A 71,190-nucleotide genomic window follows, 5' to 3' on the forward strand; every position below is an offset into this window, starting at 1 on the left:
TTTATGTGGGTGACATAGTTGTAAGGTGACATGGACAACTCATGCTATGAAAAATTTTGTTCGTCCCCACTATATATCGTTGACTGTGGCCTTGACAAATTTGAAACCCGATCGATTCTTCGGTGATAAATTCATTTATGTTCCACCTTTGTGAGTTGTTGTCGAAGCTAAGCCATTGGGTCGTGCAGACATTCTCTCTGCATGAATCTAACTTCATTCCTTGTCTGCTTTTTACAGTGATATATACCATTGGGATCTAACTTCATCCTTGTCTGCTTTTACAGGGATATACCATACTGTAGTTTCCCATCTAGCGTGTTTCTCTGTTATATTTTTTACTCACTCTCAAATGCTTAGTTCATTAGTTTAAATGGGCAAGAGATTTCGTGTCGTGTGGCCGAGTTGGAGGGTATGAATTATCTCTAAGCAAACAAATTAGCTGTTACAACCGCACTCTGCCTAGTCTGGTGACCTGTGAGCATCAACTCTCTATGCATAACACATCTGGTGAAAATACCGAACACCGACACATCGTCTGGTTCTCAACACGATCCACGAGAAGTAACCCTCGAAACATGACGAAAGTAGAACCCGGCAAGGATGAGGACGGACCCGAGTGTGGAGGCAACAAGGGGAATCGAATCCTCCACACATATGGGCGCAGCGCAGGGCATCTGAATCTGATCCAGCAGGGCCGTCCCAGCTCCTAACCAAATTCCCATCGTGCTTCATTCAGGTGCCCCCTTCCACGATATTTACGGAATCTACTCACTACGTACTAAGGAATCAGCATCGAGCTATCCATTTCATGCCCTCTCGCAAGCTAGTACAGTACGTGTTCTTCAGAGTTCAGACTTCAGGGCACCACGCGACCTGGCAAATGGCAGATTCTCCCCTGGGAAATTATCAATTGTCAGTTTGTCACTACCATTACCAGGCAGTAACGCCGGTGAGATCCAGCTCCGGCCGGGTTGCACTAGGGGGACACTGCCTCCTCAGCTCCCTGACCTCTAGGCTATTATGATCACGATCCCGTCTTGGGCGCATTTTTTGTTGCAACAAGCTAGGCAGTGAGGCTGGCAAACTACTTGTTGCAGGAAAGGTGACGCGCGAACAGAGTACGAGTGCCCCTGCTGGACTGCTAGCACAGCAATTGTGCATGGGCCATGGGCCATGGGGTCGACAGCTAGCACAGCAGGGGCAGCAGGGCCGGGCAGCATGGCCTATCAGGAACTCTGCTGCATTGTCTCACAATTCTCAAGTCTGAACCTCTGGAGATCACTGCTTTCTCTGGCCGATTCTTCTTCCAACAATAATGGCGAAGTCGGCAGATCAGAACTCGCATCCAAGTTTCTTCTCCCCCGGCCCATTAATTACACCCCCAGTCTCAACCAATCACGTCTACAATCTACACCACCGGCAGCTAAATCTAACACACCGCTCCAGCAAGAGGACTGAGAACCGGGACGACGACCAAAAAAAACGAACGATTCACTCGGCCAGCGCCATCGCGCTCGCGCTGCTCCGGCTCACGGTGCCGGCGTCGGCTCCGAGCTCCGCGACGGCCCGGCTGGCCGCGGGTGTGGCGAGGAAGGTGGGCCAGTCCTCGCCGGCCATGATGACCACCACGTGCTCCCGGACCCCCGCCGCCGGCCTGGCCGCGCCGGTCGCCGAGCCCTTCTCCCCGTCGGCGCCGGCGCCGGCGCCGCCAGCTTCTCCGGCGGCCCGCTGGTCGCGCCCCGCGTCGAGGTACCCGGACAGCTTCCAGTAGGAGCAGGCCAGGATGAGCAGCGCCAAGGCTATGAGCCCCAGCATCGCCGCCAGCCCGCCGAACAGGTACGGCACCGGCGACTGCCACGGGGAGTTGGGCGCCGCCATGGGCGCGCCGTGGCTCGTGGTCGGGAACGACTCCGCTCCTGGCCTCATCATGGCGCGGTGTAGTGTAAGCTGCTCGCTTGCAGTCTTGCACGTACGGTTGCACCCACCCACCGCACGTACGCCTAGCTGGTGACCTGGTGTTCTTCCCTTGCTTGCTGTCTTGTTATGACTTACGAGTTACGAGTGAGTTGGGGATATAGATCAGGAATGCTTTTGTTCTTGGAGGCGCTACGGAGACGGTGAGAGGGAACGGGGTCTATTTATAGAGACTCGTCAATGCAGAGAAGCTTACTAAGAAAATATATACCAGCGGTTTAAACTTTGCAAAACACACTTAACCGAATCACCCGACACCTATAACATTTATTAAATATATCAAACAAATTGCACACATATTTAACACACCATCAAAACCAACAGTTAGAATATTTTATAATTTTATCTCTCTTACTCACTTAAATTTAATAGACAATATTATTTGAATTACCCTTCATCCCTTTCATCCTCACTCTCGTTGTCGTAGGTGATCCCTCTCGACTCCTCCACAGGATCATAATGTTAGCGCGAGCTCTATATGTTAGTGTTTGTAAAGTTGATGTCAAGAGGGAAAAATAATAAAGGACCAATGGAAAAGGGTTTTATGTTGCCAAATGCTAACTTTGGCCTTACATTACGTATATGTTGGTGCTTAGGCAGATAAGATAAGATGGGTGATTCCTTGTCCTTTTAACTCGTATGTTAGTTAAATTGGGGGTGTAATTAACCAAACACCATGGCATGATGACTGATGAAACAGATAAGCAAGCTGGAGGCCTGAAGGCTTTGCGTATATAGTGTAGGATAAAACACACAAAGGGGGCTGATCTTGATCCTGATCCCCATGCTCTGCGCAGTTCGTGGTTTTGAAATCTGATCTGAAATAAAGGATCATCTTGCATTGCTTTTGAGAAAAAAAGAAGTTTGCACAGCTAGTACACTTGAGTAGTTTGTCGTACCAACTGTCGATTGGTTGCATTAATTGTTGCCCCCCCCCCCCCCCCCCCCCCCATCCGTGGATGGACACTATATATGCGGTGGCCCGAGGAAGAGGTCATCTACTAGAACTGTCCAGGAATGATTGCTTGCGCACTGATTATTTCTCTGAAAGGTTGTGCATTGATCATTGGCAGACCCCAAAACGAAAACCAAAAGCAATTAATAAAGTCATGTTTGAAAGTAACCCGATTTTTAATAAATCAGTTTTTTATCTTTTAGCTAGGAAAGACAAGTTTTTTGGTTTTAAGAAACTGAACATCTAATTTCTATAAATTAGATCGTACGAACCAGTTTTTTAAAAACTAGGTGCTTCTAAATAGGACCTAAGTTGATGAGAATGTATCCCAATGTTTATCTATCGTCCTAGCTTCGCCTCTTTTGCAACGACAGTAAATTAATATGGAGACCGAGATACGTTGGTACCAGCAAAGGGGGGCATTGCAGATGTGTCCTAAGTATATTATAGCTACCTAGCTGATCTAGCTAGATTAATTAAGTTACAGTACATCCGCAATATATGATTTCTTTTTTACACGCAAATTCATAATTCTTTATACTCCCTACATCCTAATCTATAATTTATTTGACTTTTTTTATCCGCTCGCCTCTCTATATATATTCATGAGTATATAATTCTCGCTGGACTGGCATGCAGTTTTGATTTCATTTGAGATACGTGAGGCGTTCAGTTTCCAGAAGTTATGTGCGTATGCGTGCATCTTAATGATAGCACAGGCCGGTTGTTAATGAGTTCAAGGTGATAAAGGTCATGTCCTTATCCTTAAGCGTCATTAGATAGTTAGCTACTAGCTTAATTAATTGATCCATCACTTAGTGGAGCTTTACCAACAACAATGTTGATTACGTCTGGCAGCTTTACCTACGAGCTAGCTAGCGTGACAGATTTGATGAGTGGAGAATTTGAAGCACGGCCCAATAGAATGATCTCTCTCTCTCTCTCTCTCTCTCTCTCTCTCTCTCTCTCTCTCTCTCTCTCTCTCTCTCACAGCATTCCTCTAAACAAACTTTATTTTAATAGAAACATATATTCCCTCACTAACCTTTTCTTCGTCGCAACTTTTTTGTTTGGGTTTATCCTTTTCGTTAACTTAAGTGTTATGCTCGTATTGATGCAATAAAGCTAGGGACATCCTTTTTGTATTTTCTTCAGGAGGATATATATGTGCACACAAATATAAACTACACGTAGTGCTTGGTTCTGTTGTTTGCTTGGTGTGAGCTTATGCTTATCCGATCCACAGAGACAATTTGTATTGTATCCAGAGATATGGGTACAATGTCTCGATTCTAACAAACAGTCCCAGTGTATTCTCTCTCAGGGAAAAAAGCAACACCAATGCATGTTTCGTAGTGCACCGTGTCGACCGATCCATTTGTGGCCGTGGATAAAGCAACACGTATGCCTAGTACAAACTAGGTTTTGGAGTGCATGTGGATCGATGGATGATCCTATCCTCCTTAAGAAAAAATTCACTTTTTTTCTTAAAACACGTCCATTTTTACATTAATTTATTTTGTTCTTCGTTCATCTTGGATCGGTTTAATTAATTTCCGCAAGTACTCTCTGTTCTGGTTTGGTTATAACCAACCGATATGGTAATGATCTCTTGAGAAACGGCTTTTTAATGCGTCTACACACATATCACTCTTTGTATTCGACGTGGCAGCTAACTCTCTACTGTAAAAATGAAATTTATATCAGATAGAGAGATGGAACTCAAACAATCCTTGGTCGTGGAGTTATACTGCACGTAGAAATATATATATATATATATATATATATATATATATATATATATATATATATATATATATATATATATATATATATATATATATATATATATATATATATATATATATATATATATATATATATATAGGGTGTGTATATAAAAAAATCACATGACTTGTTGACTTGCAAAAACAGTGTGGCTTTGTCACTTATGACTCGTCCAAGTTTGAATTTTTTTACTAGCAGTTAAAATTTCTAAAAATGATTTATAAGGATATGTCATGTTATGAACCATACCTAAAAATCGTTATTTATGAACTGCCCGGCCATAAATATCGATTTCTAGGGGGGGGCAGTATGTAATGTCAGTCACCCTCTAAAAATAGTTTCTTCTCTACCGGTTTGTACAGCCATCCTACAAGTGCTTCATTTTTAGAGGCACTCCCCGCTAGGGCTGGAAAATAAGCTCGAGGCTCGCGAGCCGGCTCGAGCTCGGAACGGCTCGGTTCGGCTCGGAGCGGCTCGCGAGCCGAGCCGAGCCAGTCTTTTGGGCTCGTTGCAGTAGCGAGCCGAGCCGAGCCGGCTCGTTCCGGCTCGCGAGCCAGCTCGCGAGCTGTGCCAAATTATTTAATATGTAGAACAATAATGAATATTAGCTAATTTTATAGATATCCAGTTTATTCCTTAGCGTTTCATGATATATATATATATGACAATTAATATTTTAAATTACTCATAATGATGAATGATGTCTATATATTTCATATTTACATACTAATAATTCACTATATAATAAAATTATATATATCAGGATGTGGCTCGCGAGCCGCCTTCGAGCCGAGCCGAGCCTGCCTCCCTAGCTCGTGGAATGACCGAGCCGAGCCAGCCCTACTCTCCGCTAGAGACTATACAAGCCACCAGTTTAAACTTTGCAAAACCCACTTAACTAAACCACCACTGTATTACACTCATAAACTCCATTAAATCTATCAAACAAATTACACCTAGATTTAACACACCATCAAAACCAACGGTTCAGATCGTTGGATAATCTCATTTATCTTACTCACTTAAATCTAATGAATAATATTATTTGGATCATCACTCGTCCTTCGTCTCTCCCCCTCACTCGTCTGCCACTGTCATAGACTCCTCTCTGGGATCGTAGCATCAGCACGTATTATATGCTAGTTGAAGAAAAAAAATCATCCAAAACATTGATTTTGATTGATTCTGAATATATATAGTGTAACTAAATAAAAAAATATAAAGTGTAGTAATAATTAGTATGTATATGTCGACATGATGACGACTAAATTAAATAGTTATTTATGTACTAATTGGCAATTGAAGTGAACATAATTTAATCAGTGGTTTATTTGGTGCCAAGTCCTGTATTAGTTGCAGGAGAGAGAGAGAGGGGGCCGGGACCTTCTCTCGACCAAATGGCATCTCACTTTAGCATGCTGATTGATTCCACTCCTAAGCTATCCCATTGGTGTTTCTGAGTACTAATGCACATGAGCCTTATCGGTGTGTATTATTAATCATGCTCTTGGTTTCTGCTCAACTAGCTATCTACTACGCTGCTGCTTTTATGTGTGCTTTGGCTCACATGTTACGACCTCTAATTGGGTGGTTGTGTGGTGTGTTGTCCGAGCAACGGTACTACTACATGTATTATGGGGGCGCTCGTGTCACGGTTCGTTTCGGATTGGTGTTAAAATCATCGCTGACTTGACTTTCAACAGCATAATATCAACTCCTAATCAACGTATGGAGGAGCGGCATATAATTCTTCGCGTTATATTTACCGCAATCTCCGAAGGGTTGCTGCCAAAATTCTATTCTATCTATCTGTTCTTTTTTATTTGTCACGATTTACTGTAAAAATAAATAGAGGTATAGTACAATTTTCATTTTTATTTTCAAGAAAAAAACGGTTGGTCTTTATTAATGTGTCCAATAATGATGGCCCTGCTATCTTGTCTGTAGCTAGGTGAGAAGATTTCTCTGGAAATGCATGCTGGCCACAGGTAGAAGGGGGCCGGACCCAGTGTCAGCCTCGGTTGCCGTGACAACGAAAGCAAACTCATGGCCGTGACCGTGAGGGAACCGCTGCTGTTGGGCAGCTGGAGAAGGGCAAAAGGCGCTTGTGTTGCGTTGCGTGCGCACTGCGCCGCAGGCTACCGAACCGTGGCCACGCCGTTACGGCGCGGCGTCACCTCGGCCACACAGCACTAACAGAATAACGGCATGGCGATGATGTGAGACCAACCACATCGTCAGTAATATGGCGCTGCTATAGCCTCTCTCTCTCTCTCTCTCTCTCTCTCTCTCTTTTGCATGTCCAAGTCCAACCCATGCATTTCTAGCACGTAGTAGAGTACCCAATTACCCATTAATATATATACTGTGGGAAGGATAATAAATAGCCACCAGTTGTTTCTATATGATAGAAAATATCAAACTTCGAAATCTTTGAACGTGGATTATTATAATATTTTGCACCGAAAAAGATGGCAGGTTTGATCTATAAATGTTCCAGCAATACATGTACACTTATTGCTGTATTACACCTTTGCTTCTCCACCACATCATCATAAAACCGATGTTGCTCATCAATTACGATGCAGATAGAAGACTAACTGCTAAAGGATAAGAACCTCCGTGACAATTATATACAGGGATATGCCTCGTAACCAAATGGGATCCTAAAGTTCAGAGTTAGTAGCTCTTGGTCTTACTGGTGGGGTTATTAGGTCAGATTCAGTATGTCTCTGTCTCCCAGAAGCGTATTTATTACGCATCGATTTACAGCAAACGAACTCGTAGGTGATTCCACAAAACTTTCCTGGCCTACACAGATTACCTTTCTACTTTACAATAGTCGGTTAGTCACTGAGACACCAAGTACCGCCGCAGGCACTCTTTTATATTCTGGAAGTTCACCGGCTTAGATATGTAGGAATCCATGCCTGCAGCAAGGCATTCCTCGGCACTCTCTGCGAATGAATTCGCTGTCATCTGCAATGCATCAGGAGATTTTACATAGTTGTACAATTTCAAAAAACTAATAATTTAACCTAGGGTTGGAAATCTGACATGAGGATTCTATTTGCATTTGATCAATAAAATACCAAGGAGTAAAGTGTATCAAAGATTCTTAAACTTGTTCTACAGGTCCTAAATTCCTAACATGCACATCTAGGTCCATGTTAAGGTATGGCACAAATCACACTAGTTAAAAAAAACTCGACCTACGAGAAGTAAGACAGCTCTCAGGCATCTAAGAAGAAAACGACCTTCTCACGAAGGCCGACAAAACAACTGAACCTCTATCCCACCAATACAAAGCAGCATTGTAGTCCATGTGACAATGACCATAGCTCGAGCTGGACCTTAGATATGTATTTTAGTGTGAGATAGACGAGAGGATTTTTTTAAACACTGTCTTGCTCCACGGTGTGAACCGAAGGGTGGGCTATTAGAGCCACACAAACAACTTAACTAGAGGTCCATTCACCATCAAACTAATTAACACAAACTTTTTCTGCATGACATGCAACCCTGACACCCTATATGGAGTATACTGAAGTACAAGATAGCAAGTAAGCAATTACGACCATATGGATGTAGTAGAGCATGGGCACATCCAGGGCTTCATGCAAGACAGCAAGAGTGTCAAATATGTAATTACTTCCTGATAAGGGTGATCTGGACCTCAAGTGACACACTTAGAGCCGACGGACCTAGATGACCATTTTAAGAGTATAGGTACCAAAATGATACCATGGAACAAGTTTAAGTACCGCCAATGCATTTTACTCGAGCATGCAAGCGAAGCTGACAAAGATATCTTAGTTGGTATGAGTTTAGAATTTAGTGTAACTGTAAACTTACCGCGATTATAGGAACCCTCTGCCCTTGCTTTTTTGCATGTGCAGAATCTGATGAAATAGCTGAGTCAGTTATCATCGGATTATCTTCAGGCTTTACAGAAACATCCCAACAGCCGGTATTCTCAAAAGACCGGATAAGTTTAGTGGCTTGCAGGCCATCCATTTCTGGCATGTGAACATCCTGCAAAGTAGAAACCGTTAGAATTTTAATTAGAGGAATGGAAGGAAAATGTTTGTGATATGATATAAACATTTTCACTTGGTTTTTTAAGCTATCCTGGAAAACCAATATTGATATCACACCGCGAGGTGCTGTAATGATTTAACATTGTTTTTGTTATGGTAATCAAGGACTACCAAGCCAACACTTGTACTGGTTCACTGGTACGATTTGAAAGTTTTTTTTTGAACAAACGCAGGAGGGCTGCATGTCATTATATTAAGAAAAAAAATACATAGGAGAGACAAGACTTGTCAACCCCTAATACAAAGGCCCCTAGGCCGAGACTCCTGACATTAACAACGCGCCACGCACAACAGAGCAACATCCCGACCAGAGCGACCACCAGCAGGCAAACTGCTAGGGTCCCCTAGCGAGCTGGCACAGGAGGAGGTCCTGCAAAGCTGATGCACCAGCCAAGCACCAAACGCTGCCCTCCTCAATCACAACACTCTGAACTCGCTGGGTGCAGGGCACAACCCCCTCAAACACACAAGCATTACGGTGTTTCCAAATCTCCCAAGCGACCAAAATGATCAAGGAATTAAGACCTTTTCTTAGACTTTTCTCCACTTTTTTGATACTTTGGCACCACCAGTTTGAGAAACGAGTGCATCCAGGCTGAGGTACAATGGCTAGTAGGCCTAAATTGTGTAGTATGGACGTCCATATTTGCCGAGCGAACACGCAGGAGACAAGAATATGCTGGATAGTTTCCTCGGCCTGATCACATAGAGGGCAAGCAACTGGATGGGGCAGACCTCTTTTTGCCAGTCTATCAGCTGTACAAACCCTGTTTTTGATTGCCAATCATACAAAGAATTTGCATCTTAAGGGGGCCAGGTCTTCCAGACACGTCGCCAAGGGCCAAAAGGGATAGAGCCAACAAAGAGAGCATCATAGGCCGATTTGCTACAATAAGAACCATGAGCAGAGAGGCGCCAAATGTGTTGGTCTGCGATGTCAGGTTGCAAAACTACCCCATCAACCAAGTGCCAGAGCTGCAGATACTCCACAAGTACTGTTACAGACAATCCTCCCCGAATATCTGACACCCATTGACGATTTGTGAGCCCCTCGGCTACTGTTCTTCGCTTTAAAGCCCTTCTAGAAATCATTTGGATCAGGGTTGGACAGTGTTCAGCCACAGTTTTACCAAGGAGCCAACGATCAGACCAGAACTTCACAGATTCACCATTGCCTACCACTGAGGTAAGAGCCACATCAATGAGGGCCTTTGCATTACGGTGCACTCGGATAGGGAGACCAGCCCATGGTCTTGACGCGTCAGTCTTCTGTAACCAAAGCCACCTGGCACGTAAGGCCCATCCAAACATCTCCAGGTTGAGAATACCCAGACCACCATACTTGAGAGGCTGCTAGACAGCTTCCCAGGACACAAGGTAGTTACCTCCATTTGCGTCACCTTGCCCCTTCCAAAGAAAGCCTCTTCTCTTATCGATTGCCTTAAAAATCCATTTAGGGAGTTCCAATGCAAGCATAAGGTAGATAGGGACAGAAGACATCATTGTCTTAACCATAAAAAGACGACCAGTCCGGCTGAGAAGATTGGTTTTCCATCCTGGAAGTTTATCCGCAACTTTATGAACAAGCGGCAAGAGATCAGAGTTAGCAAGCTTACGGATTGATAGAGGAATCCCCAAGTAAGTGCAGGGAAATTTTTTTATAGCACATGGTAATAAGGCAGAAATGGTGGTCAGCTCATTCGCTCTACATTGAATGGGTGTAATAGAACTTTTGGAGATATTCGTTTTTAGCCCTGTAGCATGACCAAAGATGTCTAAAATGTTGATAATTGCTGAGATATCCTGATGAGAGGGCCGCATGAACAAAACAACATCATCGGCATAGAAGGAGATATAATGTTTGGCATGTTGACTTGCAATCGGCTGCAGGATATGTTACCTGAAAGCATAACTGACCATAGCATTCAAGGCCTCCATGACAAGAATAAACAGCATGGGGGACAAAGGATCACCCTGCCGAAGCCCCCTATGTTGCAAAATGTATTCCCCAAGCTCACCATTGACAAGGATTCGTGTACAGGAAGTGCAAAGCAGCAGACTAATAAGATTGCACCAGATTCGACCAAATCCCAAGTGTTTTAACATGTTTTAACCAATGGGAACATCAAGAATATTCAATCAAGCTTAGAAGAAATCTAAACAAGTGCCTTAAACAATTATACAGGGTGTGCCAAGCCAATCAATCATTAATATAACCCTTGCCTATAGTTAAACTCATCAATGTGTATCATTAATTAAAAAATTACTACCTCAGCTCCAAATTATAAGATGTTTTAGGCTTTTTTAGATATGTTGCTTTTACTATGTATCTAGACATAGTGTAAGTGTATAGCAGAAGCTATATATCTAGAAAAAACAACTTATAATTTGCAATAGATAGAGTAGAAAGTTTTCTTTGTTTTCTTATTTAAAAAGAATTAATACTTGACACATTCTGCATGAAATCAGCCATTTGGTCACAAATTTGATGCTGGATCAGCAACCTCAGGGTATTACTTCTGCATCTTATAAGATGTTGAGGGGAGGCAATTGGGAACTGAGACTACAGAAGGATGAGTTGATGAAGTAAATATAAACAATTAGAAGTAATAATAACTAAGAAGCATGTAACATTTATAGTTCCATGATTGAAAATAGTTCTAGCCATACCATCAGAATAAGATCATATTGATGCTGCTGTACTGCACGGATTGCTTGCATCCCATTATTTACGATATCTATTCCATGGCCCAGCTGCTGCAGCATTGATTTTGCCACTATTATGTTGACCTTGTTATCTTCAACTAGGAGGATCTTTGCTTTGTTGCTGGTTGGAGAACATTTTGATTTCTTGTGGAGTGATTGTTCTTCAGGAACTTTGCATGGAGCAGCACCTGAAACGGATACCAAGTCTCCTCGGGAACTGGAAACCCGTTCAGCTTGACTATTCAGTTCAAGGACCATTGCATTATCATGTTCTTCTTCAGCTGTGCTCCTAACACTAGCACCATTCGGTTGTTGAGTAGTAGAAGTATTTGTAAAATTATGTTCTGCTGATGAGAAACCATTTAAGAACAATTTGCGGTCATCTGGTATGTCAGGCGGGTCATAGCACATAAGCTTGGTACTGAATAACTTTGTGTTGTTCATTATTGAAACTCCAGGAGACAGAAGGGAAGCCCGCATTTGTGGCTTAAAAAAGAAAGAACCTTCTATATCGCTATTTGCGGAATCATTCTGACAACTGTGCACTTCATCGGGATCATCACTATGCTCCTCTTTTTCAGGGATTTTACAAGGCAGCACAAATGTAAATGTTGATCCTTCGCTCTCTTTGCTGACCACAGTCAGAGTACCACCCATCAACTCAACCTAAATCATTGTAAACAAACACACTTTTATCAGTTACCACGGGGTGCTTCAAGTTACAAGTTACAAACTACATCTAAAGTTACAGGTGTTACTTTTGTATTTCTAGTTATCTGCGTTACATGTATGCGTAAGTACTCTCACTTATCTGAGTTCCATGTATGCATAATTATTCACATTAAAAAAATAAAACGACCACGTTCTACAATATTGTGTCCTTTAAGTGCATCAATGCATTGGAAGTTGGGAACTGAAGTTCATACCAACTGCTTGCAGATTGCTAGGCCAAGCCCTGTCCCACCATACTTCCTCGCGTGATCGGCGCTAGCTTGCATATACTTCTTGAACAGCAACGGTAAGGACTTCTCTGCAGGTGGCCAGATGTTGAAATAATCAGAAACAAAGCCAAACATGTAGCAAGTATTATATAAAGTTTCTCCATCAAGTGATATATGGAGAAGATGATTATGCAAAAGACAACAGAAAAATGTCAGGAAAAACCTGGTATTCCTATTCCAGTGTCATATACATCACAGCGAAGCCAAACAACTTCATCTCCCTCAGTATCCGTGAATTTTTCACATGTTGGAACACCATTCTGAAAAGCATCTTCATGCTTCAAGCAATGCAAAGTATCTTTATCACAGTTTCTTGTAGAGACAGCAGCAGTTTCTGCAGCAGTAATTGCTGTCGCAGAAAACGTTCGCTTATGAATTTTCCCACTCTCTATTTTGCATACCGGTTGCTTGTCATGCACGACCTGAAGATTTATTCCAACTTTCCCTTCATGTGTAAATTTGACTGCATTGCTGCAATGATTTAAAATACCAAATAATGTCAGAATACAGTACGGATTTTCCCATTTTATAGAGGTAAATGAGTTTCATCAACCCCTTTAAGTTGACCGACTGTATGCCTTCACAACGTATGAAGTCCATACCTGATCAAGTTGGTCAGAATTTGACGAATCCTTAGCACATCGCCAATAACCTACACCAATACATTAGAAAACAAACGATGAGTGAATGTATCGTTTTGCATCCAGCTGGATACCTAAATTCCCAAAAGTATCACCTCCTCCTAAGAAAATACTTGTAATTTGTAAATAGGCACATCATTTTCTATTTAAAGGCAATTTGATCTCACTTTGTAGAATTGTAGATACGTGACATTAGAAAACCTCAATAGTATAGACAAGAATCGTAAAGGATAAGTAATTCTCTTTACCTCCGCTGGAACATCGTCACCTATGCAACCTTCAAGGGTCAATTCCTTCTTCAGAGAAGCCGCGGCAGTTTGCAGTACATGTTTAACTACTTCCCTTGGTCTAAATGTCGTAGATTCTAGTTTCATAGCCCCTGAAATGATGAAGGTGTAAATAAACATTTCAATTTAGGGGATGAAATAACATAACTAATCAATTAATTAAGGCAGCACCAAACTAGTTTGAAATAAGTACAGAACCACCTTAGTCCTATGAATCATTCTTGACTTATTTGCAAGGCATACCATGCAAAATGACACTCAATTCATATTTGTATGTCTCTGCAGTAAGTGCTTAATATAGAAACTTCTATAAACCACTTGAAACCAAGAAATTATAAATGGCTCAATATGCTTTAGTATATGGTTTGAATAAAGAAATACCTGACTCCACTTTGGAAAGATCAAGGATGTCATTGATCAACTGCAATACAAGATCTCCAGAGGATAACATAACTTCTAGCAACTGACGCTGTTCTTTATCCAGTTTGGTAGTTGCAAGAATTTCAGCCATGCTAAGAACACCTGAAAGAGGAGATCTGATCTCATGGGACATGGTAGCTAGCATTTGTTTTGCTCGCATTGTTTCCTCTGAAATGTGAAGGTTAAGTAAGTGTTCGGTATAGCAGTCTACAAAAGTGCATCAAAAGAGTACTGTAACAAGATGCAGACCTGTTATGTGAAGAGATTTGCTAAGTTCAGTTTCCTTGGCATTTTGTACAGCTTCCCTCACCCTTATGTCTGCCATTTTCTCTCTTCTTTTGACCTAATGTGCAAGGAAGTAAATTAGTTGCATTTCAAAAGCATGAAATGAAGTGCAGAACACCATGCAGTGTGTGAAAACAGTTTTTGTCGAGGATATAACATGTGAAAAATACCCTCAGAAAATAGTTTGTATGATCATCTGAAGGCACTAATATTAGAAATCAAAATCGTTAACATATCCATGGAATATACCAACTAAAAGTTTACTATTGGTCGCTTGTGTTAGTTACAAACCAATAAGAATATATACTACATCCTGATTGTTTGAGAAATAGCATGTCCCCTTTTTGGTGGTACTGACATTTTATCATGCAGTTCTAGGTACGATATTATCCATCCATTGGGAGACTCACAAGCATTGTATAGTACCATATTTGCCAAGGAAGATAAGTGTACTACTGCAAACTAAAACATAGAGAAAAAAAGAATCATGTAGATAGTACCAATATAGAACCACTGCAATGATAATATCAGAATTTTCATCATCCAGAAGCAAAGGGAACAAAGGTACATCATAAGAGAATTTAAATTCATAAAAGGTACCTGATCTGTTATATCCATTGCAACATAATTCACACCAATTGCTTCCCCACCTTTGCTGAAAACTGGCTCAATGTATGTCACAAATGTCTTTGCCCCAAACATTGGTGTATTAAACGCGAATTCTCTTTTAGTTGCCATTCCTGTGGCCATAACTTCTCGCTTGACACTATTCATCTCTTCTATACCCTCACCGGATAATATCTCGTAGTCGGTCTTACCAATAACATCCTAATAAAAATGATATGCTTCAGACAAAGTTGCAACTTATTGAAAGTACTAGAACATCAATTTTTCATGTAATGTTTATTGATTGCCAATTTTCAGAGCCATGGCATACTCTAATTGTACAGTAACGCGCAATGTAAAGGTGTGGAGATTACCTCATCAGCAAGTGTTGGATAGTGGTTAAATATGAAACGGTACCGTAAATCAGCATCCTGAACAGAACAATATATGGGTTATCTATACCCTGTTATAAAAGTCTGTATTCAATGCTCCATGTCATTCCCTATTTGAAAAGGCATCTCAGAACGTACCTGATGAGCAATAACAATAGGAGCGCTTTGTAGAACCAAGTGCAAGAAGTAATCAGCACGTTTCAGCATTCCAGAGAATTCCTCAGCTGGTGTGTGTGACTGCAGATTCTTTATATTTTCCTCCAATTTCTCAACCAAAGAACGCTCCCTTTGGATGCTTTCCTCAAGTTTTTCCTCTAACTTAGTTGCCCTCTCTTTCCAGTAGGAAACACTGTCATGATCTGCGTCTATTTTAGTCTCTCTACTATGAGAGAGATCATCATTCTTTTTGCTCGGTCGCTTCCATTCATCTTCATAAACTTCATCCAGTATTGGTACATGCCGCTTTACAGCATAATAGCTCTCATCCTGAAAGCGTTGCTCCTCCAAGATTTCTTGCTTGTTTTGTTCAATCTCTTTTCTTTGTTGGCAGAGAAGACCAAGCTCTTCCTCCAGAAGCCGAGCAGCATTGGCTCTCTTATATTCCCAGTGCTTCATAAAGTATTGCATCTGAGAAACACCTTTCTCAGAATTTGCCATTTCCATAAGCCGCTGAAAGTCCACGTGAACAGGCTTTTCATCAAACTTCACATCCTTGAAAGCATCTTGGTCCTTCCTAAACTTTTCCATTCTGAACTGCCTCTGGTGTTTGTCTACTATGTTCTCAGGCCACATTGATTGTGCAACCTCATCCTCAGGTTCAGTTTCAGCTAGGTAGTCGTCCCCCATCTTTCTCAATAATCAGCACGGTTTTCTGTTCACATTGAAATTTTACTCACACATGAGCTGACTGTTGAACCCAACAGATGATGTTGCTGACTATAGCTGGTGACATTAATCCATGAGTGAAATTTAAATGCTCCTTGTTCTCTGAGAATCATATAACGGATAGCATAACAGTTCCACTGAGTAACCAATGCCAGAGCAAGAATCAGAAGGTGCTTCTTATCTGCATATACATCCCATTTGCAGCTCAGTACCAAATTAAACAAAAGTATGGTATCCTCAAAGAGGAATCAAATAAAACAACATATACTCCCTCCATTCCAAAATAGTATCGTTTTAGCTCTTGGTTTCTATGTTTATATTCAAATAGATGATGATTAATCTACACACATATTCAAAACACATACTTCAAGTATTGTATGAATCAACTAAATCCCTAAAATGAAATTTATTTTGGGATGGAGGGAGTACATGATAATAGATAAGTAGATTGAGAAATTTTCCAATGCAAATCAAATGATTACAGGAACTGGAAGGCTGCCTGGGGAACAGACTATGATAGAAATGATAAAACGAACACATATAAGTTTATGCCAAAAGGAACTGGTTTTGATGGAACACCTAACTGAAAGGCTGACTGTTGCTCAAAGAAAACTCTTAGGATCCTTTGGAACGCGGGAATTTCACAGGAATTATATAAAATTTTACAGAAATCAGATCATTTTTTAAAGGAAAAACACAGGAACCGTGCGGTAGCAAAAGCTGACACAAAGCTCAGCTTTTAATGGAATTCCAAACCATAAAGATGGAAAGTTCCATTTCAAGGCATACTCGAGATCATCTTTGGATCAAGTGAATAGTCAGTAACAAAAAAAGTGCACAACCGAATCTAAGATTCTGGGTGCTCCACCTGTGGACAGAATCAAACGCAACTGAATAACTGCACAAAACTGAATGATGGGTCGCTAACACAGAGATGCAAACCTGAGAAAACTAACTTAACCAACTAAACTGAACCCTCCAAGGGATCACACCGGACTCGTTACGGATCAAGTACGTGGCATACAGCTCACAAAGTCCAACACTTGGCCACCAAAGAAGGGCGCAAGCTTAACGGAAATCAAGAAAGCAACGGGACGCGCAAGTGGAAAGCATATGTCGGAGACCTGATCCCAGTAGGGTCCCTGCTCTGTTGCGCCAGGCGCGCTACCCATTCGACGAAATGCTGGGGGAAAAAACTCAAGTGTTCCTGGAGAGCTCGAGATCAAATCTCTCACCGCGATACGCCCGAGCAAAGTTGGCACGCACGAAAGAGCAATAAAAACAGCCAAAAACGGAACAGCCTGACTGAATAGCAGTATAGCACTACGCCCGCCACCCATCCGACAAAATGCCTGGCCGGCCGGCACTCCCGATCACTAAAACTCGCGACACGGAAGCAATGATCGCCCACCTGGAAGTACAAGGCGCGGCTCGGAGAGACGCCGTCCCCGGCGACTCGTCACGGCCTCGACGGAAGGAGCGGCGCCGCACGCAAGCAGAGGCGCAGGAGGCAGGTGCGGGGGGGGGGGGGGGGGGGGGGGGGGGGGTCAATGCGACCGGAAGCTGAGGCGAGGTTTGGAGGAAGAGGGTGGAGTTTGCAGAGGAGGATCTAATGGCCGCGAGCGGGGCGGGGGGCGCAGCGGCCATGTGACGAGAATAGTATAAAAAATGCGCGCGCAGTGGGGTGCGGGTGGCGGAGGCAGCTGGTGGTGCAAGGAATCGCGCCCGCAGGGGCGGAGGGGCCATGTGCGCAGCGAAAAAGAATTGCGCAACTGGCGACGCCCTCCGCGCGAGTTGTTTAGCCCTGCGCTCTTGTGGCTGGTTTTCTTTTCTCCGTTTTCTCGCCGGCCGATCTGGCCGCCGTCCCCGGTGCGGTGGTGGTGAACTGGTGGTAGTGGTGGGCGCAGAGGAAAGCGACGGGGAGGGGGTTAAAAAACGCGGCGGTTGAACCGGGCGAACGGGCAGCTTTAAATTGACGGCTGCGTCTGCGTGCCTGCGTCCTGCGAGACAGAGCGGGGGCAACGAGCTCGCCGAGTCAGTCAGCTGCCGGAGTGAATATACCATGCTTTTGGGCCTGTGGACCAATCCGATTTTGGACGCCCTGCTGTGGATTTGATGTCTGGATCATATAGTTCACCTGCTTTCTCAAAATAACATACAAATATTATAGATATTTATATCCATCAATATATTTACTGTAAAATATTTCAATAATTCATGTAATGATACTATTTGCACGTCGTAAATATTAATATTTGTTATATAAATTTGGCTAAATTTTAAAACTTATCTAACTTCTCGACTCTCGAGAATTAAAGGCTCCGCTTGTTTGGTTTTCTGTCTAAGACGACACAACTAATCTAAGCTTAGTCGTTCGAATTGAAAAACTAATATTAAAAGCTAGTTTGGGAACACCGTTTTCTCACGGGATTTTTATTTTCCCAAGTAAAATTAGTTCATTTTTCCTTGGGAAAATATGAATCCATTGGAAAAATGTAGTTCCAAACTAGCCCTAAACACAAAAATTGTTGTGTCTTAGACAAGGAAACCAAGTAGACCCTACGAACGACGTTTCTATGAGACAGACAAAGACAAAGAGAGTAATAAATACTAATAGTGTCTAGTGTCTAGGTATTGGCCCTGTTTGGATCCTTCAAGCCTGGCTAGAGCTAGAGCTAGTTTCTAGCTCTAACTCTATCTCAAACTAGCTCTAGCCCTCTACGTGTTTGGATCGAAGAGCTAGTTTACAATAAATGCTATTTTATAATCATTTGTCTCATTTAAACCTTTCCTTATCCGGATTTAGTGTGGCAAACTCTTGTGTGGCTTCTCCCACACACAAATAACACAAATAAACTCTTGTGTGGCACGCGGTGGGCGATACGGAGGAAGCACAGAGCCGCTGGCACGGCCATCGAACAGACCATCAGAGTCGAACAGGATGTTGCCGTACAGCTGAAGCCCCGGGAAACCATCAGTCTCCGGCGCCTGCGAGTTGAGGTCGAAGGCATCGCCGTCCATGGCAACGGTGAGGCTGCATATGCAGTAACAAAATGAGCCAATCACAGTAGATAAATTAGTAAATTATAATAGTCGAAAATACATTCAATAAGAAATTAGCCAAAACAAATCCGTTGTTTTCCTGTTCTTTCCAATGTGGCCAGTCGTGCCCCTCCACTACCTTTCCATGGATCAAGAAAAGAGGGAGGAGGAGGCTGAGGGAACGGAGGGAGGCGACGGCTGACCTGCTCGAGGACGGCGGCGTTTCTTCGGTTCGAGGACGGCGGCGCCGGTCCTTCCCTGCGTATCGAAGAAAAGAAATGGACCCAGGAACGTGCGGATCCCGTGCGGAAGGATAAGAGAGAAAAAAAGGATTTTGGTGGGCCTTCCAACAAACTAGCCCCAATAATCACCCCTTGGTGGGGAGAGTTTTTTGGGATGGGCTAGTTGCAAAAAACTGGCTCTAGCCCTCCTGTTTGGCTACTTTTGGGCTAGTTTGGCGCAAACTAGCCCAAACTAGCTCTACCCCTTGGATCCAAACAGGGCCATTGTTTAGTTCTACATCCACTTTCTCTCAGATCAGTTTATGAAAACAATTTTGAGGTACTATTGTCCTACCTTGTAAATAACTATTCCTATCATTTTGTTTCCGAAAAATATATATGTCGCTACTAACATAGAGCCCCGCGCGGTCCTGACAACGCTCAAATGGTTCGTACAAATACTGCACTATACTTGGTCTACCATGGTTTGTCTGATGCTGAAGATGTGGAAATCATGTGATCTTTTATTATAAGGGCCATAAAACCTAACTAGCCCACTACTATCGTTAGACAAATTTGTTAAATGCGCGCTAGCTACTAGCTAGTGACATATGTCCACATGTTCAAAACGACAAGTAAAACACAAGCGGACGACGGGACGAGCCTTTTTTTTTTTCTCATCCTTTACTGTCGTGAGGTTGGTTTTTCTCATCCTAATCAGTAGCAACTAGCAAGTCGTCCTTATACCCCTTTTTTCGAACATTAATAATTTTCTTGCAGCGAAACTTTTTTTATATTAAACGCTCCTCGGAATGGGATCATATTTTAAAAATCATATATGAATTCATAGCTAGATGTGGTAATGAGTCACGATTCAAATGCTTCTTTGTTGAATTTGTGATCCAAATTCTGCATATGAAGGCCGTGTTGACGAGCGGAGCGGAGGCCCATCGTCGAGAGCCTTGGACCGGGGGTGGGGGTGAAGCCACCGCGGTATATATTAGTGACCCTAGTTAGGTTTGCAGCGCGTCATCATTATTTACTTCTCTTGTAAAGCTGCCGTCTATGGACGGTGTTCTGTAAACACTCCATGTATAGTGAAGGTTTCGCATGGCTGATGTTCGTGGTTTTTTCTTTATATTATTGTAGGTTTTTCCACGTAAATCTATATCGTGCTCTTTGATTTGTTGATTGATCTACTTCGTTTTTTCTGTCGTTTCTACTAACGTTCTTCATAAAATGTTAGAGTTCTAAATAAAATTTAGTTTAAAAATGAATGGAAATAGAATTGAACCTAATCCGATCCGATCATTAAATCTTATAGTCTAAAATTTAGAGTTCATTATTGTCAACCTTGTTCATAGGGGAGAAGTAGGAGTTATGAAACACGGCAGTTTGACTTTTTTTAGGCGGCATCAAAAACAATGCCGCAAATTCAATGGATCCAGCGGACAAGCTTCTAGTGCACCATCCTTAGAAGTTAGAATGGAATCAATTTTTTTAAAAAATAAAACATGGTAAGTTCATAGCTGATGATAGTATGTTCTAGGACAGGAGTTATGAACCAGGCGCGGTTTGACTTTTTTTAGGCTGCATCAAAATAATACACCTACATATAATACTACAAAATGCAATGGATCGAGTGAACAATAAGACTCTCTCCAAGTCTCCAGCAATGCAAAGTATGTGCTCATATCCGCTATATTTATGAGGTGTTTGGTTTGATAAATCACTTTATCCAAAATAAAGTGCATCATTGGTCTATTCCTTAAATTTGGTGGAATGACTCCAATCCACATATTAGTACTAAACAACTAACTATGAGGAATAATGCGGTGGTGGATTAACTCACTCCATTCCACAAACCAAACAAAAAAGTAAGGAGAGAGAAGATGATGGACTACATCATTCCTCAAACCAAACACTCCATTAATAGGTTGTTTGGTTTGAGGAATGAGCTAGTCCATCATCTTCTCACTCCTCACTTTTTTGTTTGGTTTGTGGAATGGAATGAGTTGATCCATCATCACATCATTCCTCATAGTTAATTAGTTAGTACTAATATGAGGAATGAGGTAATTATACCAAATTTGAGAAATAGATCCATGATACACCACCACATTTTAGATGGAGTGATTCCTTAAACCAAATACTCCCTAAGAGACCATGTCATTCTGCACCCGCCCAGCAACATCTGTTAAAGGTGTCTCTAAATTTTGCCGGCAGCCAAGTATCCTCTAAATATAAAGTACCGAACGAAACACATCATCTATACGTATAATCAAGCACTATTGTAATAATATTTTATCCGTACGTTGCTGTTTAGGTAAAAAAATAATGTAGATTATAAAATCTAGTAATATTGTAGACATAGATGGTCAAATTTAGGGGACGTTGCTGGAGATGGAGAAGATATAGAAAACGAAATCTTTTTAGAGTGTATTGTAAATGATAGAGAATAATTTTTTAAAAAATAGAATTTAGAGTAGACGGTCTTACCGGTGCATTCACCATGTCCTCTCTCTCCGTCTCCCTAAAGTAGGGGTGGATATCGAGTCAGCTCGGCTCATTATTGTAACGAGCCAGCTCGACTCGGATCGTTATACTAACGAGCTAAATATCTGATTCGGCTCGGCTCGTTAGGAAGCTCGAGCCAGCTCGTTAGGCTCACGAGCCACACAACTAAATACAAAGATCTATATACATAAATATATATATAACTGAAAAATCATATTTTAAGTGTTTAACACTACAAACCCAAAACTAAATAATATTATTATCATATCATCGTCCTAGCTTCTAACTTTTAATATTAAATTAAATAACCAAATATGTATTAACTTACAGATTTACAAACTCTTATTATAATAAGATAGAAACAAGCATCAGTATAAAGCAATTTATCATCCATTTCACAAACATGTAACATTTTATTGCATAACACTAACATCGTATGTTGCTAGAAACAAAGTTCACAAAATCATAACCAATAATCAGATATTAAATATTTAATGTAGGTATGTAGCCATGTAATAATGCAAATATTTAAGAAAATGGCACATCCATACATGCCCATATCACATATCATAATTACGAGAAAACAAGATTATGAGAGATGAGACGACACCAACAACTAGACAAACTTATGTTGTGGCTTAGCTCGTTTGGCTCGCGAGCTAGCTCCTGAGCTAGCTCATTAGAGAACCGAGCTAGAATGTTAGTTTGACTCGCTACAAAATTAAAACGAGCGAGTCGAGCGAGCTATCGAGCCACGAGTATTTCGTTCCGCCAGTGCTCATATGGCAAATGTGCTGATTAGCAAACAAAGATTGAAATAACGCCAAGTTGAGTGGATATGTTAATGTCTGACCGCCATAATTGGCGCTAGCATTTGAAAAGAAGAAAAAATTGGTGTTGGCATCCTGCAAGCACTGCCAGTTTGTCACACGCTCTACCTACCATCCCTGCCTGTATTACTTTAATCTCCGGATATTTATGAACGAGTTGTTTTGATTCGTGAGTGGGTCACTTTGATGTTTGAAGGACCCCCCCCCCCCCCCCCCCCCCCCTTTTCTCTGTTCCTTTTGCAAGCAAAATTCAGGTCAGTACAGAACAACCAATAGATAGATATATAAATTGCCCGGAACAACAGCTTGATAAATTGAGTTCCAGCACGGAATTTAAGGACGCTGCCGATAATAAGTAATTTAGTGCTTACCATTTATATATTCCAAAATAGAGGGGTCGTTCATGCCCATCGTACCCCTGGATGTACGATACCTTGTTATACTTTAACATTGTGCCCTTGAAATAAAGAATCAAAGCTCATTGAGCCAAACCTAGTTTTTGATTTGTACTAATTTGCAAATAAGATTAACCTATAGAGGAGATCCTGGCTACTAACTGTACTAGCTATATATGTTTATAGTTCGAGAGAGCACTGCACCCCCAAGAACATACACCACAGAAGACGAAAGACTGAGCACGCTTTCGCCGACAAGTTGACTTACATTATCCACACACAAACCGGCAAGTTGTTGCATGCCTATGGCCGTTCACATGTTGTCGCCTCCAACACTGAGTTTTCATTGCTAATTTCCTAAACAATCGTGCATTTAACCGTTCAGATATTATCGGTCATTGGCCCATATGTACGCACTTCTTGCATGCATCACATAATCCTGCATAAAAGTATAAAACCATACAAACCGTGATCATCATACAATCCTTGAATCTCAATTTTCGATCCTGCATAAAATCCTTGGATCTCAATTTTCGAGATGCATGACTGGGTGCCTTATAAAAAAACCAAAGTAGCAACGATTCCATTCCGCCTGCAATTCTGCAAATTAAGGGGGTGTTTGGTTTCTAGGGACTAATGTTTAGTCCCTTCATTTTATTCCTTTTTAGTTTATAAATTGCTAAATATAAAAACTAAAATAAAGTTTTAGTTTCTATATTTAGTAATTTTTGAACTAAAATAGAATAAAATGTAGGGACTAAACATTAGTCCCTACAAACCAAACACCCCCTAAGTACTGTGAGCATCATACAAACTGTCCCCAAATTAAAGTGCAATGCCTCCGGCCTAGTTTGATATGCTTATATATATATATAGCGGTAAGGGGTAGGCTGTCATTCCGTGTTCTGCCATTCCCATTCCCGCACTTTCTCCCCTCCCCGCAAAGCCTATTCCCATTTCCATTCCCGGCTGCCAGTGTTCTGACATTCCCATTACCCCCTCCCCGCAAATCCCATTCCCACGTGCATCCCACGCCTAGCTAAAATTAATTAAAAAAACACAAATGTGGCTCCAATGGGATTCGAACCTGCGACCTCTCAAGCAAATGTACTTGTAGCTACCACTACACCACATGTGTGTTTATGTTAATATTTGTTACAGTAAAAATATATACTACATCTCTCACAAAGCCCACCTGCTACCTTTGCACAATGTGTAGTAGTAAATAATTATCAACGAGATTCCTGAATTATATTTTTGGATGGAGGGAGTAGTATTTAAAAAAGAGCCTTGCATGCAATTTCTTTTGTTTGAATAACGTTTTCAACTTAAATTCTTTTTTATATGTGTGACATTTATTCTCTGTAATATTTTTCCATGGCTCTGACTTGTGAGTCATTTTCATAAACCAACGCTAAAGATGAATCCATGTTTCTTACTTGGAAACCCCGAACAAACACCACTGGCAGGAGGCGCTCGCGTTGGCGTCGCTCATCGATGATGAAAAGAAGCTTGGCGACTGCCAGTTCGACCTCTGGAAGCAGTACTACGTGACCGCATACGTCGTTGTGTTCGGCAAGCTCCGGCGCAGCCGCCTCTTGGACGCGGTCCAGAGCGGCTGCACCGCACTGTCCATCTTCAAATAGGGGGACCTCATGGTCGTCGCTAACGCCGGCGACTCTCGGGTTGTTCTGGGCACCGCATCCGACAATGATGCCGTCACACCGTCCAGCTCATCATCCACCTGAAGCTCAACCTCCCACGTAAGTCACTACTGACCGGCCATGAATTCTTGTGCGCTGGGACGACGGTCGTTGCTGACGTTGTGTGAGTGTCCTCGAACAAGATTTATGTAGAGGAGTAGCACATCCGGTCGTGCAACGGCTAGGTGTACTACCTCGTTGATGAGCCCGGGGTGCACTTCGTGGCAGCCCAGCCAAGAGTCATCAGTACTCGCCATGTCGTGCGCATTCGACGACTACTATATCAAGGACTATGACGTCATCTTGGCACCAGAGGTGACGCAGAGGAGGACCGACAACAATGACCACTCGCCATCGTCGGGGTAGCTTTTGTGCCGGCCTGCCTTTAATTCTCTTCGCAAACACATACACTTGCTTTTTTGTTTAAGCAAGCGTGTATGGTGGTGCGTACCTGATGACTGACAATGTACGAGGGAACTTCTACCGACAGGTGTGACACGTGCTCTTCAATGATGAGACCATGCAAATCGTGGCATATATCGAAGTCTGTATGATACTGATGGTTGCACTGGAGTAGTGAAACAACTAAATTAAAATAACAAAAGTTATGTATGGCTAGGATTATAAATGGATTATGAAATATTTTTTATAACAATATAAGACACATTTTGTATATAAGTTATTATATTATTATATGTTCCCGTTGCAACGCACGGGTACTCACCTATACAGGTATAAGCGATTCATCAAATATCACGAAGCCATCCTTGTCATAAGCAATGCTTTTTTTCTTCTTTTTACCCTTTTGTTGTTTTTTCACCTTCCTATTCTTCCTGCAGTGGTAACTTCAATTTGCAGCCGTGGTGCGAGTGAGACGGGGCTTTAGTGGTGTGTACTCAATATCGACTTCGTTCTGCAAAATAATATTCCCTCCGTTTCATTTTAGTTGTCGCTGGATAGTGCAAAATTGAACTATCCAGCGGCAACTAAAAAAACGGAGAGAATACTTACGTACATTATAATAACGACGATTATTGTTGATAGTATGAAGTTTCCGACTATTTTTTTACTATACTAGATTATCGATAATCGGATGCACAGTTCCATGACCTTTTGCGTAGATGTTTACACAAGACGACCTACTCTTGTATTGTACATTAGCTGACAAATCATTCTTTTCTTCGACATTCTTTTTTCTCTTCTTTTTATGCTTCTTTTGATCAACTTCTTAAGTATGGGTTCATCCCTAACCTCTGTAATGATGTCACTCAGATCGAGATCTTCTACATGACATGCTGATTGTGACCCCTGTTCCTCGCCTTCCCTAGCATCCTTTCAAAAAAAGTTTTCAGCACATACATATAAGTCGTTACTGAAATCTCATTTATCGACTGGCAGCTCATATAATTACTGAATATTATTACTACTTATCGAATAATTACTGACTTTTATTACTGACATGTCATGGATATTTATATTACTGAAGTCTCGTGTATATTACTTAATATTATGTCCTATTACTTACTATTGTTACTGGCATCTCATGTAGAATATATTACTGACGTCTCATGTAATCTCTACTACTCTATATGAATCTATTGTAGGCGTTCACAAAAGTGCACCACGGTTCTGCCCCGCGTTCGTCCTCCCTCACGCGCCCTTGCTCATGCCCCAAACCCGCCCCGCCATCAGCGCCACCAAATCCTCGGTCGACACCGCTCCGCCACCAAATCCTCGCAGAGCGGAGGGGAGTTCACAGGGGCAAGGCGGAGGGGATCTCGCCCACGGCTGCCCGTGCCCCTGCAGCGTGCCCCCTCCCGTCTCCAACGCGCCCGCCGCCCCCAGCTGCCCGTGCCCCTGCAGCCCTCCCCCACCCCCGCGACGCGCTCTACCCACTCCCGAGCAGGCAGCCGCGGATCCTACCGGATCCTGCCCACGCCTGAGCAGGCAGGCGGGGATCTCGCCCACGCCTCTTTTTCTTTGATAATGCGGCTGGCTGACACATTAGCAGTGCTTCCTTGATAAATTCATTTTGCTATTATTTGTAATTTGCATATGAATTGCCTGCAAGTATCTGCACCAATAGCCCATGATTTCAGAAATCATATTAAGCATTTCTAGCTTTACCTTCATGATTAATGAGATGCTCTAATTCATTTTGTTATTCTTTTTTTCTCTATCTGGAATTAGTTCAAGAAGCACTTGATGTCAGTGAGGTAGCCAGAGAAGTAAGGCGACAGAAAGCCATTGGAAACATAGTGTTGATATGCGTTGGAGCCATCATCCAATTTTCTGCGGTTTCTGTCTCCTTTTTGCCATTGTAAGTGATAGGTCTCCGCCTCCTGTATCCCTGTGGGCACTCTTTGAAATATCTACAGTGCACAAACAAAGCAATGGAACACTATTATTGAAGAGAATGACCAAATTGCATACTATTATTATTATTTTTATTATTTTCTTTTGCCAGGAAAAGGCAACATCAGCTGATCCTGTTTTGCTTTCTATAGTTATGTGCAAAGGATCGCATGAACTGTAGGCCGGCTAGCAGTGTTGGGTTCTTCTATTGTTCTTTTGTGCATTGGACAAGACAAGAAGTTCTTGGGACAAACTGGAGGTACAAGCTAGGGAACATGGTCATTTATTAGCATTCCTGTAAAGTTGAATTCTGAGTGAGAGATGTGGTTCTGCAATCCAATGCAATCTCAAGTTAGCTCTGTCTCTCCTAGGTTTCATGTGCCCATTGGTGCGGGAGTCTGGGGAAGCGAGCTAAGAAAGGTCAACGTCTTTTTTATGTCTAGCTCATTATTTAAGCTGCATATAGAGATGACAATGGTACTACTAGAAAATGTCTTAGTTATTGTTATTATCCACCACAATTTTACATACATAGAGACAATGATTTATGCGCATGTGACTTAAAAGCCTAAATAAATACTCCTGGCTCCTGCCATTCCAAATTGCAAGCCACTTTTACCTTTTATATGTACACAATTTTGGAAATGGTGTATACCTAACCTAGGTGCTTATCAAAATCTAGCATGCCATCTGTTCGACTTCTATGAGTAGAAATAACCCACCCCTAATAGGGATATGTATGAGATGAATCTTGTATTTATGTTGCTGCCTACTCATGATGTGCATTCCTCCCTTTTCAGAGCTCTGTAGAACAACTTGCATGACCCAATCCCTGTAAAGATCAAGAACTGCATCGAGCTCAGGGCAATGTAAGATTCCATGTTCATCTATCTCTTGTTTTCTTCTTACTATCAGTATGCCATGTAGTGTTAAAAAAATTCAGTATGTGTGTAGATCTACCCGTGCTTCTTATATGCATTTGGTTACTCCGTTTTATCAGTGTAAGATTCCATTTTCATCTATCCACTATTTTTCTTCTTACTATCAGTACGGTAGGTAATGTTAAACAAAAATTTCAGTATGTGCTAGATATGTCCGTGCTTCTTATATATTTTGTTCTACATGCACTGTGATTATTTAAACAAGTTCATTTGGGGGGGTCAAGACAGCAAGCATGAGGAGAAAATTGATGAGAATTTAGGCAGTAATCCTATCGAGGTCCAAACGCACAGTCTGGTTAGTGTTTTTTTGCTATGCAACATTGGGAAAACTGAAACCTTTATGCTATTTTGAATACACGATGATTATTTAAATTACATCATTTGGGAAAAATGGGGTTTAGGAGAGCAAACATGAAGAGAAAAATGATGAGAATTCAAGCAGCAATCCTGTCGACGTTCACGAGCACGATCTTGTCAGTGTTTTTTTTGCTATGCAACATGGGAAAACTGAAACCTCTTATGCTATTTATGCAATTGTTATCATAGCCTTATGTTGATTATTTCTTCTGGATTTGAGTTTTAGGAAAAAGAACATGTTGAAGAAGTTGACCAGAAGTCAAGCAGCAACCATGTCGAGATCAGTGGATAAAAAATTCGGTATGTGTTAGATCTGTTCATGCTTCTTATATATTTTATTCTACGTGCACTGCGATTATTTACACATGTTCAATTGTATTCTCAAAGGGAAACATTCAGGTTTCATAGTTTATCCTTTTGATATTGCTCAGAATTTGGAATATTTGTCTTACCTCTGTTTCCCACCTGATCAGTTCTGCGCCGCGATGTCGAGGAACGTGGCGGCTTCGTTGCTGATCAAGGAGCCGCCGCCGGTGAGGTCGGAGAGGGAGTGATGGTGATGAAGGGGATGTCATGTTGGTGAGCGAACAACGTCGCTCTCCATCTCCACGGGGTGCCTTCAGGCTGCATGTTGCAAGATACCCCCAATGGCTGCAAGGTACAACATAGCAATTACTCTATCTCTTGTACTTGGAAGATTTCAGGTAGGTTTTATGTTTAGTTGTCTAGCAAATCCTTGCAGTGAATTTCCTGTCATGGCCCATGTATACCAGTATGCATGACTTTGGTACTTTTTCAGAAATGCCCATATTAATTCCTGATAATTGTATTGTACTTGTGATAATAATAAGAATCATCATAATCCTCCGCACGATGGTAATATCGAACAGAATACTTAGTGTTGTTTAGTCAGAATACTACCTATTAATTGATGTTCTAGATCTGACACTTCTACCTTGCCTTTTTGTTTAGTTACCTGCTCCATCCAGGGGATCATATACTTATATGGATTGAGCCCTCTGGGTATCTTCTTGTCTATTGTTTAATTGATGTGACTCGTCAAAATTTTGGCACTTTTTTCTTGTTCACCACAATGAAGAAAAGTAATTTCATCCTTGGTTTTGCATCTGAGCTTTAATAATCTTTAATGTGTAATCTTAGGGGCTCTAAAGATCTCTTTTCCCTGTGCCTTGTGAGACAAAGTCCATCGACTCGACAGAGAAAGCGATAGTTTGGTTTTGATGGGCAGAACAAAAGAAAGCTTTACTCGACTACGGATCGTGTTTGCTAATCCTGCTCACTTTGCAACTAGAGTGTGTAAGATTTTACCTACGGCTGATTGTTTTGTGTAAGCAAAGTTTGTACTAAAACTAAAGAAGTTGTGTGAGTCGACTCTCTATTTACCGTGTTGGGCCACTATTTATGTTGCAGAAGGTTTTCACATCACAATTTGTAAATGGTCTAAATAGTATACATTCATTTTTAATGGCAGCAGTCGTGCAACTTGAATTTATGTCATGTTCCACAATTTGTAAATGCTGGATTTTTCATTTGTTCAATATTCGGCACATGCAAAACTGGAAAAGAACATTATTCTTTAGTTCTACTTGTGGTCAAGGTCTCACTCTCCACGTACTTTTGTGCCTGACCACAATCAAATTGGAAGACCCCAATTTGGACCGGACATGAAGTATGAAAAAGTGTGCCTGGATTTTTTTCCTATCGTTGGACTGAATCACATGCTGCATTTAGAATAACCTATTTTTCGGTAATAACAATTCTCTATCTGCTTGGTAGCAAGATTCATAGCATTGTATTCCTTAGATGTTTGATAACCTGAAATGAATGTTTGCCAATATTTCCTGTTATGAGAGAAAAAAATCTTCAGAAGAACTGTTACCGGGTTCAGTACTTCTGATTTCTCAATGAAGGTTAAATTATCTGTCTTAAACTAAAACTTTGGTAAGTTTGGTTCATTGGACTCTAGCAGGTGCAATACAGAACTCCAGATTGGTGTCGTTGCCATGGAGCCACCCCAGACTAATATACTCTTATATGGGTACCACTTGCTAGCTACCTTTGGACCACTAAGCTTGTATGCACACAAACAATTGATACTTTATTGTAAAGATTTGGACGTGTTTGAATAATTATTCCATTTAAATAAGATTTAACTATGTGATATATAGTCGTAGCGACGAGCTACCCAACTAAGATCGACTGCAACCGAGGACAACCCACCCATCTACGTTCGCTTGGGGACAGTCGATATTCACATTTGTATTCACAATCTCAATGTATCTTAATAAAATGTATTGAACTCAATGTATGTTAATAAAATGTGTTGATTCCGTAGCAACGCACGGGTATATACCTAGTATATATATATATATATATATATAATATATATATATATACTATATGTATTTAGAGCCCTGGGCTCTATTTAGCTAGAGGAAGCCCCAGCCAAGTATGAACGCACCTGCATTTCACAGCCGACTGACCTTTCGGTTTCCATATAAATACCTACGTGACTCCCGCGATTAGCTCCTTTGCTCCCGGCTCAGTTTCCATAACCGCAAAACCCCAACCCCCGCACGACTCCAGGAATCTCCGGCGATTCTTCCTTCCCGGCGACTCCGCTCCCATTTCCGACGACTTTTCCAACCCCTCGCCGCTCGCTGTCGATCCAGTCGCAAGCGGCATTTGAGCGGCGCGCCCTCGGTTTCCCCAATCGTCGCTCCAACATTCGCGCCGCTGCATTCGGCGACCGGCGAAAACCCTACCTTCTCCGGCGACGGTTCTGCTCCTTCGCCCTCCGCCGACCCGACTGCTTCCACGTTCTCCGCCATCCTCAACATTCGCCGCCGCCAACGGGTACCGCTCCAATCGGTGTGTTCTTCCCAACCCTAGCTCGCGCGCATTTCATTTGATCGTGTTTGACCGTCAACAAACTAGTTGTTTTTTGTTCATTTTGCATGGTGTGGATCACGGCTAGGGTTGACATTAGTTATGCAGTTGATGTATTACATTTACGCACATTTACACATTTGGTTACGCACATTTACACAGTCGGTTACGCTCATGTACACAGTTGGTTATGCACATTAGGTTACGCTCATGTACACAATTGAATCATTTTTGTGACTGCATACACTTATTTATTCCATTATTGTTATAGTTAATACATTGTGTGACAGCATGTATTGTTTTATTGGATCATATCCAGTTTTTTATTATTTTAAAACAGACATTATTTATTAAACCAGTTCACAGTTAATACAGATTGTTTATAGCAATTTTTGTTTTGCTCAAACATATCAGGTTGCAGGCAAATTGTGTTTTATAATTGCAACTGTATGCAATGGTATGCAACATATTCAGATTTTTATGAACGTATAACAGGACAGAACATATATGCTAATGTGTTTCATGTATGCATCTGTATGTAACATATTCAGTTTGTTATGATGGTATATCAGTTCAGAATATGTATGCATCTGTGTATAGTAAATGATCAGCCAACTAGTTGTTTTTCATAGAGTATATGTTTTATATAAAATTTCATTTCTGTTTAGTGCATACATTTATGTATTTTCAGATGATTGCAGCTAATGCATTATTTGGTTACAGCAAGGTCTGTTATTCACTTACTTTTTGAACAGTTCAGTACATGTTTTATTGAATCATATACAGTTTTGTATTATTACAAAACAGACATTATTTATTACACTAGGTCACAGACAATACAGTTTGGTTATAGCAACTTTTGTTTTGCTCAAACATATTCAGATTATTTATGTAAATGTGTTTAGTAAATGAGCAGTCAACTAGTTGTTATTCCTAGAGTATATTTTTCATTTAAAATTTCATATCTGTTTAGTGCATACATTAATTTATTTCAGAGCATTACAGCTAACACATTATTTGGTCATAGCAAGGGTTGTTTTTATTGAAACATATTCAGTTTTCCTAATAATTGAAACAGTTCAGTATGTGTATGCAAATGTAAATAGAGAACAGTATATTCAGATGTTTTAGGTTTGGTATTTAAAACAATTAGGTTAATTGATTCAATCATACCACACCATAAATACATATGCATATATAACCTTTTATTTTTTACAACATTGTATATTATGTATGCAGCTGTTAATTTAAAAAAATGAAGCAAGTCGACCGTCCTCCAAATAACCCCAAGCGTATAACAATCCAGTCAAGCCAGGAGTGCTTCAGTGTAGACATTCCCTCTGCAGAACATCCTAACCCATGTCCAGAAGTTGAAAATCCTTCAATTGCTGACAGTCAAAATGTGACCAATGAAACAGTTCAGATTGATTCTGATGAAGATGACTTCATGCCAGCTATGAAGAAGCGCAATGTTTCTGAAAGCCACACAAGAGTGTTAAGAAAAGTCGTGACAAAGAGGGTTAAACATGAGGAGCTACCCCGACAGGTTAATGTTATGCATACCCAACAAACAATTTCATATTTGTAATGTTCTGATTATTTTTTTCATAATAACAAAATTATTTCATGTTGTATATTGTTTAACAGAGGCTTAATGTGAGGTGCAACCCTCAAGATGTCATTGCAAGCATTAACATTTTGAATGAAAGACAACGTGAGGCTATAAGACGCAAAGGCTTCTCTTCCATTCTTGATATGACAGTAGATGCGCTGTGCAGTAGATCACACCTCCAATGGTTGATGGACAAGCTAGACCCCAAGGATATGACAATACGTCCTGGTCCAGGAAAGGAACTCAAGATCACAAAGGATATTGTTCATCTTATTCTTGGCGTGCCAAATCATGGAGGTGGTAAACCTTTGGGTATTGATGAAGCAGTTGCAGCAAGCAACTTGAGGGCAGAGCTTGGTGTGGCCAAAGATGAGTTCAATGTGGCATTTCTACAGGATCGATTAAGGAAAGGCGAGGATGATGACCTTTCAATCAGATGTTTCTTCCTCATTCTATTCAACAGATTGCTGTTTCCAACTGCTAGCTGGGGCATCACATATCATGAGGTGCTTCTCACAGAAGAAATGCACCGTTTCCATGAGATCGACTGGTGCCAGTTGATTTTTAATGATCTATGTGAAGCTGCCAAGAAGTGGCACAACCGGATCACCACAAATGTCTCCACGACTATCTATGGATGCTCCATTGTTGTCCTTGTAAGTATAGTGTTTTTCCGTATGCACATTTATTTCATTATTGGTTCCTAACTTTGGTAGTTACGTAACATGTTTTACGATGTTTGTTATGTCTACTTACATTGCTATTGAACATTGTAATTCTTTTAATGTAGTTGTACTACTTGGATCACCTGCATACAGCCGCTGCCCCCCATAATAAGAGTGGCACACCTCGCATTAAATTTTTTGATAAGAATAGCATAAAAGCTTTGACCAAAGCTGACAAGAGGAAGGTTCGCCATGGGGCTGAATCTTTCGGACACTGTGAAGTAAGTTATTCATATTTTCACAGTTGGTTATGCATAGTTACACAGTTGGTTACTCATAGTAACTACAATTTTATTTCTAGTTCCGAAGCTCGACGGAGACATGCTATGCAGTTGGACCTAAGATTGATCGCCAATCTGAGGCAAGTTTATGATGTATTATATCCACTGTTTATGATTATTTATTGAACAAATAGAATACGAAGGTGGACATGGATTCTTACTATTTTTTGCTGAACAACCAGCCGGAGTGCAGGACCAATATTTTTGATGCACCGCGCCCTGGCCCCATGCCTCGGCCAACTTTTAACATCAAACTTCCATCTATCAAAGAGATGATGTCAAGTAAGATCAACGATCTCCCCCATCGTCATCGATCTAAATTCACAGATATTCTTGCTGCATATGACTTGGAGGTTGACAAGTCATGCGTAGCCATAAAAGACAGCATCGACAAAATTATTGTCAAGCAATATGACATAGCAGACAAGTTTATAGAATTGATAGACGAGGTACTACGTGCCGAGTCTGAAAATTTGGAAAACGAGACGGATGAGCCACAGCAACCGGGGAATTCGGCTGATTCAGCAGGTATTCACTATTCAGAACATTTTATCTTTTGACATGTGTATACGTTTTTTGAGTACAGTTAACAGCTTATGTTTTTGTCACGTATACACATCAACATTTGATTTATAATTCAAATTTTGACATATATTATTTTCAATATAATTGTGTACAAGGACACACAGTTGATGCCACCCAGCCCACACCCGATATGCCATCCCAAGCTTCGCAGCTTGAGACCCAACTGGGTGCTACTCAGTTTGAAGAAATTCACGAAAGACAACACATATCCGTACAGTCCTTGAGACCTTTCCCGACGAATCGGATGTGGTTTCAGATCAACAGGTAATTTGTCCAACGACAATACTATTTTTACTCATTATACGTACATGTATGCATACTTCTTTTTAGCAGTATGCGAACCACACTTTTTTTGTCAACAGGAGTTCTGTTTTGATGTTCGAAACATAAGTTTGAGGAACACAAATATCACACCTCAAACCACATCAGCTTGCACCTGCTTGCCCAAATTTGACGTGACACCGGAAAAAAATGTTTGTTAGCAGTCCATGTCTCATGTTATAATTACATTTTACTATACATACAACACAGTTATCCTAATTATATACCTTTGTGTAGAGAGGTGCAATGGCAACAGAGGAGATGGAACAAAATGACAGTGGGCCAGTTTTTGACCAGACCCCAACTCCTCATGTCAGTATGATAACATACATATTACATAATGCTTTTTATGATATTAAACTGATTTTTTTAATGTTCAACCACTTACAACCATGTTGCATTTCAGGTTGATACACTCAAAGGTACTACAATCTCTGGATCTGATCCACCACTTACAGAGCAAGAGTGTATCCGTTCTCTGTGGGATTTAATTTGTTCCAAGGACATTGACCAAAGCAGGTACATGTAACCCAAATTACGAATAACGTATTTATAAGTTGGTTCATTTATGAAATAAGAATCTATACCTTTGTTCATCATACAGGGTAGTTATTGATTACGGTGATTACAGTGCAAACTGTATGGATATTTATGATTCTTTCGCGGAGGGTAAATGTCTTGAGGATGTCTTCATGCAGTGTTTCATAGAGTGTGTTCGTGATGATTCTAAAAATCATCGTCGAACTCTGACATCTAACAGATTAATACTTGATGTCAACGTTGGGGTAGGTTCTTCTTCACAGTTATTGTAACTATACACATAATATACTTACACACTCTATTTTTTATAGGCTCTGTTAAATTTTGAAGAACAGGAACGTCACAGCAAGAATCCTCAGCCGTTTGATCAAAATGTCCTACAGAATTGCTTGCACAACACATTGCCTGCTTTGGTGAATCTGGATAAATGCAAGTCGGTAAGTCCCATTAACATTTTGTTCACAGTTTCATCAGCTCATTAACTGTACATTTTAATTATCATGACTTTACAACAGCAACATGTAACCTATATTTACTTTTCTCATCAACAGATAATGGTACCTATGCTTAGCAGGGGTCATTGGACACTCTATGTGATCAATCTACACCACCGGGTTATCCACATTTTAGATTCGAATCCCTATGGTATACAACTTGGTGGCACCGAATGGAAGGACTATCATTATGATCCAATTTATTTAGGTGGCAGGAAATTCCCATGGGCTAGGGTGGTAATGAGTAGGCTGAGCAAAGCGTTACAACACGTTTGCCCCAACGCAGAATTTCCTAAGTTTGGTAATTTTCCATTGGATATGCCATCTAACTGCCCAACAATGAGGACAGGGTCAAATGACTGTGGATTTTTTGTGATGAGTTACATGAAATCTTATGATCACAATGCAGGTGTCATATCTTCTTTCAATCAACCAGTAAGTGTCTGTGCTAACTGTTTCTATAGTCCGGTTGCCATCAGTTGTTCATGTTAGCTATAGATGTGTCTGATGCAAGCTATGCTTTTATTGCAGGACAATTCCCGAGATCTACGTGCTCATGCCCTTCATCAACTCACATTCCATCGCATCAACAAGGCGTTGCCACTTCCATTAGATATCCAGAGATTTATGTTTGCGCGCAATTAGTGAACTATGTCAGATCTAAGAAATGGTGTGGGCAATGTACCGTACTGTGGTATTTTGGCCATTTTGTTCAGTTAACAATTGTAGGAAGCTTCCTTATATGTGCTGTTTTCAGAACAATTGTCATGCTACTTTGTGTTAGGGGTGTTACCCAGGTTCTTTCTGTGAACTTTAGTTGGCTGGATACTTATGGTTATGTCGCGAATATGTGAACATCAGATGTTTTCACTTCTGTGTGCTTTAAATATGATCTGTTTTTATGTTCTGAAGATGTTATATGTATACCTCATTGCTTAATACTACCATCTGTTTATATGCGAGTATCATCCAGGCCATATACGATGTTTCCTACTTCCAATTATGCAACATTAGTAAGCAATATACGCTATATTTATCAGATTTCAACAACTTTATATCTTAGATTATTTCTATCAGATACAACAGACTACTCGCGCGCCTGACTCACTGCTGTCGTTTTATCAACAGTACTGGTATATAGTTTACACATTATACGATCATCCCACAAGTTATATACGCTGTTTTGTAGTTCCAGTTACGCAACATTATTAAGCAATATACGCAACATTTATTAGATTTCAATATCCACCTCTATATAAATCAGTTGCCAAACAAGCAAGGTTTATTGTAAAAACAAATTAATCGTATCTCATACAACATTCTAATCACTGTCTGACTCACTACTATCGAACTCATTTGCGTGTTTTTTAGATGTTGTTGTCTCATTCCAATCAGGAGCTTTACTGCCACCCTTGTTCCTAGATCCTGGAGGTCGTCCTCTCTTACGTCCAGCAAGGCTTGCCAACCTTTGTCTATTTTCCTCCATTGACAAACATGTCCTACTGTTGTGACCATCAGCAATTCCACACTTCTGACATTTCCTGGTCATTTTCTTTGTACCTTTAGCTCCCAATTTAATAACCCTTTCTTCACTCCCCTTTATTGTTCTTCCTTTGGGTCTTGAGTTATTTGGTCTTGCCAAGCTTATCCCATCGACTGCAAATTCCAGTTTCTGCAATTCAAAAGTAAATACTTCTCAGCATATAATATTATGTAGTCCAACATACAGTATTTATACCATTATTACCTTTCTGGCATTATCATTTTGTTCACTGACACCACTAACATTCATTATTGCGTGATCATGCAAATTAATCTGTAATTGACAACACATTTTGTTAAGCTCAATCATAACCCAATAACTCAAACGTATAAATCATGTATATGTATAACTGCAAATCAGTAAAGTTGTTAAAGATATTACCTCTTCTAATGGACGTACTGGTATATGTATTTGATCATTGACCACACCTTGTTCAAGTATAATAGATACGTCTTGAATTTCCTGAAAATTTGGATGAAAGATCATTATACATCATTTACAAATAAACATTAACAACAGAACGATTCAAACCTTGTTATTCCTTTCGTCAAATTCATCATCCTTTTCGTTGTCTCTATTGGCTTCATCATCGTCCTGAGATTTTATTGTTTCACACCTCATCAATATAATATGATTAATAATATGTTGCAACATACATATTAAAACATTACATACCTGTATACCATCTCCTCCACTAGTTCCACAAGTTTCCTCAACGTCTATATCTGTTTCCAAACGCGAAAGTACTTCGAGAAGCTCATCCATTACTGTTAGGGCTCTATCATTTCCTGCTTTGGATAAACTAGCATGATGCACTACTTTCATTGCCTTTTTAAGCAACATCTTCTGTCTATATGACTTAGTTTCTCCATCCTTCCCCTTCAAATTCCTATCATCTCTTGAAAACGGAACATCTTGCCTTGCAGAGGTGGTGTATCTTTGTAAAATATATTCTTTCGGTATCCGGTCAATCTGAAGATGCATAAACGCGCGTAGTACATGTACACAGAATAGCCCTATAAAACAATAATGATCTTAAGATTTTGTTCATATGTTTTCAATGTATATATTTACTTTGTAGTACTCCATACCTGTATGTTCCCAATGTTTGCATTCACAAGTATACTTTCCTGCATCTTCATCAGCTGTGACTTTGAATTGGTGCTGTCCCCAAACAATTTTATTCGATCTAGTTGTATGTTGCACTACTCAATCATTTGCACCCCCTTCTTCGTCATGCATTATCTTGAATGCGGTTGCATATTTCAAAGATTCCTGGAATCTACACATCACAGCCCTTGTGTATGCTCTTGCAACCCTTATCTCAAACATGTATAGCGTGTTCGTTTCCTTTTGACCCTGTGGCATATATAATGCAAATTAGTTTACACTTATATTAAAGTATCAATATACGACATAACAATTTTATCCTCACCATGATTCCCACTGCTTCTTTTGACTCTTTCATCTTTCTACTGTGTAGAAGTTTCATCATTTGCTTGGCGAATTGATGAAGCGGAGTATTTGCATCAACATGTGCACTTTTGACAAGCCTGTTCATGCTTTCGCTACGCTGTGTAGACAACATTAGACCACAATAATGATTTTTAAAAAAAGCAAGCACCCAATCCTTACGTATTCCATACAGCTTATCCAGAGTACTGTTATCGCGCAGATCAAAATCTTCAAGTAGCATTGACCATGCAGTCTCAAACTCCAACTCAGTCAAAGGATGATGTATTATAGATTGAAACCGTGTCTTAAAGTCCATTTCCTCAAATCTTGCATACAACTCGTTTAGAAAAGGCATATACCTATTTTGCACATGCCATAGACATAAACGATGTATTGTATGCGGGAAAACCCTCTCGAGGGCTACTGGCATTGCAGGATCTTGATCTGCAAACATATATGACACAATTGTACGAATCTTATTCCAGGTTATATAAAGAAAATAATATCTAATTTAAGCCATAGTTGATGTATATACATTTAATTCATTATTATCAGTCGTACCTGTCAGCATCACTCGTGGACCTTCGGTTCCCATGCATGTTTTGAAGGCGTTGAATACCCATTCAAATGTATCAACAGTTTCATCCCCCAACAATGCGAAAGCAAATATAGTGCAATGTAGGTGGTGATTTGAACCAACAAACATACCTAGTGGTTTTTCATACAGATTAGTCTTATGTGTTGTGTCAAATGTAACCGCATCACCAAAATCAATGTAATCCCCTTGCTGGCTTGCATGTGACCAAAATATGCTTAAAATCTTGCCTTCTTTATCCAATTGGAAGTCAGAGAAAAATTGTGGATTATCCTTTTTGCAGGATGCAAAAAAGGATAGTAGCTTTGCCACATCATTTGCATTTCTTTCTCGTTGCTTTGCCTTTTTCCTGAAATTATTGTGAGAATTTAGCATTAGGCAGAAACAACAACCAGCATATATCATTATGTATATCAATCGGTACATATCATAAACTTACAGGTTATACATGTCCTGTGCTGTTACAGGCACACTCTCAGGACCACCGTGCATTTCTGATACATAATCCATAATACAATGTTGCGGGATTCGACTCTCTTGCATTGAACTTATGAACTCCATGTATTCAGGATCATGCGTCTTGTTGCATTGTAATTGATTCTTTTCGGTATCCTTTTTAAAAAATTCATGATTATGATCCAAGTGCAACAGATCAATACGCACTGATATAACTGTCTCTTTTGCATCATCATAAATTTTTTTAAGTTTCATACCGGCCTTGCATTGTGTCCGTTTCGAACTGGTACTACGTACCTTTGGGTTTGATATTCCCCTTACTGATCTTTTGCCTTCCATCGAGCAATTCAACCACTTACAATTTTTCCGTTCCCTATACTTTTTCAATGGAAATCCAACTTCATATGCATACCTACTATAAAATTTATATGCTTCATCCACCCCACTGAATGTCATACCAACTTTAGGTACTAATCTCGGATCAATTGTAACTTCCTGTCCAAAAAATATAAATTGTATCATCTATGGTACCCTACATATTTTTATGTTGTATGTAGATCATAACAATTTTCAGCCAAAAGTTTCACAGTGTATGCACAATATAAATACTTAATGTCACACCATCTCTAGCTGCCTTATACTGTATACAATTCAACGTTCAATACTGAAAATTCAAATCAGTTCAATATTACTTACATGTCTCTGCAGAATCACTGGTGTGTCCTGTTCATGATCACCAATAGTACGCATAGTATTAAGGTGCTGCCCTCCTTCAGTTACTGTCATCCTTGATGCCTCAAATATGGTCTGTTCATCAACCCCTGGGGCCCTCAAAGCTGCCGGTGGAGTAATTGCGTTTACAGCAGTAGCTGATTCTGTATGCGTAATTCCATCTGACGCTAACTGGTACCCTCCTTGTTCTTCTTCCTGCACCATTGTTACGATATCCAAGCATTGATTTTGTCTATGAACAGACGTCGGCGTCGCATACTCACTTATGGTCTTGTTTCCCCATGGCGCCGCCATCTTCCAGATCCAAATCGCCGTTCACCCAGCAGTGGACTATCAAATGATGCGTACTCACCACTTTTCTGGAAGATTATGATTTTTTTCCCTGTACCAAACGTATATCCAATATCGTGGACGCATATTTCACGGCGCATATCCATTACCCGCTTAATTTTAGGATCGTGGCCACGCTGATCGTGGGCGATCTGTTCGGCGGAGTAACAGACATCTATGCAATGTTATGAATATATTTACGGTGTCGTAACTGTCTGTTTAAATGCGCTTCCCCTTTTACGGGTTACACGTCACCGATCCACGTACGAACACGTCGCCCACGTTTGTTTACGCATATTTGTACAAGCAATTATACTTGCATAACTGGACTGCATTAAAACGGGCCGCCTGGATCGATCCATTCGGTTCGACCACGTTCGGCTCGTCCGGCTGGGGCTCCGCGCACCTATATGAAGCCCAGGGCTTCCATTACCAACGCCCTATATATATATATATATATATATATATATATATATATATATATATATATATATATATATATATATATATATATATATATATATATATATATATATATATATATATATATATATATATATATATATATATATATATATATATATATATATATATATATATATATATATATATATATATATATATATATATATATATATATATATATATATAGGCAAAGCAAATCAGCTGCACGTACAATAATGCATGGTTTCAGACAAGAGGTGCCAAGCAACCATAATCTAACGTGCTGCCAGCTTGATCCCTGCCACAGCCGCCGATAGTATTAAAAAAAGTACAAAATTTCACGACATATGCGGCAATAATGTTATTATATGCCAATATGACAACATTACACCGGCGAAGTCTCATTATCTAGCATTTTACACCAATTTTTATCAACTTCTTGCCAAGAGGCTCCAATGGTTAGGTTACATTACTGGTTTTAATCTAATGCGCTCTGACAGCTAGATCTGCTGCGCTGTTGCCACAAAGGAAGTAGCGCAAGCATGCATGCTGATAAATCCCAGACAGAACTCACCGGCTGTTTGGTTAATTTTATTCCACTAGCTACTTGCATACTACCACTAATTAACATGCTGCTCTGGAGTTTGGACCGCCAAGTATTGGATTTGGGTGTGAGCAAAAAGTCGCTTTGGGAGAAACGGATCCGAATTTTGCCAAACAATCAAAAGGAAAGTCCGTATGTGAGCATTTGTACTGTAATTGATGTATACGAAGAATATCCTAATTCCAATTGATGTGGTAGCTATAGCTACTATAATATCGATTTGCTGAAACATATAGCCATGAGAAAAATGTGCAAAATGTTGGACCACTCCACAACCTTGACCGACCGAGACCTGCTTGAAGCGTAACCAGTTAGACTATCAACGGAAATTAAACTATCCTACTTGCCACAAAAGATAAGATAGATAGAGTACGTGGCCAAAGAGTGAGCATGTGAGCCCGTTTTATTGTCGGGGTCATGTGAGCAACTTGATGCAAAGTCAACCCCCTCCAAAAGAATAATAATGAGGGGCTCTTATTACAGAGAAGAAGGCCCCATTTGTTTCGGCTTCTGGCAGCTTTTGGCCACCAAAAGCTGCTGCGGACTGCCAAACACTCAGCTTTTCAACCAGCTTCTATAAAATTTGTTGGGTCAAAAACCATCCAAAATTAATATAAACATATAATCGGTTGAGTCGTTGTAATAGTAGGAATCCGTCACTTTTATAGATCCTGAGCCCTATAAATAACTTTATCTTCCTCCACACGTAATCGTAATGATACTCAGATTCTCCTCACAGCCAGATTCTCCCCACGGCCAGATTTTCAGAAAAGTTGGTTAGAAAAAAGGTGAACCAAACAGGCCCGAAAACTAGGTCACCCCGTATCTGGCCGCCGCCCATCATTTTTTTTAATACGGAGTAGAAGAAAGATAAAAGTAGCCTACCCACTATTAGTAACGTACTAAACATGATCAGTGTGTAAAACTAGTATCGTTCTCAATTGTTTGTCTCTTTTAGAACTTCACACACACACACAACAAACAAGCAGCGCTGAACCCTTAGTTCGTCCCATGTGGAGTTCGATTAGGTTAGCTTATAATCTGTACAGTTACCTAAGTTGTCATGACCACTTAATGGACACACAGTAACTAAAGCTTGGCATCTTAGAACGTGTGCAAGGTGGTTGCCACTATGCTTAGTTCTCCAATCTCCATTGTTGGCTAGCGTACTAGACGAGGTAGAGGAGAAATTAGGAGGTGGACACTGGCAGGGTGGGTAGGTGAGAACGTTTTTGTCCAACGATTCCCTCCTATATATCTCTTTATCTGTATTTTCTAATATCTTTTTTAAAATATTCTCCTCCTATGTAGGACGTCTATAGCCATTCCCCTTATACAACTTCTCCTATACACTGTAACTCAGTTATTTGATATTTATTTTTTATTATTTCAAAACTTTAAAAATCATACAATATTTATACTACTGTAATATATATTATTATCATGTATGTGGTTTAAACATGATTAATATCGCAAAGAAACAACATAGTTAAAGTATAATAGAAACATAGTGCTCCCCCTATATATATACACATACATGGAGATTCCTTCTTTCTATATATATATGGAGATTATATAGGGGAGCCTTTGAAAAAAAAATGTGCTCCTCCTATATATGGCTAGAGGAGCTTTAGACCATGTTTGAATGCATTATAGTTAGTTAAAAACATCTAACCAATCTAGTTATTTGTTAACCAGCTAATTTCACTAGCAATTTTTAGACAAGTAACTATTAGTTCTAGCGCAATCAATCAACCTCTTAGTTACCATCACATCTTTCGATATGGAGCCAATGACATGGATCTGAATATCTGATATGGACCGTGACAACTCCTGTGCAGTTACCATCCCATCATTTTGGACCCGGTCAATACTTGTACATATACAGTCACGTGCTGACATGGGTAACATGTACATGTTATGCGCTACTTAACAAAATTAGCCATCCAAATCCAAAAATACATTTTTAGAGCTTATAAATTTAGGACTTGTTCGTTTCACCGTTAATTCATGTGGATTGGGGGTATTGAGTCGGTTTAAATACGTAACAAGTCAGAATTCATCTCAATCCATTCCAATACACTCAAACCCAAATAGAATTGGAATAACCAAACAAAGCCTTAAGTGGTACTAGCATATAGCTCATGTTAACGCTACGATCTCAAGAGAGAAGAGGGAAGGGGTCGACGGCGCGACATGAGTGAGGGGAGGGGCGGCGGAAACACAGGAGAGATAAGTGATGATTCAAATAATATAGTCTGTTGGATTTGAGTGAGTAAATGAAAGAAAGTTATTCAGCGATTTGAACCGTTGGTTTTGATTGTGTATTAAGTCTGAGTGCAATTTGTTTGGTGGATTTAGTGTGAGTTATAGGTGTGGAGGGTGATTTGGTTGAATTGGGTGGATTTTGGAAAATATAAATTGGTGGATTATAGAGTGGTATAAATAGATATCATGACAAGTCAAGACCGTTAATCCCTTCCTTAAAGTTACCTTGATTGGTTCTCCATACGTTTGAGCTATACGAAACTAAAAGGAGTACTGCAGCTAGCACTAGCAGCCCCCCAATTCAGAGCATGTGCTCTCCCACATCCCACTGAACATCAATTCGCGCTATTCAGTTGACACCACATCCTCCAACGATACTTGCTCCTCGACCTCGAGCGGTTTAATTGACACTTGAACACAGATGCGATCATGCTAAAAGTTGTGCTGGTTGATGCGAGGCGAGAGCAGGTAGGGAGAGAGACAGGTTCAGATTGGTAGCGGCTAGCTGGCACGGCGACAACGGAGCCTTTGTCTGCTTGAGCAATTTGCGGAGACATAGTTAAATTGATTAGTAAATAAAATAAACCAAGCAAGCACGGGCACGAAGCGAAGGAAAAAACTACGGGCACCAGACAGACAAAACTTTCGCTATATGTGAAGTGTTTACATAACGTCGTCCTTGACGGTGGCTTATAAAAGGAGTAAAATTATTGACGTGTACAAACCCTAATTAGGGTCACCAATATATATACAAAATGTGGAGTGTTTACAGATGATTGTCCTTGGGCAACAGACCTCAACTTCGTTTGCCAACACGGTCTTCATATACAGTTTGGATCACAAAATCAACAATATCCACTTGAGACAAATTCCATCTTTTAGCAATAAGTTGTAAGCAACTTTCTAAATAATAGAAGGAATAAATTACTGGTGCCAACAAAGCCGTCAGGGCTAAGCAATTATACCAACTAAATTCGAGCAAAGCTCAAACTTAGCTCCAGGAACAAGTTTAGTCGTCATATCAGCTGGATTGAAATATGTATTGATATTGCATACCCTCAATTCACCTTCTGCACCTATTTCCCAGATATATATAATGATACTTTTTTTGGAAATGGAAATATCATTACGGCCTTTTGCATTTTCATGCATACAACCATATAATTCAAATAATACATCATCTCAACAATTTGTGGATCAAACAAACTTCAACTTAAAACATGATATAGAATATAATAAGACCACAAACACTAAACCTTGTCGATCCTTGTATTAGGCCGCCACCCGTGGCTCGCGAAGACCTCCAAAGACTGACACACGACAAGGATTTGTTGTTGTGTTTCTTCCTTCTGTATGAGTCTCCAAAATCTGAACCAATGTGTGCCTCTAAAAATCACCTGTATAATTGACGATATATGGTTATGATTAAACACCACATCAATACGGCAAAGCCAAATCGACCAAAACAAAGCCGCAATGCTAGAAAGAAGCAGCTTTTTATGCATACAACCTTTGTTGGATTCCCAATTCCCTATAATATGGTTAATATTAACGGGTGGGTCTATTTTTAAAGTAAAATAAATAATTCTCCAAACAGTTTTAGCTATGTAGCAATCAAAGAAAAGATGTTGTATGTTCTCGTTCTGATTACAAAAACTGCACTTCAGTCTTCCTCGTGATCTACGTTTGGCTAAGTTGTCTTTGGTTAGGATCAGCCCCTACCTAAATACCAAAGAAAGATCTTAATCTTAAGGGGTAATTTCAACTTCCAATGCAAACATCCACGATTATAATTGGGGATACTGATTAAATTATAATACATGGATCGGGTTGAGAAAGTCCCATTCCAATGAGCTCTCCACACGAAAGTGTACCTCACCGGAGTCATATTAACCGTAGCCAGTAAGTGTATCATGGTCTGCCATTCTACAAGCTTAATTCCAACAATGGATCTTCGGAAAGAAAGATTTAGATTTTCATGTGACAGCACTTCTACAACCAGCGAGGTCTTATTGCGCACTATATTAAAAAGGTTTGGGAATTGCTCTCTAAGAGGAGAATTATTAAGCCATTTATCTTTCCAGAATCTTGTTGCGCGCTATATAATGATACTTAATATCAATGTGATTTGTCCTCTCATGAAACACCTTATCCTTTGTAAGGCAAATAGCACTCTGACTGTCACAGAACTATGTAACAAAGATATATCTCCACAAAATTCAACAGATAGATCTTTGAACCAAACGGTCTCTTTGCTATCATCACAAGCTGCAACATACTCTGCCTCTATAGTAGACAAAGCAACTATGGGCTGAAGACATGCCCTCCAACTGACTGCACATCCACAAACTATGCATACATAACATGTCAATGATCTTCTCTTATCCAAATATGCTCCATAATCTGAATCAACGTATCCAACAAGTCCCTCTTTGACCTTGCCAAACCGGAAACAAGCATTAGATGTACCATGCAAATACTTTAAAATCCACTTAGGATTAGTCATGAATCTACTAACCAAACTCATAGCGTATGACAAATTAGGACGTGGGCAAACCATAGTGTCGGTGTTTCGACCCCGGGGGGTTCCTGGACCGACGAGTAAATTGTTGTCGCGTGTCCCAGCCCAGATGGGTCGACGCGAGACGGAGCACGAAGGAGGGAAGAAAGGGGAGACAGGCAAAAAGGGGAAACCTGCGACCTTCGTGTTGTCCTGCGCCCAGGTCGGGTGCGCTTGCAGTAGGGGGTTACAAGCGTCCGCGTGGGAGGGGGCGAGAGGCCTATACGCGCCGTCCCGTTCTCCCGCGCGGCCAACCTTCTCGTACGAGTGCCCTGGACCTTCCTTTTATAGGCGTAAGGAGAGGGCCCAGGTGTACAATAGGAGATGTAGCAGTGTGCTAACGTGTCTAGCAGAGAGGAGCTAGTGCCCTAAGTACATGCCGTCGTGGCAGCCGGAGAGGTTTTGGCACCCTGTTCATATGATGTCATGGTCGTCGGAGGAGCGCTGGAGCCTTGCGGAAGGACAGCTGTCGGGGCTGTCGAGTCCTTGCTGACGTCTCCTTGCTTCCGTAAGGGGCTGAGAGCCGCCGTCGTCATGGAGCACGCGGGGCGCCATCATTATTTGTTTACCGGGGCGAGCCAGATGGGACGCCGGTCTTGTTCCTCGTAGCCTGAGCTAGCTAGGGGTAGGGTAATGATGGCCCCCCTGTGACGTGGTCGGTCCGAGCCCTGGGTCGGGCGAGGCAGAGGCTCCTCCGAGGTCGAGGTCGAGTCTGTCTTCCGAGGTCGAGTCCGAGCCCCGGGTCGGGCGAGGCGGAGACCATCGTCTGAGGCCAAGGCTGAGTCTGAGCCCTGGGGTCGGGCGAGGCGGAGTTCGTCGTCTTCCGGAGCCGAGGCCGAGTCCGAGCCCTGGGGTCGGGCGAGGCGGAGTTCGTCGTCTTCCGGAGCCGAGGCCGAGTCCGAGCCCTGGGGTCGGGCGAGGCGGAGTTCGTCGTCTTCCAGGGCCGAGGCCGAGTCCGAGCCCTGGGGTCGGGCGAGGCGGAGCTTCCTATGGCGCCCAAGGCCGGACTTGGCTACTGTCAGCCTCTCTCTGTCGAGTGGCACAGCAGTCGGAGCGGCGCAGGCGGTGCTGTCTTCTTGTCAGGCCGGTCAGTGGAGCGGCGAAGTGATTGCTGTCACTTCGGCTCTGTCGACTGAAGGGCGCGTGTCAGGATAAGGTGTCAGGTCATCCTTGCATTAAATGTTCCTGCGATACGGTCGGTCAGTGTGGCGATCCGGCCAAGGTTGCTTCTCGGCGAAGACTGGGCCTCGGGCGAGCCGAAGGTGTGTCCGTTGCTTGAGGGGGCCCTCGGGCGAGACGTGAATCCTCCGGGGTTGGCTGCCCTTGCCCGAGGCTGGGCTCGGGCGAGGCGAGGTCGTGTCCCTTGAGTGGACCGAGCCTTGACTTAATCGCACCCATCAGGCCTTCGCAGCTTTGTGCTGATGGGGGTTACCAGCTGAGATTAGGAGTCTTGGGGGTACCCCTAATTATGGTCCCCGACAGTAGCCCCCGAGCCTCGAAGGGAGTGTAAATACTCGCTTAGAGGCTTTTGTCGCACTTTTTGCAAGGGGACCGGCCTTTCTCGGTTGCGTTTCGTTCCGGTGGGTGCGCGCGAGCGTACCCGCCGGGTGTAGCCCCCGAGGCCTCGGAGGAGTGGTTTGACTCCTTCGAGGTCTTAATGCATTTCGTGATGCTTCGGCCGGTCTGGTTGTTCCCTCATGCGAACTGGCCGTAGCCCGGGTGCACAGTCGAGTCCCAAGTTCTCGGGCTGGTATGTTGACGTTGTCAACGGTTTGGCCGGAGCCGGGTTTGCGAGAGCAGCCCCCAAGCCTTCGCACAGAGCGAGAGGACGGTCAAGGACAGACTCGACTTTTTTATATACGCCCCTGCGTCGCCTTTCCGCAAGGAGGAGGGGGAAGCGCCATGTTGCCCTCGGAGGGCGCCGAACATGGTGTCTCCAGTGAGTTGCTAACGGGTAATCCGAGTGGACGCCCGTGCCCCATTCGTTAGGGGTCGGCTAGTGGCCCGGAGGCGCGCTCCAAAAGTACCTGCGGGTGATTTGCCGGACCCGGTCCCCTTTTGACGGGGTCCGAGGGCTCGATGCCTCCCTCTGGTGGGATTCCGTTACAAGATCGTTCTCGTTGGTCTCGGATATGTCCTAGGGTACCTCGGGAGCGTAGCCCGAGCCTTGGTTATGTATCGAACGTACCCAGGGTCATCCCTCGCTCTGCGTCTGAGGCGGCTGTCGAACCCTTCGGGGGCCAGCCTACGAACCCCTGATCAGTAGTGGGCGCGGAGCCCGAGTGGCCTGAGGCGGCTGTTGAACCCTTCCAAGGGGCCGGCCTTCGAACCTCTGACCAGTAGTGGGCGCGGAGCCCGAGTGCTCTGAGGCGGCTCTTGAACCCTTCCGAGGGGCCAGCCTTCGAACCTCTGATCAGCAGGGGGGCTCGGGGCCCGCTTCCTTCGCGAAGAAGGATCCCTTTCGGGGTGTCCCCTTTCCTGGTCCCTGTTGTAAGAGAGAGAAAGAAGAAGAGGAAAAGGATACGAAATTGAACGTCGTGGCGCACCCTTTTTGACACGGTCATTATGGCGGAAGCGAAGCGTCGCCTGCTTCTCCTGCCAAAGGTGCCGCTTGTCCTGCCGCAGAGTTAATGCGACGAGACGAGCGGTTCGCGGGACAGCCATTGCGCGTGCGCGAGCCGTTCGAGGAACGGAACACGGGTGCGTCGTCTTCACGCCGTGGGAGAGGGTTCTCTCGCTGTCCCAGGAGGGGACGTGAGCTTGCTGACGACTTGACCGCTGCTTCTGCCCGCCTGCCACCGCCATTACTGCCGGCCCATTTCTGGTCGTATCGACCGTCGCGCCTTCTCCCGCGGCTGACTGACCCGTGACTGATGTGCTCGGTTGGCACTGTTGGGCCGTGCGCAGGGTCGCCTCGAGTCGCGGCACTGGTTCCGCAGTCGAGGAGGCGCGGTACTGGCGCAAGTGGCGGTGCAGTTTCTCGCACGTAGTAACCGGCGCGCCGGTTACATGACGTGTGGGCCTGGGCCTCCATGCTGGACGCGTCAAAGTCGAAAGGGTGCGCCCCTTGGTGCGGTTGCATGCCGCCTGCATGGCAGTCCGCCCTTTCGCCCGCTGGTCTGGGCGAAAGTGGAGGAATGCTTGTAACCGCTGGGAAGTTACGCGCACCGCGCACGGCGGTTTTGGCTCCTTCTGCCCTGGGCCGACTTTGCGCGACGCATGGGACCCAGCCCCCATGTCGTAGGGGGAGGACCTTGGAGCGTGTTGGAGAAGACTTAGCCCGTGACGGCTGAGGACACAAGTGGGGAGAGTTGCCTTTAAAAGGAGGGTGACCCCCTTGAAAGGCAACCATGTCTTTGCGCTCCCCTCATGCATCGCGTCTTTCCACCTTCCGAGCCCCCAGATGGGGGGCGCCCGCGGTTCTTCCGCCTTGTCGTCGTTGGAGGAACGCAACTTCGCGGAAGTTGGTACCTTTCAGCCATCGTTCGGTTTCAAGGATTTTCATCAGGCAGCCCAGCTGCATCCCCTCGCCGGTGGTCACCCAAGACGGTGACCACCAGTTCGATGGTGGGGAGAAGCGAGCCGGGCTGCGGCCTCTGCCCCGCCCTCAGCTTCAAGGATCTTCATCATCCTTGCTGGGGCGGAGAGAGAGGTGAGCCGGGGCTCTACCTCCCGCACGAGTCGGCTGGCCACCTCTTCTTCCAGCTTCTGGTGGTGGAAACCATCCTCCAGCTCTGCGGAGGACGCGTCCTCCAGCCATGTCGGGGAAGGCGAACTGTTGTTGCCTAGCTAGGATGCAACATTTCGTCCTCTGTCCTCGCTTTCGTGGCGAGGACGGGAGCGAGGACCTGCCGGTGCGCTTTGGAGCGGCCCGCGCTCGCTGGTGCGGCGTTGGTGGACAGGCGGACGCCGCCGTTGGTGCTGACGTGGTGGCAGCTGGAGAAAGCTTCTCCGCCGTCAAGACCGTCAGCGCCGCCTACGGACCGACCTCCGGCTCTTTGGCTTTAATGTCTGGTTCGCGTCCCTTGAGTGGGGACGTGAACGAGAGCCTTCCGGTGGCTGTGTCCGTCCCGGGACCATGGCTGCTGTTGCAGAGGTCGCTGGCGGGTCGCCCGGAGCTTGTCACCCCGCAGGCTCTCCAGTGTGGAGGTCGTTCATACCCGCGGGGGCGGAACCGGAGCTCCGTTTGTAATGGCACCTTGAGTGCCAGTGTCTTGTTCATTGTGGTTGTCGGGGCCTGAACATGTATGTATTTTTGGCACGGAGCCGTGTTTTTTCCTCATTTCGAGCGCTAGGACTCGCCCGTCGGCTAGCTGGACCGCTTCACCAAGCGTGAGTTGCCTCGTGCGAAGGTGACGAGTGAGGTATCCGTATCCCGGAGGCGTAGGAGTCCCTCGGCTCGGTCGGCCTTGCCGCCCGAGGCTTCTCTTGCTTAGTTAAGGGAACCCTCGGCCGCTCTTCGATGAGCCGAAGCCGAAGGCAGCGGTGTTAGCATGGCCAGAGGCAGAGTTGGCTCGAAAAGAAGACTTCGTCGGCTGGAGCCTGGCCGGGCCGTCCACTGGCGGGACCGATGCCGGAGTCGAGTTGCCGAAGCCACGAGCCGGGTTGGTGTCCTCGGAAGACAGCTGGCTGAGGCATCGGGGCGGCCGGCCGAGCCGTCTGCTCGGGCCGGATTCCTGAAGGAGACCCTGGCGGCGATAGCCCGGGCGTGGCGCTGACGTCGTCCTTCGGAGCGGAGATCCTTCGACCTTGTTGCCGTCCGAGGCTCGGTCGGACTTCGCCGAAGGTGGAGTTGACGCCGAGGGTGCTGTTGCTCCCCCTCCGTCGACGTCTGAGCCTGCGGGATCAGTTCATCTTGTAGTGTGCGTATGTTTTCTGCGGCCGCCGAGGCCCAAACATACTGTCGTCGCGTTGTAAAGCTGTGTTTCTTTTCCTCTTGTTTCGAGTATCTGGACTTATTTGTCGGTAACAGAATTGTCTGTCCGAGCGAGGGTTACTTCTCACGGAAGGTGACGAGTGAGGTATCCGTATCCCGGAGGCGTAGGAGTCCCTCGGCTCGATCGGCCTTGCCGCTTACGTGTACTCTTACCCGTCCGTAGGATTCTACTATCGATATAGTCGAGAAGGCACGAAAAATCGTTTTGGCAGAAGAGTTTTCGAGCGTTAAGACTTGTTCGGTCCGTAGAATCGCTTATCCGAGTGTGAGTTACTTATCGCAGAAGGTGATGAGTGAGGTATCCATATCCCGGAGGCGTAGGAGTCCCTCGGCTCGGTCAGCCTTGGCTGCTTACGTGTACTCCATCGTTTTCAGGATCCCACTTGTAGCCCCCGAGGGAGGGTCGGGCTTTGTCGAGGAAAGGCTGACCCTTCCTTGATGGTTAGACTTTGTATGTGAACGAGGTGTACGAACGACTTGAAAGCATCTTAAGGGTAGAAGCGATGTAGCTGTCGGATGTTCCAAGCGTTGATGTAGACCTCGCCTTGATTGTTGGCCAGCTTGTATGTCCCGTGCTTCAGAACCTAGGCGATGACGAACGACCCTTCCCAGGGAGGCGTGAGCTTGTGCCACCCTCGGGCGTCTTGTCGCAGCCGAAGCACCAAGTCGCCCACCTGGAGGTCTCGGGACCGAACCCCTCGGGCGTGGTAGCGTCGCAGGGACTGCTAATTCCGCGCCGAGTGTAATAAGGTCATGTCCCGAACCTCTTCCAGCCGGTCCAGTGAGTCTTCTCGGTTTGTTTGATTGCTTTGGTCGTCGTAGGCCCTCGCCCTCGGGGAACCGTATTCTAAGTCTGTGGGCAAGATGGCCTCGGCCCCATAGACTAGAAAGAACGGTGTGAAACCCGTGGCTCGGCTCGGCGTTGTCCTCAGACTCCAGACCACCGAGGGGAGCTCCTTCATCCATCGCTTGCCGAACTTGTTGAGGTCGTTGTAGATCCGTGACTTGAGTCCTTGCAGAATCATGCCGTTGGCACGCTCTACTTGCCCATTCGTCATGGGGTGAGCCACGGCGGCCCAGTCCACCCGGATGTGGTGATCCTCGCAGAAGTCCAGGAACTTTCTGCCGGTGAACTGGGTGCCGTTGTCGGTGATGATGGAGTTCAGGACCCCAAAGCGATGGATGATGTTGGTAAAGAACGCTACCGCCTGTTCAGACCTGATGCTGTTTAGGGGTCGGACCTCGATCCACTTGGAGAATTTGTCGATGGCGACCAGCAGGTGCGTGTAGCCCCCGGGTGCCTTCTGCAAGGGACCGACGAAGTCCAGGCCCCACACAGCAAACGACCAGGTGATGGGTATTGTCTGCAGAGCCTGAGCGGGCAGGTGGGTCTGCCTTGCGTAGAATTGACACCCTTGGCAGGTGCGGACAATTCTAGTGTCGTCAGCCACCGCGGTCGGCCAGTAGAAACCTTGTCGGAAGGTGTTTCCAACAAGGTCTCGAGGTGCTGTGTGATGACCGCAAGCCCCCGAGTGTATTTCTTGTAAGAGCTCCTGGCCTTCGGCGATGGATATGCATCGCTGGAGGATGCCTGAGGGGCTGCGGTGGTAGAGCTCCTTCTCGTCCCCCAGCAAGACGAATGACTTGGCGCGCCGCGCCAGTCGCCGAGCTTCGGCTCGGTCGAGGGGCAGCTCTCCTCGGTGGAGATATTGCAGGTACGGGGTCTGCCAGTTTCGATTAGGCGTGACCCCGCTCCGCTCCTCCTCGACACTCAGTGCCTCACCCTCGGGGGCCGAGGGTGCCTCGGGCTGGGTCGAGACCTTCTCGGGCTCGGGCGTGTCGTCGGTCTTGACTGAGGGTTGATGTAGGTCTCGGGAGAAGACATCCGGGGGAACCGTTGTTCGCCCCGAGGCTATCTTAGCCAGCTCGTCCGTAGTCTCGTTGTATCGTCGGGCGATGTGGTTGAGCTCGAGCCCGTAGAACTTGTCTTCCAGGCGCCGAACCTCGTCGCAGTAGGCTTCCATCTTCGGGTCGCGGCAGTGGGAGTTCTTCATGACTTGGTCGATGACAAGCTGCGAGTCACCGCGAGCGTCTAGGCGTCGGACCCCTAGCTCGATTGTGATGCGCAACCCGTTGACCAGAGCCTCGTACTCAGCCACGTTGTTGGACGCCGGAAAATGGAGGCACAACATGTAGCGGAGGTGCTTCCCGAGGGGCGAGATGAAGAGCAGGCCCGCGCCTGCCCCTGTTTTCATCAGCGACCCGTCGAAAAACATGGTCCACAGTTCCGGTTGGATCGGAACTGCCGGGAGCTGGGTGTCGACCCATTCAGCCACAAAGTCCGCCAAGACTTGGGACTTGATGGCCTTCCGAGGGGCGAACGAGATTGTCTCGCCCATGATTTCCACCGCCTACTTTGCAATCCTACCCGAGGCCTCTCGGCACTGGATGATCTCCCCCAGGGGGAAGGATGACACCACAGTCACCGGATGAGACTCGAAGTAGTGTCGCAACTTCCGTCGCGTCAGAATCACCGCGTACAGCAGCTTCTGAATTTGTGGGTAGCGGATCTTGGTCTCGGACAGTACCTCACTGATGAAGTAGACCGGCCTCTGGACGGGCAAAGTGTGCCCTTCTTCTCGTCTCTCAACCACGATCGCGGCGCTGACCACCTGAGTGGTAGCGGCGAAGTAGATCAAGAGGGCTTCTCCGGCAGCGGGGGGCACCAAGATGGGCGCGTTCGTGAGGAGCGCCTTCAGGTTTCCAAGGGCTTCCTCGGCCTCAGGGGTCCAAGTGAAGCACTCGGCCTTTCTTAAGAGGAGGTACAGGGGTAGGCCTCTTTCGCCGAGGCGCGAGATGAAGCGGCTCAGAGCCGCAAGGCATCCCATGACCCTCTGTACGCCTTTCAAGTCCTTGATGGGCCCCATGCTGGTGATGGCCGCGATTTTCTCCAGGTTGGCCTCGATGCCCCGCTCGGAGACGATGAACCCCAAGAGCATGCCTCGGGGGACTCCGAAGACGCACTTCTCGGGATTGAGTTTTACGCCTTTCGCCTTGAGACACCGGAATGTCGTTTCAAGGTCGGAAAGGAGGTCGGAGGCTTTCCTTGTCTTGACTATGATGTCATCGACGTAAGCCTCGACCGTTCGACCAATGTGTTCGCCGAACACGTGGTTCATGCACCTTTGGTACGTCACACCCGCATTCCTCAAACAAAATGGCATAGTAACGTAGCAGTACATGCCAAAAGGTGTGATGAAAGAAGTCGCGAGCTGGTCAGACTCTTTCATCCTGATTTGGTGATACCCTGAGTAGGCATCGAGGAAAGACAGAGTTTCGCACCCAGCAGTGGAATCCACGATTTGATCGATGCGAGGCAGAGGGTAGGGAACCTTCGGACATGCTTTGTTTAGACCAGTGTAGTCTACACACATCCGCCATTTCCCTCCTTTCTTTCTCACAAGCACAGGGTTGGCAAGCCATTCGGGATGGAATACCTCTTTGATGAACCCTGCAGCCATCAGCTTGTGGATCTCCTCGCCTATGGCTCTGCGCTTTTCTTCGTCGAATCGGTGCAGAGGCTGCTTCACGGGTCAGGCTCCAGCTCGGATGTCCAGCGAGTGCTCGGCGACTTCCCTCGGTATGCCAGGCATGTCCGAGGGACTCCACGCAAAGACTTCGGCGTTCGCGCGGAGAAAGTCGACGAGCACTACTTCCTATTTGGGGTCGAGCTCAGAGCCGATCCGGATCTGCTTGGAGGCGTCGTTGCTGGGGTCGAGAGGGACGGATTTGACCGTCTCCGCTGGCTCGAAATTGCCAGCATGGTGCTTCACATCTGGCGCCTCCTTGGAGAGGCTCTCCAGGTCGGCGATGAGGGCCTCGGATTCGGCGTGGGCCTCGGCGTACTCCACGCACTCCACGTCGCATTCGTACGCGTGTCGGTACGTGGGGCCGACGGTGATGACCCCGTTGGGGCCTGGCATCTTGAGCTTGAGGTAGGTGTAGTTGGGGACGGCCATGAACTTGGTGTAGCATGGCCTCCCCAGCACTGCGTGGTAGGTTCCTCGGAACCCGACCACCTCGAACGTGAGGGTTTCCCTTCGGAAGTTGGAGGGAGTCCCGAAGCAGACGGGCAGATCGAGTTGTGTCCAAGGGGCTAGACGCGTTTCCCGGGGATGATCCCGTGAAAAGGTGTCGCGCCCGCCCGGACTGAGGACAGATCGATCCGCAGGAGCCCGAGGGTCTCGACGTAGATGATGTTGAGGCTGCTGCCTCCGTCCATGAGGACCTTGGTGAGTCTGACGTTGCCGATGACGGGGTCGACAACGAGCGGATATTTCCCCGGGCTCGGCACGCGGTCGGGGTGGTCGCCCTGGTCGAAGCTGATGGGCTTGTCGGACTAGTCTAGGTAGACTGGCGCCGCCACCTTTACCGAGCAGACCTCCCGACGCTCTTGCTTGCGGTGCCGAGCCGAGGCGTTCGTGAAAGGGAATTAGGCTTACACCTAGTCCCTAATTAATTTTGGTGGTTGAATTGCCCAACACAAATAATTGGACTAACTAGTTTGCCCAAGTGTATAGTTTATACAGGTGCAAAAGGTTCACACTCAGCCAATAAAAAAAGACCTAGTTTTGGATTCACAAAGGAGCAAAGTGGCAACCGAAGGCCCTCTGGTCTGGGAGCACCGGACTGTCCGGTGTACACCGGACAGTGTCCGGTGCACCACCGGACAGTGTCCGGTGCACCAGAGGACTCCAACGCAAACTCGCTACCTTCGGGAATTTCCAGAGGCGACTCCGCTATAATTCACCGGACTGTCCGGTGTACACCGGACAGTGTCCGGTGTGCCAAGGGAGGTCGGCCTCAGGAACTCGCCAGCTTCGGGAAAAGCCAACGGCTCGTCCACTATAATTCACCGGACTGTCCGGTGTGCACCGGACTGTCCGGTGCGACTCCGGAGCAACGGTCATCTCCGCGCCAACGGCTCTCTGCCGTGCATTTAATGCGCGCTCTGCGCGCGCAGATGGTAGGCGCGCCCACTCCGGCACACCGGACAAGGAACAGTAGATGTCCGGTGTGCACCGGACATCCAGGCGGGCCCACAAGTCAGAAGCTTCAACGGCTAGAATCCAACGGCAGTGATGACGTGGCAGGGGCACCGGACTGTCCGGTGTGCACCGGACTGTCCGGTGCGCCATCGAACAGACAACCCAGCCAACGGTCAAGTTTGGTGGTTGGGGCTATAAATACCCCAACCACCCCACCATTCATTGCATCCAAGTTTTCCACTTCCCAACTACTACAAGAGCTCTAGCATTCAATTCTAGACACACCAAAGAGATCGAATCCTCTCCAAAATTTCACACAACGCCATAGTGATTAGAGAGAGAGATTTGCTTGTGTTCTTTCGAGCTCTTGCGCTTGGATTGCTTTCTTCTTTCTTGATCCATTCTTTGCAATCAAACACACTTGTAATTGAGGCAAGAGACACCAATTTTGTGGTGATCCTTGTGGGAACTTTGTGTTCCAAGTGATTGAGAAAAGAAAGCTCACTCGATCCGTGGATCGTTTGAGAGAGGGAAGGGTTGAAAGAGACCCGGCCTTTGTGGCCTCCTCAACGGGGAGTAGGTTTGCAAGAACCGAACCTCGGTAAAACAAATCTCCGTGTCTCACTTGCTTATTCGCTTGGGATTTGTTTTTCGCCCTCTCTCGTGGACTCGTTCTTTATTACTAACGCTAACCCCGGCTTGTAGTTGTGTTTATATTTGTAAATTTCAGTTTCGCCCTATTCACCCCCCCTCTAGGCGACTTTCAATTGGTATCAGAGCACGGTGCTTCATTAGAGCCTAACCGCTCGAAGTGATGTCGGGAGATCACGCCAAGAAGGAGATGGAGACCGGCGAAAAGCCCACTACAAGCCAAGGGAGCACTTCATCGGAAGAGTCCCGCACCAAGAAGAAGGAGAAGAAGAAGATCTCCTCCAACAAAGGGAAGGAGAAGAAATCTTCTTCTCACCACAAAGAGAAGAAGGAAAAATCTTCTTCCCACAAGCCGCACCGGAGTAAGAACAAGGAAAAGAGGATGAGGAAAGTGGTCTACTACGAGACCGACACTTCATCAACATCGACCTCCGACTCCGATGCGCCCTCCGTAACTTCTAAACGCCAAGAGCGTAAGAAGTTTAGTAAGATCCCCTTGCACTACTCTCGTACATCTAAACATTTACTTTCCGTCCCATTAGGCAAGCCACCAACTTTTGATGGTGAAGATTATGCTAGGTGGAGTGATTTAATGCGCTTTCATCTAACCTCACTCCACAAAAGTATATGGGATGTTGTTGAGTTTGGTGCACAGGTACCATCTATAGGCGACAAAGATTATGATGAGGATGAGGTAGCCCAAATCGAGCACTTCAACTCTCAAGCGACAACGATACTCCTCGCTTCTCTAAGTAGAGAGGAGTATAACAAAGTGCAAGGGTTGAAGAGCGCAAAAGAAGTTTGGGATGTACTCAAAACCGCGCACGAGGGAGACGAGCTTACCAAGATTACCAAGCGGGAAACGATCGAGGGGGAGCTCGGTCGGTTCCGGCTTCACAAAGGAGAGGAGCCACAACACATGTACAACCGGCTCACCCTAGTGAACCAAGTACGCAACCTCGGGAGCGTAAAATGGGACGACCACGAAATGGTTAAGGTTATTCTAAGATCCCTTATTTTCCTTAACCCAACTCAAGTTCAATTAATTCGTGGTAATCGTAGATATACTAAAATGACCCCCGAGGAAGTTATCGGGCATTTTGTTAGTTTTGAGTGCATGGTCGAAGGCTCAAGGAAGATCAACGAGCTCGACGAACCCTCCACATCCGGAGCTCAACCCGTCGCATTCAAGGCGACGGAGGAAAAGAAGGAGGAGGCTACACCAATTCGACAACCAATCGACGCCTCCAAGCTTGACAATGAGGAGATGGCGCTCGTCATCAAGAGCTTCCGCCAAATCCTCAAACAAAGGAAGGGAAAAGACTACAAGTCCCGCTCCAAGAAGGTGTGCTACAAATGTGGTAAGCCCGGTCATTTTATTGCTAAATGTCCTATATCTAGTGACAGTGACCGAGGCGACGACAAGAAGGGGAGAAGAAAGGAGAAGAAGAGATACTACAAGAAGAAAGGCGGCGATGCCCATGTTTGTCGGGAGTGGGACTCCGATGAAAGCTCAAGCGACTCCTCCGATGACGAGGACGCCGCCAACATCGCCGTCACCAAGGGACTTCTCTTCCCCAACGTCGGCCACAAGTGCCTCATGGCAAAGGACGGCAAACGGAAGAAGGTTAAATCTAACTCCTCCACTAAATATGAGTCTTCTAGTGATGATAATGCTAGTGATGAGGAGGATAATTTGCGTTCCCTTTTTGCCAACCTTAACATAGCTCAAAAGGAGAAATTAAATGAATTGGTTAGTGCTATTCATGAAAAGGATGACCTCTTGGATTCCCAAGAGGACCTCCTTATTAAGGAAAATAAGAAGCATGTTAAAGTTAAAAAGGCTTATGCTCTAGAAATTGAGAAATGTGAAAAATTATCTAGTGAGCTAAGCACTTGCCGTGAGATGATTGACAACCTTAGACATGAAAATACTAGTTTAAATGCTAAGGTTGATTCACATGTTTGTAATGTTTCAATTCCCAATCCTAGAGATAATAATGATGACTTGCTTGCTAGGATTGAAGAATTAAACATGTCTCTTGCTAGCCTTAGAAATGAAAATGAAAACTTGCTTGCTAAGGCTAAAGACTTTGATGTTTGCAAAATTACAATTTCCGATCTTAGAGATAAAAATGATATTCTTCATGCTAAGATTGTTGAACTTAATTCTTGCAAACCCTCTACATCTATCGTTGAGCATGTATCTATTTGCACTAGATGTAGAGATATTGATGTTAATGCTATTCATGATCATATGGCTCTAATTAAAAAACAAAATGATCATATAGCAAAATTAGATGCTAAAATTGCCGAGCACAATTTAGAAAATGAGAAATTTAAATTTGCTCGTACCATGCTTTATAATGGGAGACGCCCGGGCATTAAGGATGGTATTGGCTTCCAAAGGGGAGACAATGTCAAACTTAGTGCCCCTCCTAAAAGATTGTCCAACTTTGTTAAGGGCAAGGCTCCCATGCCTCAGGATAACGAGGGTTACATTTTATACCCTGCCGGTTATCCCGAGAGCAAAATTAGGAGAATTCACTCTAGGAAGTCTCACTCTGGCCCTAATCATGCTTTTATGTATAAGGGTGAGACATCTAGCTCTAGGCAACCAACCCATGCTAAGTTGCCTAAGAAGAAAACTCCTAGTGCATCAAATGATCATAATATTTCATTTAAAACTTTTGATGCATCTTATGTTTTGACTAACAAATCCGGCAAAGTAGTTGCCAAATATGTTGGGGGCAAGCACAAGGGCTCCAAGACTTGTGTTTGGGTACCCAAAGTTCTTGTGTCTAATGCCAAAGGACCCAAAACCATTTGGGTACCTAAAGTCAAGAACTAAACTTGTTTTGTAGGTTTATGCATCCGGGGGCTCAAGTTGGATACTCGACAGCGGGTGCACAAACCACATGACTGGGGAGAAAAAGATGTTCTCCTCATATGAGAAAAACCAAGATCCCCAAAGAGCGATCACATTCGGGGATGGAAATCAAGGTTTGGTCAAAGGATTGGGTAAAATTGCTATATCTCCTGACCATTCCATTTCCAATGTTTTTCTTGTAGATTCTTTAGATTACAATTTGCTTTCTGTGTCTCAATTATGTCAAATGGGCTACAACTGTCTTTTTACTGATATTGGTGTTACTGTCTTTAGAAGAAGTGATGATTCAATAGCATTTAAGGGAGTGTTAGAGGGTCAGCTATACTTGGTAGATTTTGATAGAGCTGAACTCGACACTTGCTTAATTGCTAAGACTAACATGGGTTGGCTCTGGCACCGCCGACTAGCCCATGTTGGGATGAAGAATCTTCACAAGCTTCTAAAGGGGGAACACATTTTAGGATTAACAAATGTTCATTTTGAGAAAGACAGGATCTGTAGCGCTTGCCAAGCAGGAAAGCAAGTTGGCACTCATCATCCGCATAAGAACATAATGACGACCGACAGGCCACTGGAGCTCCTACACATGGATCTATTCGGCCCGATCGCTTACATAAGCATCGGCGGGAGTAAGTACTGTCTTGTTATTGTGGATGATTATTCTCGCTTCACTTGGGTATTCTTTTTACAGGAAAAATCTCAAACCCAAGAGACCTTAAAGGGATTCTTGAGACGGGCTCAAAATGAGTTCGCCTTAAGGATCAAGAAAATTAGAAGCGACAACGGGACGGAGTTCAAGAACTCTCAAATTGAAAGCTTCCTTGAGGAGGAGGGCATCAAGCATGAGTTCTCTTCTCCCTACACACCTCAGCAAAATGGTGTAGTGGAGAGGAAGAATAGAACTCTATTGGACATGGCAAGAACCATGCTTGATGAGTACAAGACTTCGGATCGGTTTTGGGCCGAGGCGGTCAACACCGCTTGCTACGCCATCAACCGGTTATATCTACACCGAATCCTCAAGAAGACATCATACGAACTCCTAATCGGTAAAAAGCCCAATATTTCATATTTTAGAGTCTTTGGTAGCAAATGCTTTATACTTGTTAAAAGAGGTAGAAAATCTAAATTTGCTCCTAAGACTGTAGAAGACTTTTTACTAGGATATGATTCAAACACAAGGGCATATAGAATCTTTAACAAGTCCTCGGGACTAGTTGAAGTTTCTTGTGACGTTCTGTTTGATGAGACTAACGGCTCTCAAGTAGAGCAAGTTGATCTTGATGAGATAGGTGAAGAAGAGGCTCCATGCATCGCACTAAGGAACATGTCCATTGGGGATGTGTGTCCTAAGGAATCCGAAGAGCCTCCAAATGCACAAGATCAACCGTCCTCCTCCACGCAAGCATCTCCTCCAACTCAAAATGAGGATGAAGCTCAAGTTGATGAAGTAGAAGATCAAGCAAATGAGCCACCTCAAGATAATGACATTGATCAAGGGGGAGATGCAAATGAGGAAGACAAGGAGGATGAAGAGCAAAGACCGCCACACCCAAGAGTCCACCAAGCAATCCAACGAGATCACCCCGTCGACACCATCCTCGGCGATATTCATAAGGGGGTAACTACTAGATCTCGGATTGCACATTTTTGTGAACATTACTCGTTCGTTTCCTCTATTGAACCACACAAGGTAGAGGAAGCACTTCAAGATTCGGATTGGGTGGTGGCGATGCAAGAGGAGCTCAACAACTTCACGAGGAATGAGGTATGGCATTTAGTTCCACGTCCTAATCAAAATGTTGTAGGAACCAAATGGGTCTTCCGCAACAAGCAAGATGAGCATGGTGTGGTGACAAGGAACAAAGCTCGACTTGTGGCCAAGGGATACTCCCAAGTCGAAGGTTTGGATTTCGGTGAAACCTATGCACCCGTAGCTAGGCTTGAGTCAATTCGCATATTATTAGCCTATTCTACTTACCATGGCTTTAAGCTTTATCAAATGGACGTGAAAAGTGCCTTCCTCAATGGACCAATCAAGGAAGAGGTCTATGTTGAGCAACCTCCCGGCTTTGAAGACAGTGAGTACCCTAACCATGTCTATAAGCTCTCGAAGGCGCTTTATGGGCTCAAGCAAGCCCCAAGAGCATGGTATGAATGCCTTAGAGATTTCCTTATTGCAAATGGCTTCAAAGTCGGAAAGGCCGATCCTACACTCTTTACTAAAACTCTTGAAAATGACTTGTTTGTATGCCAAATTTATGTTGATGATATTATATTTGGGTCTACTAACAAGTCTACATGTGAAGAATTTAGTAGGATCATGACACAGAAATTCGAGATGTCTATGATGGGGGAGTTGAAGTATTTCTTAGGATTTCAAGTGAAGCAACTCCAAGAGGGCACCTTCATTAGCCAAACGAAGTATACACAAGACATTCTCAACAAGTTTGGGATGAAGGATGCCAAGCCCATCAAGACACCCATGGGAACTAATGGGCATCTCGACCTCGACACGGGAGGTAAGTCCGTGGATCAAAAGGTATACCGGTCGATGATAGGTTCTTTACTCTATTTATGTGCATCTCGACCGGACATTATGCTTTCCGTATGCATGTGTGCAAGATTCCAAGCCGACCCTAAGGAAGCTCACCTTACGGCCGTAAAACGAATCTTGAGATATTTGGCTTATACTCCTAAGTTTGGGCTTTGGTATCCTAGGGGATCCACATTTGATTTGATTGGATATTCGGATGCCGATTGGGCGGGGTGTAAAATCAATAGAAAGAGCACATCAGGGACTTGCCAGTTCTTGGGAAGATCCTTGGTGTCTTGGGCTTTAAAGAAGCAAAATTCGGTCGCTCTTTCCACCGCCGAAGCCGAGTATATTGCTGCAGGCCATTGTTGCGCGCAATTGCTTTGGATGAGGCAAACCCTGCGGGACTACGGTTACAAATTAACCAAAGTCCCTTTGCTATGTGATAATGAGAGTGCAATCAAAATGGCCGACAATCCCGTCGAGCATAGCCGCACTAAACACATAGCCATTCGGTATCATTTTCTTAGGGATCACCAACAAAAGGGAGATATCGAGATTTCATACATTAATACTAAAGATCAATTAGCCGATATCTTTACCAAGCCTCTTGATGAACAATCCTTTAACAAACTTAGGCATGAGCTCAATATTCTTGATTCTAGGAACTTCTTTTGTTAGATTGCACACATAGCTCATTTGTATACCTTTGATCATGTCTCTTTTATATGCTATGACTAATGGGTTTTCAAGTCTATTTCAAACCAAGTCATAGGTATATTGAAAGGAAATTGGAGTCTTCGGCGAAGACAAAGGCTTCCACTCCGTAAATCATCCTTCGCCGTCACTCCGCGCTTCTCTCCATCATTTGGGGGAGCATTCAAAGCAAAAGGACCTTGTCTTTGGGAGAAATGAGCCCAAAGCAACAAGACCGGACTTCGTCTTTGGTATAACCTTAACTCATTTATTTATGACCAAAGGGGAAGATAGCACTTGAGGGCTCTAATGATTCCGTTTTTGGCGATTCATGCCAAAAAGGGGGAGAAGTGAGCCCAAAGCAAAAGGACCGCACCACCACCAATTTCAAAAACTTAAGTGTTGAATATTTTCAATTGGTGTCTTATTGTGTTCAAAAGGGGGAGAAAGTAGTATTTCAAAATGATATATCAAAACCCTCTTGAACACTAAGAGGAGAATCTCTTTTAGGGGGAGTTTTGTTTAGTCAAAGGAAAAGCATTTGAAACAGGGGGAGAAAATTTCAAATCTTGAAAATGCTTTGCAAAATCTTATTCATTCACCTTTGACTATTTGCAAAAGAACTTTGAAAAGGATTTACAAAATAGTTTGCAAAAACAAAACTCGTGGTGCAAGCATGGTCCAAAATGTTATATAGGAATGAAACAATCCATGCATATCTTGTAAGTATTTATATTGGCTCAATTCCAAGCAACCTTTGCACTTACATTACGCAAACTAGTTCAATTATGTACTTCTATATTTGCTTTGGTTTGTGTTGGCATCAATCACCAAAAAGGGGGAGATTGAAAGGGAATTAGGCTTACACCTAGTCCCTAATTAATTTTGGTGGTTGAATTGCCCAACACAAATAATTGGACTAACTAGTTTGCCCAAGTGTATAGTTTATACAGGTGCAAAAGGTTCACACTCAGCCAATAAAAAAAGACCTAGTTTTGGATTCACAAAGGAGCAAAGTGGCAACCGAAGGCCCTCTGGTCTGGGAGCACCGGACTGTCCGGTGTACACCGGACAGTGTCCGGTGCACCACCGGACAGTGTCCGGTGCACCAGAGGACTCCAACGCAAACTCGCTACCTTCGGGAATTTCCAGAGGCGACTCCGCTATAATTCACCGGACTGTCCGGTGTACACCGGACAGTGTCCGGTGTGCCAAGGGAGGTCGGCCTCAGGAACTCGCCAGCTTCGGGAAAAGCCAACGGCTCGTCCACTATAATTCACCGGACTGTCCGGTGTGCACCGGACTGTCCGGTGCGACTCCGGAGCAACGGTCATCTCCGCGCCAACGGCTCTCTGCCGTGCATTTAATGCGCGCTCTGCGCGCGCAGATGGTAGGCGCGCCCACTCCGGCACACCGGACAAGGAACAGTAGATGTCCGGTGTGCACCGGACATCCAGGCGGGCCCACAAGTCAGAAGCTTCAACGGCTAGAATCCAACGGCAGTGATGACGTGGCAGGGGCACCGGACTATCCGGTGTGCACCGGACTGTCCGGTGCGCCATCGAACAGACAACCCAGCCAACGGTCAAGTTTGGTGGTTGGGGCTATAAATACCCCAACCACCCCACCATTCATTGCATCCAAGTTTTCCACTTCCCAACTACTACAAGAGCTCTAGCATTCAATTCTAGACACACCAAAGAGATCGAATCCTCTCCAAAATTCCACACAACGCCATAGTGATTAGAGAGAGAGATTTGCTTGTGTTCTTTCGAGCTCTTGCGCTTGGATTGCTTTCTTCTTTCTTGATCCATTCTTTGCAATCAAACACACTTGTAATTGAGGCAAGAGACACCAATTTTGTGGTGATCCTTGTGGGAACTTTGTGTTCCAAGTGATTGAGAAAAGAAAGCTCACTCGATCCGTGGATCGTTTGAGAGAGGGAAGGGTTGAAAGAGACCCGGCCTTTGTGGCCTCCTCAACGGGGAGTAGGTTTGCAAGAACCGAACCTCGGTAAAACAAATCTCCGTGTCTCACTTGCTTATTCGCTTGGGATTTGTTTTTCGCCCTCTCTCGTGGACTCGTTCTTTATTACTAACGCTAACCCCGGCTTGTAGTTGTGTTTATATTTGTAAATTTCAGTTTCGCCCTATTCACCCCCCCTCTAGGCGACTTTCAGTTCGCCACTTGCCCACCGTAGATCATGAAGCAGTCGTGGACCTCCCTCTTGTCGTCGTTGTGGGCCCTGCCACCTTCCGCAGGTGGCCCGGCCTTGTGAAAGTGGCGCCGAAGCATGACGCACTCCTCGAGGGTGTGCTTGACGGGCCCCTGATGATAGGGGCACGGCTCCTTGAGCATCTTGTCGAAGAGATTGGCGCTTCCGGGAGGTTTCCGAGGATTCTTGTACTCGGCGGCGGCGACAAGGTCCGCGTCGACGGCGTCGCGTTTCGCTTGCGACTTCTTCTTGCCTTTCTTCTTGGTGCCGCGCTGAGTGGACGCCTCGGGGACATCTTTCGGTTGGCAGCCCCGGGGCTGCTTGTCCTTCCAGAAGATGGCCTCAACCGCCTCCTGGCCAGAGGCGAACTTGGTGGCGATGTCCATCAGCTCGCTCGCCCTAGTGGGGGTCTTGCGACCCAGCTTGCTCACCAGGTCGCGGCAGGTGGTGCCGGCGAGGAACGCGCCGATGACATCCGAGTCGGTGACGTTGGGCAGCTCGGTGCGCTGCTTCGAGAATCGCTGGATGTAATCCCGGAGAGACTCTCCCGGCTGCTGGCGGCAGCTTCGGAGATCCCAGGAGTTCCCAGGGCGCACGTACGTGCCCTGGAAGTTGCCGGCGAAGGCTTGGACCAGGTCGTCCCAGTTGGAGATCTGCCCCGGAGGCAGGTGCTCCAACCAGGCTCGAGCGGTGTCGGAGAGGAACAGGGGGAGGTTGCGGATGATGAGGTTGTCATCGTCCGTTCCACCCAGTTGGCAGGCCAGCCGGTAGTCCGCGAGCCACAGTTCCGGCCTCGTCTCCCCCGAGTACTTTGTGATAGTAGTCGGGGTTCGGAACCGGGTCGGGAACGACGCCCGTCGTATGGCCCGACTGAAAGTCTGCGGACCGGGTGGTTCGGGCGAGGGACTCTAATCCTCCCCGCTGTCGTAGCGTCCCCCACGCCTGGGGTGGTAGCCTCGGCGCACCCTCTCGTCGAGGTGGGTTCAACGGTTGCAGTGGTGGTGCTCGTTGCCGAGGCGACCCGGGGCCGCAGGCGCTGTGTTGCGCGTGCGCCCGTTGTGGACCGAGGCTTCCCGCATGAATCGAGAAGTCGCGACGCGATGCTCCGAGGGGTATCCCTGCCTTCGGGAGGCAGAGCTTTCGGCCCGTTGGACCGCGGCATCCTCCAGGAGATTCTTGAGCTCTCCCTGGATACGCCGCCCCTCGGTGGTTGATGGCTCCGGCATCGCGCGGAGAAGTATTGCTGTTGCAGCTAGGTTCTGGCCGACCCCACTGGAAGCCGGTGGCGGCCTTGCCCTGACGTCGTCGGCAATGCGGTGCTGGATGCCCTGGGGTAGATGTCGCGCTTCTCCGGCCGGAGCTTGGTTCGCCCATTCCTGCCCGATGTTCCGCCGGAACGGCTCAAGTGTTCCCGACCCCGGGTGGTCCCTGGACCGACGAGTAAATTGTCGCCGCGTGTCCCAGCCCAGATGGGTCGGCGCGAGACAGAGCACGAAGGGGGGAAGAAAGGGGAGACAGGCAAAAAGGGGAAACCCGCGGCCTTCGTGTTATCCAGCGCCCAGGTCGGGTGCGCTTGCAGTAGGGGGTTACAAGCGTCCGCGTGGGAGGGGGCGAGAGGCATGTACGCGCCGTCCCGTTCTCCCGCGCGGCCAACCTTCTCGTACGAGTGCCCTGGACCTTCCTTTTATAGGCGTAAGGAGAGGGCCCAGGTGTACAATAGGAGATGTAGCAGTGTGCTAACGTGTCTAGCAGAGAGGAGCTAGTGCCCTAAGTACATGCCGTCGTGGCAGCCAGAGAGGTTTTGGCACCCTGTTCATGTGATGTTGTGGCCGTCGGAGGAGTGCTGGAGCCTTGCGGAAGGACAGCTGTCAGGGCTGTCGAGTCCTTGCTGACGTCTCCTTGCTTCCGTAAGGGGCTGAGAGCTGTCATCGTCATGGAGCACCCGGGGTGCCATCATTATTTGTTTACCGGGGCGAGCCAGAAGGGACGCTGGTCTTGTTCCCCGTAGCCTGAGCTAGCTAGGGGTAGGGTAATGATGGCCCCCTGTGACGTGGTCGGTCCGAGCCCTGGGTCGGGCGAGGCGGAGGCTCCTCTGAGGTCGAGGTCGAGTCTGTCTTCCGAGGTCGAGGTCGAGTCCGAGCCCCGGGTCGGGCGAGGCGGAGACCATCGTCTGAGGCCAAGGCTGAGTCCGAGCCCTGGGGTCGGGCGAGGCGGAGTTCGTCGTCTTCCGGAGCCGAGGCCGAGTCCGAGCCCTGGGGTCGGGCGAGGCGGAGTTCGTCGTCTTCCGGAGCCGAGGCCGAGTCCGAGCCCTGGGGTCGGGCGAGGCGGAGTTCGTCGTCTTCCGGGGCCGAGGCCGAGTCCGAGCCCTGGGGTCGGGAGAGGCGGAGCTTCCTATGGTGCCCGAGGCCGGACTTGGCTGCTGTCAGCCTCTCTCTGTCGAGTGGCACAGCAGTCGGAGCGGCGCAGGCGAAGCTGTCTTCTTGTCAGGCCGGTCAGTGGAGTGGCGAAGTGACTGCGGTTACTTCGGCTCTGTCGACTGAAGGGCGCGCGTCAGGATAAGGTGTCAGGCCATCCTTGCATTAAATGCTCCTGCGATACGGTCGGTCGGTGTGGCGATCCGACCAAGGTTGCTTCTCGGCGAAGACTGGGCCTCGGGCGAGCCGAAGGTGTGTCCGTTGCTTGAGGGGGGCCTCGGGCGAGACGTAAATCCTCCGTGGTCGGCTGCCCTTGCCTGAGGCTGGGCTCGGGCGAGGCGAGGTCGTGTCCCTTGAGTGGACCGAGCCTTGACTTAATCGCACCCATCAGGCCTTCGTAGCTTTGTGCTGATGGGGGTTACCAGCTGAGATTAGGAGTCTTGGGGGTACCCCTAATTATGGTCCCCGACACATAGCATACATCAAAGATCCAACAACACTAGAATAAGGCACCTTTGGTTGGACATTGAGCATATGACAACTTGAAGTGAGAAGCAACGAGAGTACTTACTAGATTAGAATCATGCATATTAAAACGTCACAAAAAATTATGAATATAGTTGCGCTGACTGAGGAACAACAAACCTAGTTTTCTGTCTCTCCCAATCTCCATGCCAAGATTCTGTCTAGCGGCTCCCAGGTCCTTCATCTCAAACTCGCTACTTAAATGTGTCTTTAAGGTAGCGATCTCCTTTTTCCACTTGGCGACAATCAACATGTCTGCACCTCAAAGTTAAAAATCTGATTATTACAGGTGTTGCAGCTTTATGTTGGGCTATCTGGATAAGTCGAAATGAGTTAGTGTTTAACAAAACCCCGATGGTTACTTATTTGCAGGTTCTGTTTCGGGCGACCCATTGGCTTAGGTTTTGGAGATATTTGCAGAGGGTTGAAGACCAGGAGATAATCAAGGAGACGTGTCGACGGATCGAAGTCGCATCTATGCAATTTTTTTTCTTATTTTGGTTGGAGTTTTACGAACAGGATTACATATTGAGGTTATAGTATGTCTGTTGGGTGTCATGTTTATTTTAATGTTTGTGGTGTAAGATTGCACTCTATGTTGGGAGTGTTGATCTTTTGATGTTACTTTGTTTATAAGGTTGTACCCTCCTTTCATAGAGGACAAAGCCGGGACCTGGTTTCCATTATCTAAAAAATCAACATGTAATAACAAATAGATAGGTGGACCATTAACAAATTTAATATAGACATAGCTAGCTTTAATATGAAGCAAACAACCCTGTAATATGGAACATGTAATGCTCCAGTTGCATTGTTTTGATGACAACAGAAATCAGATATTTGAAAGCATTCATTACATATATCCGATAACATCTACCTTTACATCCATGATGCTTTACAAATGTTGCTTATCAGTGACAGTATCTATGCGTGCTGCCCAACATAAATAAATTATTATATTATACTTTACCAACTTGCTTGCGTCACGCAAACAAAACGCTACAGGTTCCAACTTGCGTAAGGCAAGCTTTGAGAAGTAATTTCAGTCATAGAGCTCGGCACACATCAGGTCCCTCCAAAAACGTGTCGATGCAGCCCAGCTCAACTCATCGGGTGTGACAGTGTTTAAATATTTTGATCATCGGCTCTATCTGCATCATACCACAAAATATCTCAGTTGTCTTCTTCATGTTGCCTCCAGTTTCGGGGTGGGGCGCAATTTCAACATGGTTCTGCAGAAAAATTAAGAAAAAAACTCAATTAGGACAGATGTACATAGTTCTGTAATTTCGTTGGATTAAACACGTGTCGTCAATTAGTTGGATTCCGTGCATGAAGAGATAAAATCCCAGAAATCAAGGACGAGCTGCATTTTCTTGAATAGCGCGCTTGCGGCAGATTTCCACCAAACCGATCGAAAACTGCTCCAGCAACGCGTGCTTGGTCTGCTCGAGCTGCTGCCCAGGAGGCCAGGATCTCTTCTTCAGTTCTCTACACCATCACCTGACACCTGTGCTATCACCGCCTCTCCCAGCAACCGGACGCTGTCATGTTCGTGTGTTAACAGCAGTGGGTGGCTGGGTGCCTCGCATACGATGCTAGTCATGTTTGACCTTGCAACCGGTGCGTTATGAGGTCGTTGGCGGGCAAGGCGCCAACTGTTAGCGAGTTAATAATGAATTAATGATGGCCACTCCCGCCACCATTTGCATATGCACAAGGAATCCAGGAAAGTGATCTTGCATTGCGCACCGTTTTAAGGCAGCCTTTACTCTGTTAATTATCGTAACTTTTATTTCAAACTGCAATCTTTAAATAGTATAGCCTACGATATTTTAAGGCAGCCTTTACTCTGTTAAAGAAGATCGTCTGATAATCTAGCTTGGACCGTAGAAGCGAATTTTAATTTTCAACAACAACGCTAATTTCCTAGTTAAACCCACGCAAGGGACAAGGGGGTTTACATTCGCACTACAAGGCAAAGCTAAGGGAAATTATTGCTGCCTTTATGGCATCTTCAATTGGGAAAGACTTTCGCACATGGACCCACCAGCATATCAACTCGGGAATGTATTTTGTTCATATCATCACATCTGTGCACACATGTGAAAGTCGTCTAGAACGGTGAATAGACGAAATATGAAAATTATAAGCTTTGAACACAAACTTCGCCTGGAGTTAGCGTTATAACAAGTATAAATGAAATCAGAGTGCGGAAGAGTAGTTTTTCTTACTACAAGTTGCTCAATCAACATGGATACTTTTAGGAGACAACTCAAATCGCTCGCAAGCGAGAGAACTAGAGAGGGGAGAGGGAAGAACCAAATCGCGAAGATTATGATCAACGCAAAGACACAGGCGATTTGTTTCCCGAAGTTCAACTCTGAAGAGTTTACGTCCCCCCTTTTCACTTTTTCTCAAGG

General features: G+C 44.7%; 5 protein-coding genes and 2 long non-coding RNA genes across 7 annotated transcripts in view; 2 read left to right on the forward strand and 5 right to left on the reverse strand.

The window, feature by feature from the left end:
* LOC100286315 (diphthamide biosynthesis protein 3) overlaps nt 1–147 on the forward strand; it is a 1,787-nt gene extending 1,640 nt beyond the window's left edge. The window contains 1 exon segment of the mRNA NM_001159202.1: nt 1–147. This exon segment is cut by the window's left edge and continues 146 nt beyond it. The gene's annotated coding sequence lies outside the window, so the exon portion shown is untranslated.
* A 426-nt stretch (nt 148–573) lies between these two features.
* Nucleotides 574–2,091, reverse strand: LOC111258522 (uncharacterized). Its single transcript, NM_001357059.1, has one exon. The coding sequence runs from the start codon at nt 1,927–1,929 to the stop codon at nt 1,492–1,494; it is 438 nt and encodes a 145-aa protein (NP_001343988.1). The 5' UTR covers nt 1,930–2,091; the 3' UTR covers nt 574–1,491.
* Nucleotides 2,092–7,137: 5,046 nt separating this feature from the next.
* LOC109940179 (probable histidine kinase 1) lies at nt 7,138–18,069 on the reverse strand. Its single transcript, XM_020539365.2, has 13 exons — nt 17,452–18,069; nt 15,294–16,221; nt 15,138–15,194; nt 14,758–14,985; nt 14,122–14,215; nt 13,834–14,040; nt 13,414–13,544; nt 13,127–13,176; nt 12,688–12,995; nt 12,450–12,553; nt 11,488–12,189; nt 8,573–8,752; nt 7,138–7,696 (listed from the first exon to the last, which is right to left on the reverse strand). The coding sequence occupies exons 2-13, from the start codon at nt 15,999–16,001 to the stop codon at nt 7,568–7,570; spliced, it is 2,898 nt and encodes a 965-aa protein (XP_020394954.1). The 5' UTR covers nt 16,002–16,221; nt 17,452–18,069; the 3' UTR covers nt 7,138–7,567.
* Nucleotides 18,070–35,502: 17,433 nt separating this feature from the next.
* Nucleotides 35,503–35,963, forward strand: LOC109940169 (uncharacterized). Its single transcript, XR_002262708.1, has 3 exons — nt 35,503–35,620; nt 35,687–35,812; nt 35,927–35,963. It is a non-coding gene; the product is annotated as an uncharacterized lncRNA (long non-coding RNA).
* Nucleotides 35,964–37,144: 1,181 nt separating this feature from the next.
* Nucleotides 37,145–37,876, reverse strand: LOC109940619 (uncharacterized). The gene is made up of 3 exons (XM_020540209.1): nt 37,794–37,876; nt 37,617–37,685; nt 37,145–37,541 (listed from the first exon to the last, which is right to left on the reverse strand). Exons 2-3 carry the CDS (start codon nt 37,659–37,661, stop codon nt 37,191–37,193), a joined length of 396 nt encoding a protein of 131 aa, XP_020395798.1. The 5' UTR covers nt 37,662–37,685; nt 37,794–37,876; the 3' UTR covers nt 37,145–37,190.
* A 66-nt stretch (nt 37,877–37,942) lies between these two features.
* LOC109940639 (uncharacterized) lies at nt 37,943–38,612 on the reverse strand. The gene is made up of 3 exons (XR_002263255.1): nt 38,504–38,612; nt 38,088–38,428; nt 37,943–38,006 (listed from the first exon to the last, which is right to left on the reverse strand). It is a non-coding gene; the product is annotated as an uncharacterized lncRNA (long non-coding RNA).
* A 9-nt stretch (nt 38,613–38,621) lies between these two features.
* On the reverse strand, nt 38,622–40,854 carry LOC109940493 (protein FAR-RED IMPAIRED RESPONSE 1-like). The gene is made up of 5 exons (XM_020540030.1): nt 40,615–40,854; nt 39,902–40,413; nt 39,429–39,811; nt 39,277–39,311; nt 38,622–38,771 (listed from the first exon to the last, which is right to left on the reverse strand). The coding sequence occupies exons 1-5, from the start codon at nt 40,852–40,854 to the stop codon at nt 38,622–38,624; spliced, it is 1,320 nt and encodes a 439-aa protein (XP_020395619.1).
* Between the last annotated feature and the right edge of the window lie 30,336 nt (nt 40,855–71,190).

This window comes from Zea mays, chromosome 6 (assembly GCF_902167145.1).
Source record: "Zea mays cultivar B73 chromosome 6, Zm-B73-REFERENCE-NAM-5.0, whole genome shotgun sequence".
Taxonomy (NCBI): Eukaryota; Viridiplantae; Streptophyta; class Magnoliopsida; order Poales; family Poaceae; genus Zea; species Zea mays.

Bases quoted from the DNA above. Each gene is read 5' to 3' on its own strand.
- LOC111258522 (NM_001357059.1), bottom strand. From the start codon at position 1,929: ATGATGAGGCCAGGAGCGGAGTCGTTCCCGACCACGAGCCACGGCGCG.
- LOC109940179 (XM_020539365.2), bottom strand. From the start codon at position 16,001: ATGGGGGACGACTACCTAGCTGAAACTGAACCTGAGGATGAGGTTGCA. The intron at 13,177-13,413 runs GTAAAGAGAATT...GTATTGGTGTAG, and splicing joins GTGACGATGTTCCAGCGGAG to GTTATTGGCGATGTGCTAAG. The intron at 12,996-13,126 runs GTATGGACTTCA...AAATCATTGCAG, and splicing joins ATTCTGACCAACTTGATCAG to CAATGCAGTCAAATTTACAC.
- LOC109940619 (XM_020540209.1), bottom strand. From the start codon at position 37,661: ATGAATGTTAGTGGTGTCAGTGAACAAAATGATAATGCCAGAAAG. The intron at 37,542-37,616 runs GTAATAATGGTA...TTTGAATTGCAG, and splicing joins AAAATGATAATGCCAGAAAG to AAACTGGAATTTGCAGTCGA.
- LOC109940493 (XM_020540030.1), bottom strand. From the start codon at position 40,854: ATGGTGCAGGAAGAAGAACAAGGAGGGTACCAGTTAGCGTCAGATGGA. The intron at 40,414-40,614 runs GTAAGTAATATT...TTTTTTGGACAG, and splicing joins CAGTGATTCTGCAGAGACAT to GAAGTTACAATTGATCCGAG. The intron at 38,772-39,276 runs GTTTTCCCGCAT...TATATGCCACAG, and splicing joins TGCCAGTAGCCCTCGAGAGG to GGTCAAAAGGAAACGAACAC.